This window comes from Hevea brasiliensis, chromosome 3 (assembly GCF_030052815.1).
Source record: "Hevea brasiliensis isolate MT/VB/25A 57/8 chromosome 3, ASM3005281v1, whole genome shotgun sequence".
Taxonomy (NCBI): Eukaryota; Viridiplantae; Streptophyta; class Magnoliopsida; order Malpighiales; family Euphorbiaceae; genus Hevea; species Hevea brasiliensis.
Genome location: NC_079495.1, coordinates 79,965,515 through 80,037,603, shown reverse-complemented (window position 1 = coordinate 80,037,603; position 72,089 = coordinate 79,965,515). Strand labels below are relative to the sequence as shown.

Sequence of the window (72,089 nt, the reverse complement as noted above, 5' to 3'; positions counted from 1 at the left end):
TTAGTTACATTTTCTCTCTTTTATTTTTCCTTTATTTTTCTTGTATTTTCCTCAATTGTATTTCATTATTTCATGTCTCCTCACTAACATTTAAGTGTAGTTCCAGGCATTCTAGCTGTTCGGACAGACACTGATCAACGGAACAGTAGAACGCACTACCGAACATAGGGGTGTTATAAAAAATCAATCCTCCAACCTGTACCAACACATCCTCAACTACTCCCAATGGGTAAGCATTAGAACGATCAGCTAACTGAATAATGACACTGGTTTCTTTCAAAGGACCCAAATTTAAGGTTTGAAAAACTAAATTTGACATAACATTAATAGATGCTCCTAAATCTGCCATTGCACTTTCAAATTTAGAATCACCTATTTTGCAGGGAATAGAAAATGAACTTGGATCCTTACACTTAGGGGGTAATTTTCGCAGAATTAATGCCGACACATTTTCCCCCACACTGATCTTCTCATTATTCCTCAACTTGCGCTTTGTAGTGCATAGCTCCTTAAGGAATTTAGCATTCCTAGGAATTTGTTTGATCGCATTAAGTAAAAGTATATTCACCTCTACCTTCCTGAAAGTCTCCAAAATTTCTTTATCTTGTTCTTCTTTCTTTGTCTTGGCCAACCTGCAAGGGAATAGAGGAAGAACAGAATTATTAACCTTATTCAATTTAGGTGTAACACCCTCCCTGTAGCAACTCCATACATTCTACTGTTCCGGAAACCCATGTAGGTCTGGATAGCTAGAACTTCTGGAAAAATATTTAAACTAAAGTGAGGAATCATAATTAACTCAAATATTAATAAGAAAAATTTATGAAAAATTTTAGAAATAAAATACAACCAGGTTAAATGAGCCGGTGTCCTAGCGATGGGTAACCCAGTGGGAAGTTGCGGTTCTCGCAACTAGGAGCCCTAGACTAGGGAGAAAATCCATAAAATAATTTTTGGGACTCCATAGTAGAGTCATTGAGATTTCTATTGTAACACCCTCCCGGTAGCAACGCCGTACATTCTACTGTTCCGGTGACCGGTGTCGGTCCGGACAGCTAGAACGTCCGGAAAAATATTTAAACTAAAGTGAGGGACCAAAATTAACTCAAATATTAATAAGAAAAATATAGTAAAAATTTTAGAAATAAAATACAGTTAAGTCAAATGAGCCGGTGCCCAAGCGATGGGTAACCCAGAGGGAAGTTGCGATTCTCGCAACGAGGAGCCCTAAACCCGGAAAAAAAATTCATAAAATAATTTTTGGGACTCCAGAGAAGGGTCATTGAGGTTCCTATGGCATTAGAATGCCAAGAAAATATTTAGAAAAATTTTTCAATCGGTACAGACAATTTTGACCCGTTAAGCCAAACGGAGGGCATTTCGGTCATTTCGCCTTCAGAGGTGATTTTTGGTCGACTTGTCCAGTTAAGTAAATAATTATTATGACTCAAAATATGAATAAATATTGCTAAAAATTAAATTGAAATGTGGTAGAAAAGAAAAGAAAAGAAAAATCAAAAATTAAGCAAATTATGACATATTATGATGTCACTCACTTATTTCCAACCAATCACAATTAAACAACCTATTAATTAATAAATAAAAAGAGATAAATATGGCCAAAAACAAAGGAAATCAGCAGCCCTTCTTCTCCTTAGAAAAACGTTTTACACCCCCTCCCCTCTTCCTCCATTGAATCTCAACCAAAGCTCCATTTTCATCCTTATTTCATCACAAACTCTCCTAAGTCCTTTCACTAAAAACTTGTCTATACCTCTTGGGAAGTGTTTGGCAGCCAAGAAGAAGAAAGAAAGTGAAGATTGGGACTTGGAAAATCTGCCTACAAGAGGTTAAAGTGAGGTTAGTGCACATATGTATTTAAAACTCCTTAATTCCATGTTAGAGATGTGTAATAGGTAAGAAATTGTGAAATAAATGAACTAAACTCATGTGTATGAAGCCCATGGATTTTGGCTGCCCCTAAGGAAGGAACAAGATTGAGTGTTTGGATGGACTTGGAGTGCACTAGAGATTATGTTTAAAGTGTATGAACATAAGGATAATGAAGTAGTTGGTTAATTAAGGTAAATTGTGTAAATTTTAAATTCAAGCTAGGGTTTTGGGAGTGAAAATTTGATTTGGCTTATGGAATGATTAGTGGACATTCTAATGGTCAATTAGTGACCATTTAAGGCAAGTAAATCATAATTTGAAGTGAGCTAATGCATGGTAAACTGAAATGGGGAGGCTGCCAAGAGACAGCAGAAATGAGGCTGTGAGTCCAGCATGTTTGGACTGCCATATCCTTGGCTGTGTAGATCCAATTGGTGTTTGGCCAATTGGACATAAAACTAGGCTTATAATGGCACATTTTTTCTGAAGAAACCATGCCCAAAAGACCAAAGCAAGAGGACCAAAACTTGGCCCCAATCCGGATACCCTGCAAACAGCCCCTGCAGAAATGACCAAATGAACAGTAAGGCCATAACTCACTGTAGATATGGTCAATTGACCTGAAATTTTTACAGCAACAACCATATCTACAGTGAGTTATGGCCAAATGAACAGTAACTGTTCATTTGGCCATAACTCACTGTAGATATGGTCAATTGACCTGAAATTTTTACAGCAATAAGATAAGATATAGACAAACAACTTTCATGAAGGACACCAATCTAAATTATGCCATTAACCTAATCAAATCATTGAGCAAAGTGAAGTTTATCAGATCGAGATTTCGGAATTTTCATTTGAGCAGTAATATTTGGATGGCTATAACTCTCTCTAGAAAACTCGGATTTAGGCGATTCTTGAACCGATGAAAACCTAAGGCATAGTAGAACATTTCATATGAAGAAAGTTAGACCAAATTAGGAACTTAACTTGATCAAATTACTGACCAAAGTTGGATCAAAATCTGCTAGAACCCATGATAGCAGCATGAGCGATCTGCGTGAACATTAAACTTATTTTGGCCATAACTTGAGCTACAAAACTCCAAATAGAGTGATTCAAAAAAAAAATCAACTAGACAAAATAAGGAACATTTTCTATGAAGGAAGTTTTGTCAAATTCCAACAGTAAATCGACCAATGAAACAGTGCAACTTCGGAGCACCAAAACCGAAAATTGGCAATTTTGCCAAAATGAACTAAGCTTTGAGAAAGTGACCAAAACCAACAAGTTTTAAATGAAAAATGTAGTATGTTTGAAGTGCCAAAGTCAATGTACATATTTTCTATGCAAAAGTCAACATTTTAGTTGACTAATGAAGTGAATAGTGACATGAAAACTTGAAATAAGCTTGGAAATGGATTTGGTAATTGATTCCAATAAGTTTTAAATGCAAAATGTGGTACATCGGGAGTGTTAAAACCAATGTACCTATTGTCTATGCAAAAGTCAACATTTTTGTTGACCAATGAGGTGAATAGTGACACCAAAACTTAAAATTCAAAATTTGAAATTAGAAATGCATCTAGGGGACTTTAAATTGCAATTGGCAATTAATACTAGTAAATGTAAAACTCAAAATGTGGGATCTTGGTGTAATTAGAATTAATATATCCATTAAGTATAAAAAGGTCAACATTTCGGTTGACTAGTATGGTGAATAGTAATCAAAATGATTAGTGAATTAAGATGAAGACCTAGAACCAATTCTAAGCTTAAATGCTTAGAATTGTATGACAAATATGGACTATGCATCCTAGTCAAAATTGTTAAAAAAGAAATTTAGGCCATAAATTTGAAATCCATGAAATATTCATGGATTACTTGAAACATGAAAAATAAGTCACCTAATTGATGTGAATAGATATTTAGGGCATATATGCCCATCACAAATGGAATTCATAAAATATTAGTAACTCAACTTGAAATATAAAATTTGTAATTACATAAGTAGATTCTTGAATGTATAAATGAGAAAGGAAAAATGTTTTAAATATAATGGTACATGTGAACCATTGTTTAGAATTGTGATCAATATGAATAACATAATGAATGGATAAATAAACCATATTATATTAATGTATGAATGAGACATTAGTTCTCATTATTGTAAAGAGGAAAAGTATTTTGAGTACAATGGTATAAAAGGATAATTGATGTGAATTGTGATCATATAAATGATCAAATGAATGTATGAATTATGATTGAAATTTATCATGAAATAATGAAGTCATAAAGCACAATATATTAAAGAATTTTAAATTATCAAATGCCCTAGTATACCTAACAAGATTGGTTTGGATAGTTTGGCATGCCAATAGGGTATTGTTTTAGCAGTACTGCGAAAGGCTTTATGCCTGTATTCATGGCTTTATGCCCGTATTCATGGCTTTTATGCCGATTATGTGATATCATGGCCTTTTAGCCATACTGACTGCATACGTGGTAGACGTTCTGCGTCCCATGGTATGACGGCCCGAGGCACCGCGGTGTCCAGTGCCAACGACCGTTATCGATCCGATCGTTTAGTATAGGTTACTTGGGCAATCAATTAAAGTATTATTCAATTCAGACTAAGTTAAGTTAAGTATAATGAAAATCCAGACAATTAAATTAAGTATTGAATGAATAAGCAAAAGAGATTAGCAAAAGAAACATAACAAAAATATAAATTGCGAACTGCATGGACTTGAAATACAATATAGATAGAATAAATTATATACCGCTAGTATTCTTGAAAAGTTATAAACTAAGCACTTCCAAAGAGGAACAAACTAGTATATAAGATCGTTGATACTACAAATACCATACCAAATTAAATTGATTCTTGAGTATCCGAATTATCATTTATTTCTTTCTTTACTTGTATATATTATTTCAGTTATATTATTGCACCACTAAGCAGAAATGCTTAGCGCGATGGAATTGCTTCCTCGCGCAGTAATCAAGGTAAAACCAGAGATCGTCGATCGAGATTTTGGAGTCCAGATCTGCGAAGTATCGGAAGAGTTCAAGATTGTCACCTCCTCAAAGAATGCATGTAGATAGGGCTCATTTTATACATGTTATGTATATTGTTCATTCCTAGCACATTGTAAATTATTTGTATATCTTGTACAAAATAAACTCATGTAATTAACCTATGAATTATGGAAGCTATTCAAAGTAAGTATTTTAGTATGTGAATTGAATTTGAGTTATAATGAGATTATACTTGTGAATATTGAGATATTGAAAATCTAATGAGATTTCGAGAAACTGATAATCGTATTGAGATACATTATGTTTGAAAATTTTTGAGACTATTAAGTTTGAGAAATTGAGTATATATTGAAATTGTCTTTGGCAGGTTCAGAAGAATTGTTAGTCCAAATTACAGCCGACACTTTGTCGGATTATCGTTAAAATTTTTGAAATTTCCAATTTAGTTAGATTTTGATAAAAGTAAAAATAGCCTAAATCTTCAATAAAGTTTTTGAATAAATAAATCAAGGACTGTAATGAAATCAGATAAAATACAGTGCTCCGGCACACTGAGTGGTATAACTTGCTCGGCTACACTGTAGTCGGGTAAGGGGTGTCACATCTATAGCATTAGAATGCCAAGAAAATGCTTAGAAAAATTTTTCAATCGGTACAGACAATTTTGGTCTGTTAAGCCAAACGAAAGGCATTTTGGTTATTTCGTCTTCAGAGATGATTTTTGGCCGACTTGTCCAGTTAAGTAAATAATTATTATGACATAAAATGTGAATAAATATTGCTAAAAATTAAATTGAAAATCAGTAGAGAAGAAAAGAAGAGAAAATGAAATAAAAGGCTAATTATAACATCACCATGATGTTATTAAACCATTAGTACCAATTACAATTAACCAAGCCCACTTAAAACAAATAAAAAGAGATAAAAATAAACAAAAAGTCATCAGCCATCTTCTCCAAACCAAACCAGCCGAAACACTCCCTTCCACCCAAACCTCCATGAAAGCTCCACCAAAGCTTCATAACTCACCAAATCTCACCCTAAAATCACTCAAGCCCTACACTAAACTTGATCCTCACACCTTAAATCACTACTAGGCAGCAAGAAGAGGAAGGAAAAAGGAAGTTTTGTGAAGGGAGAAATTCTGCTCCAAGTGGTTAGTGACCAACTCTTACTACTTTTGATTCAATTCATGTTTAATGGCATGAAATAAGTAGGAAATGTAAGAAAACAAAATAAAAATATGTGTGTATGCACCCCTTATAATTTTGGTAGCTAGGGTTGGTTAGGGTTTGATGATTTTGCTTGATAGCAAAGTGGCTATGAGCAGCCCTTGGTATGAGATAAGTGATTGAATATGTTTGTGTAAGTGAAATGCAAGTGGAATGCATGAAAGAATTTGAAAAACATGTGGACACTTAAACAACATTAGGGTTTGCTCATGTAATGGCATGTTAACCTTGTAATGGTCAATTAGTGACCATTTGAATGTGTGTGAGAAGGAATTGAAGTGAGTAAGGATGTTGGAGATGAAATTAGGTGTGCTGCCCTTGGTGACCTGCAAGACTGAATTTGAGTCTAGCAGGTTTGGGCAGCTATAAATGGAGTTGTAGAGGTTCAATTGGTGCAAGGCTAATTGGACATGAAACTAGACACATAATAACACAACTCTGGTGAAGAAATCCTACCCAGAAAACCAAACCAATTTGACCTGAAAATTGTCCTAATCCAGGTGACTTGCATTCAACCTGGGCAAAATGATCAAATGAACAGTGTTTATTCATTTGGTCATAACTTAGTGTAGAAAGGTCCAATTGACCTGAAAGTTTACCAACATAAAACTGAGACATAGACCTACAACTTTCATGAAGAAACCAAACCTAAATTTTGATCATAACATGTTCAAAAATAGACCTGCAATCGGTGTACAAAACACTATAGATTTGGTTCTGTCCAGAGTATCTGGACAGTTTGCAATCCGGCCAATTATGATGTTTAGGCTATAACTTGAGTTACAAAACTCCAAATGGAGTGATTCAAAAAAAAAGAAATGTAACTAGACACAATAAGGAACAACTTTCATGAAGATAACTTTGCCAAATTCTTACCGTACAAATGATCAATGGAATAGTAAACATAATGCTTGAAATCTAAAAATTGTGAATAACTAACACTAAGCTTCGAAATGGTATTGGCAACCAATACCAACAACTTTAGAATGCAAAATGTGATATGTTGGGAATATTAGAACCAATGTACCTATTATCTATGCAAAAGTCAACATTTTAGTTGACTAATAAAATGAATAGTAACACATAAATTTAAATTTCAAGAATTATAAAATTTAAAAGTATAACCTGCCCTAGTATACCTAGTAAGATTGGTTTGGATAGGTTGACATGCCAAGAGGGTTCAGTTAACAGTATTGCATATGGCATTATGCCATTCTGTAATTTTATGACTTTTAGCCATTCTGACATTGTGATGATACTTGGCCTTGTGCCTAATGTTTATTATAGCTTATTAGCTGTTCTATTGCACACCGGGAGATACATATGTGACCGATGGTGTGACGGCCCGAGGTACTTGATACCCAGTGCCAGTTTACCCATTTATCCAGTCCAGTCATCCAGTATAGGTTACTTAGGCAACCAAAAATGAAAGTGGATAAATTTAATGAAATAATGAATATAACAAGTATAAAATAAATAAGACTACAAATAATTATCGAAAATTTGTCTGCATGAGACATCAATACATTCACTGCATATTTATTTCCTGTTATTTCCTTTTATTCTATTATTGGCACCACTAAGCATTATTGCTTAACGCGTTGCTTTTTGCCACACGTAGGTTCTGGAGAGACCGATAGAGAGCCTAGTAGACCACAGACTGGGTGAGACCATCTACAGCTCTCCATAGTGTCAGTGTCACCTCACTGTCGTCAGTGCATTGGTAGGACACTAGGTTTCATTTTGGTATTTTATAAATAACTTTTATTTTCTCATGTATAATTGAGACTTATGTAATATATTTTGGTATTAATGTAATTAGTGGAAATTTGTATTTATAAATGAAAAATTGAGTATTTATTTATGACTTGTATATAAATATCATGTAAAATGAATGAATGAGAAATAGAAATATTGTTGAAAAATATTGAGACTTTGTTGATAAAATGGAGTTTGGGAATGATTGAAAACATATTGGAAGTATTTTTCACAGGTTCCGAAGAACTGTTTTCTCCATTTTTAGCCAGTACTCTGCCGGATTTTCTATAAAATTTGCGAAACCTCAATTAACTTTATGTTTTCCATAAATGACTTAAATGAATTATACTTCACAAATTATACTTCATAACTATGAAAGAAATAAATAAGGAAGGATAAAAATAATTGAAATAAAATATGGTGTTCCGGTACACTGTGTGGCATATCTTACTTGACTGCACTGTAGACAGGTAAGGGGTATCACATTAGGTTCAGTACTTACCTCAATTTCAGGAACTTCAGACTCTTTTTCTCCTTGCTTCTTCTTTTTTATTGACTCATGTGAAGTCTGATTATCGACTTCTTTCCCACTTCGTAACAGTATAGCACTTGCATTTTCTCTGGGGTTCATGACTGTTTGTGATGGAAGTTTTCCAGAACCTTGATGTTCCAGCTTACTCACAGATGAAGCTAATTGACCAATCTTCCACTCTATGTTTTGAATGCTATTTCTGGTTTCCTGGTGAAACTATTGGTTATTGTTCGCCAAGGCCTTAACAATTTCATCAAGTGACATACCTTGATATGAGGGAAGCGGAGGTGGAGGTGGTTGTGGTTGATTCACTTGTGGTCTTTGCTGTTGGTATCGATTTTGCACCGGTTGATTCCCATAACTCAAATTGGGATGATCTCATCATCCTGAATTATAAGTATTCAAATAGGGATCATACCTGTGTTGTGGCTGTCCATAATATCCTACTGCATTAGCATATTGCATTGATTCATCCTCTTGTAACGCAGGACACATATCAGTAGCATGACCCGAACCCGAACAAATTCCACATACCTTAACAGTTTGCATGTTCCCTACAGCCAACTGCCTTACTAAAGAAGTTAAATCAGAAATCTGTTTCTCAAGGTTAGATGTACTTACCTCATTAACCTTCATGGGTGAGTGATCCATTCTCATTCCAAACTGCTGAGAATTTGCTGCCATATTAGCAATCAGCCTCCTTGCCTCTTCTGGTGTCTTGTCAACCAAAGCTCCTCCACTAGCAGCATCTATCATACTGCGGTTCATTGGTAGAAGTCCCTTATAGAAATATTGAATTAACAGCTGCTCACTTATTTGATGATGGGGACAGCTTGCGCACAGTTTCTTAAATCTCTCCCAATACTCATACAAGCTCTCTCCATTGTACTGTCAGATTTCACAAATTTCTTTTCTTATATTGGCAGCATGAAAAGCAGGAAAATACTTCTCCAGAAATATCTGCTTCATCCCATTCCATGAATTGACAGATCCAGACGGAAGGTAATACAACCAATCGTTAGTTGTGCCCTCCAGTGAGAAAGGGAAAGCCCGAAGCTTGATCTGATCCTCTGAAACTCCTTGAGGTTTCATGCTGGAACACACAACATGAAATTCCTTTAGATGCTTATGTGGATCCTCACCTGTAAGACCATGAAATTTAGGCAACAAATGGATTAGTCTAGATTTCAACTCAAAAGCAACATTTAAAACAGGGTATTGGATACACAAAGGTTGTTGGTTTAGATCAGGAGTAGCCAACTCTTTCAAAGTCCTAGCAACAGCCATGTTCTCGTTTTTGGAACTTGACTCTGAATCCGAATTCGAATATGAACTTAGCTTCTTTGGAGATTGGACTCCTTCAGATGTACTCAGAATCAGCCTACCTTGCTTAGCCAATTTTCTCAACTGTTTAGCTATTTTTTCTACTTCTGGATCAAAGATCAACTCACCAGATTGAGAAGTTCTTGTCATAAACAAAAAGAAATCAAAGTAAAAATAGAAAAATGCCTCAAAACCCTAGAAAACAATGGAATTTGGCCTAAAAAAGGTGGGGCCAGGGAATCCTATGGATTGATTGGTCTTGATCAGAGCGTCGTTTCCTTCAAAATAGGTATGGGCAGCCCTCCAAATTCAACCAAAACTCTTAATGAACAGTAACACCGTAAAAAAAAAAATTTATTTTTTCAAAAACCTGGAAACAGCAACATTTCACAAACAAAATTAATAACAGAATATCCTAACGCTAAAAACACGAATTCCAATAAACTTTAGTCCTCGGCAAAGGCGCCAAAATTCTTAATGGGTGTCAAATCCAGCAGAAATTAAATTAACTGAAATTACCAATTCTGAAATATTTTTTTATAGTAAGTGATAAATCCAGATCGAACCCTATAGACTAAATTATTAAATTTCGTGCACTTGTATAATGGAAAACGGAAGAGACAAAGATTGAGGGGGTTTTGTAATACAAAATCAGAAGAAATCAGAAATTTAAGAACTAAATACGAAAATTTCAATTTAAACAAACTTCAGTCCAAGGTAATTCTAATTCCAATGCATTGATTTGATCATAGACAAAAGAAATACAATTATCTCTTATTGATTACTTAACGTAGATTTACCAAACAGCGAGGTAAACCGCTGACTTCCCTATACTCATCAATTCGAGCCCAGCACTCTTATTGACTCTAATTATTAACTGAGTTGGTATTAAGCAATCCTCATCAAATTAATAACTGCTTTAAGAAAAGGAAGTAGTTAAGTTGAACAACAATTTATGAAGCATAAATCATTTAATTCACCCTATTGTTTCCTTAGGTTATTATCGAAAACTGGGATCATAATTAATAAAACCTAATTGCTACTTATGTTCAATCTTACACAACAATTATGGATTATGAAGATGAACTAGCAATTGATCTCATTAAACAATCAACTAATAGGCCTTTTTAGCAAATCATTCAATAGATCAAAGACAAATAAATCAGAAAATGATAGATATTCAAAAAGAAATAAATTAAATTAAGAGCCTAGTCTCACAAATCAAGTAAAAGAACTTGAATCCCTTGAACTGAATTAAAAACTTAGCCACTCATGGCTTACAGAAAAATAAAAAAGAATTTTAAAAGATGAATGGAGAGGCTGCTAAATGATTTTGGAGGCGTCTGAATGCCCTCTGAGTGGGCTGCTATCTTTTCTATTTATAATAAATGGTCTAGGGTTAGTTTTTTTTTAGAATCTCTGTCAAAAATTGCAACTGAAACAAAATTAGGAATCTGATTGTCGATGGATACACGGCTCGTGTATCACTACACGGCCTAGTTTGTGTCAAAAAATAAAACTGGAGCAAAATTAGGACTCTGATTGTTGACGGATACACGGCCCGTGTATCACTACACGGCCCAGGGCTGTGTAACTTACTGGAGCTGAGTGGGTCTATCTCGCATTGGCATAGAAAGTTACACGGGTCTCCAGCATTTGCACGAGTCAAATTACACGGCCTGTTCACTTCGTTTCTTCCTCGGTTCTCTGGATTCCTTCTGGCAGAATATTACACGGGTCTCTAGTTATGCTTACACGACCCGTGTACTTTGTATCAACAATGCTTCTCAATCCTTCGACCTTTCCAAGCTTCCTTCCACACTATATTACTTCGAAACTTCACCAAAACCCTGAAAAATACAGCAAGAGATTTCTCCATTTAACACAATTATTTCAACAACTCTCTAAAATTATGCCTAATAGATAACTATACTTAACCAACTGAATTAAACATAAAAACACATTAAAAACACTAACTATGATGGGAGTAAAATTAATAAATTATGCACTTATCAAGGTCAAAAAAGGTTAGTACTAGTTTTCCTTATCTCACTTAATTAAACTTTGTGTTGAGGTTGAGGCAAGTTGAATGGTTAAAAAAAATTGAGGAAATGGTTAAGTATTGGTGAATCTTAGATTTGGCAGCCATGAGAGGTGAGCTTGCTTAAGTTTTTCTTACACTAAAATGATGGGAATTAGTGTTGATTAAATGAGTTTGATGTATTGATAAATTACCTCCCATGTATGTATAATGAACACTTGAAATTAGGAGTTTGGAAAGTGTATTTGAGAGCCTTGGCAAATGGCCAATTTTGGCAGCCTTGAAGTTCATGGATTAATATTTGATTTCATGAATTTAAATAATGAAATATGGTATTGATGGATTAAGGGCAGTATATGTAAGTAATGGTTGGAATTGTATGAAGTAAAGGTAAGTGATTTTATGTGTAAGTTAGGTATTTTATGTATATTATGTTGATGTAATTAAGGTTGTAATTAGTGTATTGAGAAACTATATAAACTATCCAAAATGACCATGATGAGATGTGATAAATGATGTTTGTGCATTACAAATCCAGAAATTTGGTAAGAAAAATTAAGGTGAAGCAAGTAGGATGTGTAATGGTTGTGTATTTGATGAAGTGTTTCAGGGCAGTATACAATTAAGCTTATAATCTGATTTGTGTGATCCCAATTGGCATGAGGCCAATTGGAGGTAAAACTAGACTCAATAGGGACCAACTTTCATGTAAAAAGCTTGCAAAAATTCTGTCCAGAAAATGACCAATTTAGTGACCTAATCCAGATTGGTAACTTGAAACCCAGAATTTTTGACCATATGAACAGTAGCCAGTATTTTGGCCATAACTCACTCAAAACAGGTCCAAATGACCTGCAATTTATATCATTGGAAAGCTTAGACATAGGGATACAACTTTGGTAGAGACCACCAAGCCCAGAAATACCATTAAGCAAGTCAAATTGATTGCCCAAGTTGGGTTACAAAAACTGGCCAAATTGACTTTGACTTAAAAATGACCTAATAGTGTAATATAAGTGCAACTTGACCAGCCATAGTAAAATGACCATATCTTGGTCAACACAACTCCAAATGACCTCAAATTTATACCATTGGAAAGCTTAGACATAGAGCTATAACTTTGGTGAAGATCACAGAACCAGAAATGTCATTTACTAAGTCAAATTGCTTGCACAAGTTGAGGTATCAAAACTGTCCAGAACCATTGCAACCTAGAATTTGACCATATGAACAGTAGTCACTCATTTGACCATAATTCACTCAAAACAGGTCCAAATGACCTGAAATTTATATCAATGGAAAGATTAGACATAGAGCTACAACTCTTATGAAGACACCAAAGCCCAGAAATGACCAGAACGAAGTCAAATTGCTTGCCCAAGTTAGGGTACCAAATCTACCAGAATTGAACTTGACCTAAAAATGACCTAAAGTTGCATTGAAAATGCAATCTGTCCAGGTTTAGTAAATTGACCATATCTTGGCCTATACAACTCAGAATGACATGAAATCAGTGGTAAAAATTCAATAAGACATAGACCTACAATATTAAAATTTTGAGCAGAACCCAGAAATCAAGAGAACCAGACCAATTAAGTTGATTAAGTTGACATACTAAATCTAGAATTGGTACAATTGACCATTAAGTCCAGAAAATTTCAAATAGGCATATCTCCCACAAGAAGTCTCCAAATGAAATGAGCCATACCAATCTGGAAAGCTAAGAAAGAGACCTAAAGCTTTGTTTTAGGCGATTTTCTCAAATTATAAATGTATTAGGCCAGAATTTAAGGTTAAAGCCATTAACCTAATTGAGGACCATGACAATATAGAACCTTTGAGTCCAAGTTAACAATTTAACTATAAATAATTCCATAAAATTTGAAGAATTACAAGTAAAATTTCTGATTGACCCTAAGACATAGGGCAACAATACTTATGAAGAATACTAGACCACAATGTTATTACAAACAGTCCAAATAAATTAGTAAAATCAAAACCGAAAATGACTAATAAGGAAGTTGAAATTTAAATTTGACCTAGTTATGGTTAAATGACCATAACTTGAGTTATACAACTCAAATTGGAGTAATTCAAAAAGGGAATTAAAGAAGACACAATAAGAAACAATTTGATGAAGAGAATTTTGCTAACTTCACCCAATAGCCTGACCCAATGGAACAGTAACCATTGGCCATGAAATCTGAAAATTTGGAATCACATATAATTAGCCTTGAATTAAGTTTGGAAATCAATGCCAACAAGTATAAACTCAAAATGAGGACTCCTTGTGCAACTAGAACCAACATATCTGTTCAGTGTGGAAAGGTCAACATTTATGTTTGACTAATAATGTGAATAAGAAACATAATGACTTAATAAATCACATGAATATATGAATGAGACATTAGTCCTTATTATCAGAGACAGGAAAAATGCTTTGAGCACAATGGTACTTCAGAATAATTGATATGAAATGTGATCTATCTAATGATCTACTGAATAATTGTGACATGTTGATACTAGAATCAAGCTATCCATGATGCATAAAAAGGGTAAATAATTTTGTTGACCAGTGAAAAGCATAATGACCTATAAACCCTAAAAATAAAGAATTAAATATTTAACTTTGTAAATGCCCTAGTATTGCCTAGTTAACTAGTTTGGATAGGTTGGTATGCTAATAGGGTTTTGACAGCTGTATTGTAAATGGCTTCACTCCGCACTATGTTTTATGGCTCATTATGCTACACTATGATTTTAATAGCCTATGGCTATACGGATTATGTTATGATACTCTACTTATTGCCTGATTGTTTATATGGCTTTTTAGCCCCACTGTTTGCACACCGGGAGATACTTTGTGACCGATGGTGTGACAGCCCGAGGTACTAGATACCCAGTGCTAGTTTATTCACTGTTTGCACACCGGAAGATACTTTGTGACTGATGGTGTGATGGCCCAAGGTACTAGGTACTCAGAGCTAGTATATTCGTTTATCCAGTCTGGTTAGTGTATAGGCTACACGGGCAGTCAATTAAAATATTATTCAATTCAGATAGTTAAGTTAAGTATAAGAAAATTTCAGTACAATTAAATTAAGTATTGAATGAAATAAGTAAAAGAGATTAGCAATAGAAACATAATAAAAATAAAATTTGCAGAATCGTAGAGACTTAAAATACAATACAGTTAGAATAATTTGTATACTGGGTATTATTTCAGAAAGGTTATAAACTTAGCACTTCCAAAGAGGAACAAACTAGTATATAAGATAGTTGAAGCTAGAAATACAATACCAAATTAAATTGATTCCTAGATATCCGAATTATGATTTATTTCTTTCTTTATTTGTATATATTATTTCTTGTTATACTGTTGCACCACTAAGCAGAAATGCTTAGCGCGATGGAATTGTTTTCCTCCTGCAGAAACTTCGACTAAGATTTTAGAGTCCATATCTGCAGAAGTGTGCAAGGTTGTCACCTCCTCAGCAATGCATGTAGATAGGGCTCATATTTACACATGTTATGTATTTTGTTCATTCTAAGTATATTGTAAATTATTTGTATATTCTGTACTTAACAAACTTATGTAATTAGTTGGCAAATTATGTAAGATAATAAAATGTAAGAATTCTGATATATGAGTTAAGTATCTGATCATGATGATTCTGATTGAGATTGAGTATATATTGAAATTGTTTTTAGCAGGTTCAGAAGAACTGTTAGTCCAAATTACTGCCGGCACTCTGCTGGATTGTCATTAAAATTTTTGAATTTTCCAAATTAGTCAGATTTTGATAAACAGTAAAAATAGCCTAAACATCAGATAAAGTTTTTGAACAAGTAAATCAAGAACTATAATGAAATCAGATAAGATCAGGTGCTTCGGCACTCTGTGTAACACGCCTTGCTTGGCTACACTGTAGACGGGTGAGGGGTGTTACATTTAGTGGTATCAGAGCACGGTTTAGGCGTTCCTAGGCACAGATAAGTAGAAAGAACTAGTGTGCATACATGCATTGCATTCATAAGATTCGAGGTGACACTAATGCAGATCTGTTTACTTTTGATTATTCAAAGTCAAGATATGGACTCAGAGTCGCAAAGGGCATTAGAAAAAGAAGTAGAAAACCTAATTCATGAGGTTATAACGTAGTGACTATGTAATATTCTCGATGTTTGTATTGTAAGCTGCAGATTACAGTACCGACATGGGATTATTGTATAGAGCTACGTGCTTCCTCGTGGTACAATAAAATGAGAATATTTATAAGTAATCTATAATTTGATACAGTTACGCCCGAATAAAGTACTATTACGAGAAATAAATGTGAAAATTCTAGTCAGAATTTTAAAAACTTCAGAAATAGCCTATCGAAAGACTACACTTGTAAGGTAGCTAGAGTTAGTGACTCGGTTACATTAATGTGAACTACCTGTACCACAGTAATTTTTATAAGCTTAGAGATTTCAGTACGGCTTATCATCCTTAGATGGATGGACAGTTGAAACGATTAATTTAGGTAATTTTTAAAACTCATTGAGTTCCTATAAATAAAGAAATTAAATGATAATAATAACCTGTAATATGTGATAAGTCCTCGAGAATATACTGAGAACTCGTGTCATTGAATTTGAGGGGAGATGGACAGATACCTCCCATTAGTAAAATTTGTATATAATAATAGTTATTAAGCTAGCATACAAATAGCACCCTATGAAGCACTGTAACGGAGAAAGTGCAGAACAACAGTATACTGAACTGATTTGGGTAAAGATATTTAAACTTCAATATGGAGTCTTATAATTCTTTTGATATTTTTGTCAAAAAGGAATGATTTAGGCATTTGAGAAAATATTTAGAAGTTGTAGTGCTACTCCCTCTAGAAGCAAGAGTAAATACTTTCCATTGATGGAGTTGTGTGTGGTAATAGTTATTAAACAAACATGAAGATACCAAGGTATAAGGTCTTGTATGAGGTAAATGCATAATACCTAGATAAAGCGTAATTTAACAGAATTGGAATTGGTAAAAGAGACTGAAAGGACCAGTAAGGATTCTAGTATGGGGAATCAAGAAACCAATGAATAAGAGAATTTCATGAATAGAGATACTAGAGGCAAAGGAAACAATGATGGGAGAGTGAATAAAATTATGAGATAACAATAGTCTTAGTTATTTGAATCCGATGAATTTTGAGGACGAAATTCCTTTTTAAAGGGAAAGAGTTGTAACACCCTCATTTTCGTAATCCGTACATCCTACTATTCCGACAGCTAATGTCTGCCCTGGAAAGTTAGAATGTCTAGAACTACACTGCAATGACAGTGAGGAAGTATAAAATAATGAAATATGTGATGAGAAAAATTAAGAAAAAATAAAAGAGATAAAATGTGACTAAGTTAAACGAGCCGAACCTGTAGTGATGGGTGATTGCACCGGGAAGTTACGGCGAGGACCATTGACTAGCCCTGGACCGCAGGGGACCCCGAAAAATATTTTTGAAACCAAATTAAAGGTCTACAGAGGTGTAATTGACATTGAAAATGTCAAAGAAAATTTATTAGGTCAATATAAATAAAAACGAAAATTTAAGGAATCGACGGTATAAGGAGTAAATCGGTAGTACCGAAAAAGTTCGATTTGACCCGAAGAGGGGCATTTTGGTCAATTGACACATAGAGTTGACTTTTGACCTCAATGTCCATTAAAAATAAGTGGTATTACACTTTGAAAATGTCATGAAAAATAAAAATGAGGTACATTATATAAATAGTGAAAGAAATGAGGCAAATGTGCAAATTATGAAACTTTAAGTAATTAAATCATTAATTTATAGTTAGTGCTCCACAAACTCAAATTTTGGGACACATATATAAGCCAATATGGGACAGAAATGTTCATCTTCAACCATGGAAACAAACCAGCCGAGAGAAACACCATAGAAATCCTCCATGGCCGAACCTCACTCCACCACCATGCACTCATGATTCAAGCCTCCTTTCCACTTGGTTTCTTCATTAAAGCTTGCACACACACCTTGGGCAGCATGTTGGAAGCAAAAAGAAGAGGATTTGATGAAGTTTTGATCAAGGTCTAAAAAGGTTAGTGCTAGTTTTCCTTATCTCACTTAATTAAACTTTGTGTTAAGGTTGAGACAAGTTGAAGGGTTAAGAAAAATTGAGGACATGGTTGAGTATTGGTGAATCTTAGATTTGGCAGCCATGAGAGGTAAGCTTGCTTGAGTTTTTCTTACACTAAAATGATGGGAATTAGTGTTGATTAGGTGAGTTTGATGTATTGATAAATTACCTCCCATGCATGTATAATGAACACTTAAAATTAGGAGTTTGGAAAGTGTATTTGAGAGCCTTGGCAAATGGCAAATTTCGGTAGCCTTGAAGTTCATGGATTAATATTTGATTTCATGAATTTAAATGATGAATTATGGTATTGATGGATTAAGGGCAGTATATGCAAGGAATGGTTGGAATTGTATGAAGTAAAGGTAAGTGATTTTATGTGTAATTGTTAGGTATTTTGTGTATATTGTGTTGATGTAATTAAGGTTGTAATTAGTGTATTCAGAAACTGTATAAACTGTCCAAAATGATCATGATGAGATGTGATAAATGATGTTTGTGCATTACAAATCTAGAAAATTGGTAAGGAAAATTAAGGTGAAGCAAGTAGGATGTGTAATGGTTGTGTATTTGATGAAGTGTTTCAGGGCAGTATACAATTGAGCTTATAATATGATTTGTTTGACCCCAATTGGTATGAGGCCAATTGAAGGTAAAACTAGACTCAATAGAGACCAACTTTCATGTAGAAAGCTTGCCAAAATTCTGTCCAGAAAATGACCAATTTAGTGACCTAATCCGGATTGGTAACTTAAAACCCAGAATTTTTAACCATATGAACAGTAGCCAGTATTGTTGCCATAACTCACTCAAAACAGGTCCAAATGACCTGCAATTTATGTCATTGGAAAGCTTAGACATAGGGCTACAACTTTGGTAGAGACCACCAAGCTCCAAAATGCCATTAAGCAAGTCAAATTGATTGCCCAAGTTGGGTTACAAAAACTAGCCAAATTGACTTTGACTTAAAAATGACCTAATAGTGTAATATAAGTGTAACTTGACCAGCCATAGTAAAATGACCATATCTTAGTCAACACAACTCCAAATGACCTCAAATTTATACCGCTGGAAAGCTTAGACATAGAGCTATAACTTCGATGAAGATCACAAAACCCAGAAATATCATTTACTAAGTCAAATTGCTTGTATAAATTGAGGTATCAAAACTGTCCAGAACCATTGCAACCTAGAATTTGACCATATGAACAGTAATCACTCATTTGACCATAACTCACTCAAAATAAGTCCAAATGACCTGAAATTTATATCAATGAAAAGATTAGACATAGAGCTACAACTCTTATGAAGACACCAAAGCCCAAAAATGACCAGAACCAAGTCAAATTGCTTGCCCAAGTTAGGGTACCAAATCTGCCATAATTAAACTTGACCTAAAAATGACCTAAAGTTGTATTGAAAATGCAATCTGTCCAGTTTTAGTAAATTGACCATATCTTGGTCTATACAACTCAAAATGACATGAAGTCAATGGCAAAAATTCAATAAGACATAGACCTACAATGTTGAAATTTTGACCAGAACCCAAAAATCAAGGGAACTAAACCAATTAAGTTGATTAATTTGACATACTAAATCTGAAATTGGTACAATTGACCATTAAGTCCAGAAAATTTCAAATAGGCATATCTCTCATAAGAAGTCTCCAAATGAAATGAGCCATACCAATCTGGAAAGCTAAGAAAGAGACCTAAAGCTTTGTTTTAGGCAACTTCCTTAAATTATAAATGTAAAAGGCCAGAATTTAAGGTTAAAGCCATTGACCTAATTGAGGACCATGCCAATATAGGACCTTTGAGTCCAAGTCAACAATTTGACTATAAATAATTCCATAAAACTTGAAGAATTACAAGTAAAATTTCTGATTGACCCTAAGACATAGGGCAACAATACTTATGAAGAATACTAGACCTCAATGTTATTACAAATAGTCCAAATAAATTAGTAAAATCAGAACCAAAAATGCCTAATAAGGAAGTCGAAATATAGATTTGACCTAGTTATGGTTAAATGACCATAACTTGAGTTACAACTCAAATTGGAGTAATTCAAAAAGAGAATTAAAGAAGACACAATAAGAAACAATTTGATGAAGAGAATTTTGCTAATTTCACCCAAGAGCCTGACCCAATGGAACAGCAACCATTGGCCATGAATTTTGAAAATTTGGAATCACATATAATTAGCCTTGAATTAAGTTTGGAAATCAATGCCAACAAGTATAAACTCAAAATGAGGAATCCTAGTGTAACTAGAACCAACATATCTATTCAGTGTGGAAAAGTCAACGTTTATGTTTGACTAATAATGTGAATAAGAAACATAATGACTTAATAAATCACATGAATGTATGAATGGGACATTAGTCCTTATTATCATAGACAGGAAAAATGCTTTGAGCACAATGATACTTTAGAACAATTGATATGAAATGTGATCTGTCTGATGATCTACTGAATAATTGTGACATGTTGATACTAGAATCAACCTATCCATGATGCATAAAAAGGGTCAATAATTTTGTTGACCAGTGAAAAGCATAATGACCTATAAACCCTAAAAATAAAGAATTAAATATTTAAGTTTGTAAATGCCCTAGTATTGCCTAGTTGACTAGTTTGGATAAGTTGACATGCCAATAGGGTTCTGACAGCTGTATTGTAAATGGCTTCACGCCACACTATGTTTTATGGCTCATTATGCCACACTATGATTTTAATAGCCTATGGCTATACGGATTATGTTATGATACTCGGCTTATTGCCTGATTGTTTATATGGCTTTTTAGCCCCACTGTTTGTGTCACACCTTACCCCTCTGTAAGGCATAACATGATCCCGTAGAATACCTAATGAACTACCGAACTTCACCTACCGATAACTCATTAAGTACCCTACAAGGGATTTTAAAATAATTTTCTTATTTTTGACAAGTGGTGAGCATTTCTAATAAGTATTTAAAACATTTAGTTGAAATTAAAACTAGTTAATATTTTTGGTCCATTTTAGTTTTCCGCAAATTCTATAAAAATTTTGACAGAGTTTCCTCTGTATTTGGAGAAAACCGTTCTTTAAATACCTATAAAAAGCACTTCTAAAAGTTTTTCTCAACCACTACTTCGGTTTCACAATCAAACTCAATCAATTTCACAATCGTTTCAATAAATTTCTCAAGTTCAAAATTCAATAGTCCTCAAGGTACAGTCAATCCATTTCATACATTCATATTTCTTTAAAGATAAACAATTTATGTATACATCATACAAAAATTTACATTAAGAAAATCCAAACTAAAGTTTATTATAAATTTTATACAGATTTTGTACAAGCTGCTCAAAACCCATCTTCACATGTCCTTACATTTCTATGCATTACATACATCAAAATAAATATTTACGATCAGGGTATAAATTATACCCGATAGCTTCAAAGCAGAACGATCCTCAATCCTCAGTAGCTCAGTCTGCTGCTCCTCTAGTCTCTGTATCTGCGACAGCAATAGAAGCTATCGCTGAGTACTAGGACTCAGTGGTGCACAACATACTAAAATAATCTTTATGCAAAACTTAAATCACATTTATTCAAAAATTTGACTAAACATGAGCATTAAACACAAAACATAAATTATGAGATTTTAATACGAACCAAGTTCATTTCAAAGTATCAAAACACATTTCATAAAACCCACAGTTAGATCATGCCATTCGAAACAAATAGAATCTCAATAGCCAGAGGCTAAAGAGAAATCACATCACAAGGCTAGCTAGCTCAAATATATGGATATCCATTCACATCCTCTTCTACTGGCACACCTCAACACTTCTCCAGAGAAGGAATCAAAATTCGAAACTAATTACCTCCACTAGTCGTGCTAGTGAGGTGTTCAAATATATGGTCATGACACTGTGGTTTCAAAACTTATCTTAACAATTTGCTAAATATTGTCATTTCAATATACATAATAACTTGCAACAATTTAAATCAAAACATCATAAGAATGCCATAATCCAATATTTCACATTATTCAAAACAGTATGCAAAAGATGATTACAAAAAGTATACGTTGTGCACAAACCTTAAGAGAGTCGCCTCTTGGCCTCGACTCGGTTCCTCGGGTTCTTTCCCGGTATTCTTTTCAACTGAAACACATAATTTTACAATGTTTCAGTACCATAATTTAACATAAATCAAAAAATAAATTTAACTTTACTTTTACCTAGCTCTAACGTGCTAATTTCGACGTTCTTGAAATTTTTGTGATTCGGGTTACTATTCACTACACTATTCTAGTCAAATTGTTGACTTTTTAAGGCTTAATAGGTATGGGAACTCCAACTTCACTCACATACCCCATTTTGGTCATTAAACTTGTTGGTTTTGGTCATTTTCTTAAAGCTTAGGTCATTTTGGCAAAATTGCCAATTTTCGGTTTTGGTGCTCCGAAGTTGCACTGTTCCATTGGTCGATCTACTGTTGGAATTTGACAAAACTTCTTTCATAGAAAATGTTCCTTATTGTCTTAAGTGTATTCTCATTTTTGGATCACCTCAATTGGAGTTTTGTAGCTCAAGTTATGGCCAAAATAAAATTATCGCTCACGCAATCGCTCATGCTGAGATTTTGGGTTCTGGCAGATTTTGATCCAACTTTGGTTAGTAATTTGATTAAGTTAAGTTCATAATTTGGTCTAACTTTCTTCATATGAAATGTTCTACTATGTCTTAGGTTTCCATCGGTTCAAGAATCGCCTAAATCGGAGTTTTGTAGAGAGAGTTATAACCCTTCAAACATTACTGCTCAATGGAAATTCTGCAGAGTTGCAGGTTTGGTAATTCAACTTTGCTCAATAATTTGAATGGGTTAATGGCATAATTTGGGGTGGTGTTCTTCATGACAGTTTTAGATATATGTCTTATCTAATTTTTGGAAAAATTTCAGGGCAATTTGACCTGTTTAGCTCAAGTTATGACCAAATGAACAGCCATCGCTTCATTTGGTCGATTTAATGGTGATGTACCGCTCTCATTTCACTTTGGTCAATTGGTTCACCCAGTTTTGGTCAGTTTTTGGGCATGGTTCCTTAATGAAAATTGTGCTCTTTTATGTCTATTTTCATCTCCAATTGGTGTCATATCAATTGGACTTGTAAAATTTGAGTTTTGGTCCTTCAAAGTGGGTTTGGTCATGCTGCCAGCAGCATGACCATTAAACCTACGAATTTGGTTTTCATTCCAACAATTCCCACACATTCATTTGGTCATAATTGACCATTATTTCACTTCACAATAGGTCAAAGATATCATTTGCTCATTTCTCACATTTTTGGTTTACAAACCCTAGCATTCAAACCCTAACTACACTAAAATGTTGCATTTATTCCCATTTATGTATTTCAATCTTACTACCACTTTCATACAAGCTTACTAACACATTTAATTCATTCAAAATACATCAAACTCTCCCACATCCATTGCTGGCTGAAATTCCCTTTGGTCCTCTACAAATGTTTTCTTTCGATTTTAATTAAATTTCTAGATTACTCAAACCACAAAGATAACCAATAAACTAAAATTTGCAATTTAGATTGCTTACCTCACTTGAAATTCCTCTTCCTCAATTTTCTTCTTTTTTTTTTCCTTTCCTAATCTTGCTCAAACTTCCTTTCAAGTGAAATCAACAAGGTTTAAGGTTGGTAAATAAAATTTCTAGGTTGGGATTTAGGGTTCTTCAAGCTCAAAATGAGCTTTAATGGTGGTTTAAAGTGAGAGAGATTTGGGAGAGGGAAGGGAGGCAGCAAAAGAAGAAGAAGAAGAAGTGATTTTTTGTTTTTCTTTTCTATTATTTTCTTTATTTATTTTAGTTATGGAAGACCACAAAATTTCCAATTAATTAATTAGTTTAATTAAGCCTTTATGACATCATAAATGATGTCATCACCTTTGACTTTTCCCATCTTCTTTTTCTTTTTTCTTTTTTTTTTCTATTTATTTTTCTATTAGTTCTTTAATTTAATTCTCGATTCTGAAATTTTCTTTTCTCCGATTTTATTTGTGATATTAGAGAGTCGACTCTCGGGGTCAATTGACCAAATTGCCGCCAAGTTCATCGGTTTGCAAATAATCTAATATTTCTTAGGCTCCTGACCTAATTATTTGATCGACTTAACAGTTCTTTTCGTGATTTTCTCTTTCACTTTGTGTTCATAGGGTCCTAAGGACCGCACGTCACTTTTAGGGTTGAAATTTGAGTTTAAAATGACTTGTGAGCCGTTCAGGAAGTCACTCATCGCCGTGACTCTCATTGCTTAACCTCTTATGTTCTGTTTTTCTTATTTATAGTTAACTAATTAAACATTACTAATTATTTTTGTTTATGGCTTCTCAAGTTGTCTTAAGTGTGGCCCTAATCCCATTAATTGTCCGGACCGACACCGGTCACCGGAACGGTGAAATATACCAGGCTATACCAATAGGGGTGTTACAGTTTGCACACCGGGAGATACTTTGTGACCGATGGTGTGACGGCCCGAGGTGCTAGGTACCCTGTAACACCCCTATTTGCATAGCCTGGTATATGTTACTGTTCCGGTGATCGGTGTCAGTCCAAACAATTAAGGGGATTAGAACCACACTTAAGACAACTAGATAAGCCCTGAACACAAATAATTAGTAATTGTCAATTAGTTAAGTATAAATAAGAAAAACAAAACAGAAGAAGTTAAACGAGCCGAGAGTCACAGCGATGGGTGACCTTCTCGGGAACGACTGCGAAGTCGATTTAAACTCAAATTTCGAACCGTAAAATGTGACGCTGCGGTCCTTAGGACTATTATGAACACAGTGGAAAAAAGAAAATCACAAAAAAGAATTGTTAAGTCAGTTAAATAATTAGGTCAGAGAGCCGGAAGAAATATTGAATTATTTGCAAACCGGGTTGAACCTGCGAGGGGCAATTTGGTCAATTGACCCCGAGAGCTGACCCCTAACCTAACTATCAAATAAAATTAGAGAAAAGAATATTTCGGGATCAAAAATTAAATTAAAGAACTAATAGAAAAATAAATAGAAAAAAAAAAGAAAATGAAAAAGTGAAGAGAGATGACATCATGCATGATGCCATAAATATCATAATTAAAAATTTGTTTAATTTGATTTATGGTCTTCCTAAGACATAAAAAAAAAAGAAAAGAAAAGGAAAGAAAAAAAAATAAAAGTCTTCTTCATCTTCCCTAAGTTGCCGCCCCACCTCTCCCTTAACACCACCATTACCACACCTCCATGAAAGCTTGCTCCAAGCTTTAAATCCCCCATTAAACCCTAATTTCTTCCCCAATCACTTCATAAAACCTTATTTTCTTCCTTTGAGAAAGAGATTTAGCAAGAAAGAAAGATGAAAAGAGGAGAAAAATTGAAGATTTAATATCAAAGTTGAGGTAAGCTATTTACTTTGGAATTTTGAGTTTAATACATGTGTTTATGATTGAATGAACTTGAAAATAAGCTTAAAATGAAATGAAGACAAGTGTTAGGGGACAAAGTTGAATTTTGGCCAACTAGGGTTTTGATGTGTGTATGCATGAATTTGATGGACTTAAAAGAAAAGTGTATATGATCTTGTTTGGGTTGAAGAAGCATGTATATAGGTATTGAATTGGTTAAATGCAAAGAATTTGTGAACTAGGGTTTTGGACACTTAGGGTTTAGAGAAAAAAATGTGAGAAAATGGTAAATGATGTCTTTGACCTAGTTTGAAGTGAGAAATGGTCATTTATGACAAAATGAAGTGTGTTAGAAGTGTTTGAAATAAAAGCAAATTCGGATTCAATGTGGTCATGCTGCCAAGGTCCCTTTGAGGGACCAAAATTGAAAATTTACAAGTCTAATTGGTATGAGACTAATTGGGAATGAAAATAGACACTAAATGATACAATTTTCATTTAGGAAGCATGCCCAAAAAGTGACCAAAACCTAGTGAATAAATTGACCAAATCCAGAAATTCTCAATCTGCCCTGTACAAACTAACTAAATGAACAGTGTTTGTTCATTTGGCCATAACTTGAGCTAGGCAAGTCTAAATGACCTGAAATTTTACCAGTGGACAGTTGAGATATAGACCTAAAACTTTCATGAAGAACACAAACCCAAATTATGCCATTAACCAAGTCATTTGGCCACCCAAAATTGGTGACCTAAAACTGCCAGAACTAAAATTTGCCCAGAAATATGGGTTAAGTCCAATCCAGCAGCCATGGTTCAAATGGCTATAACTTGAGCTACAAAACTTCAATTGGAGTGATTCAAAAAGGAGAATAAACTTAAGACAATAGGGAACATTTTCTATGAAGGAAGTTTTGCCAAATTCTAATAGAAAAATAACCAATGGAATAGTGCAACTTTAGACACCAAAACTGAAAATTTGCAAAATTGCCTAAAAGACTTAGAATTTGAGTAAACAACCAAAACCAACAAATTTAGTGACCAAAATATGGTATGTGGGTGAAGTTGGAATTCCCATACCTATTAAGCCTTAGAAAGTCAATAATTTGACTTGAATAGTATAGTGAATAGTAACCCCGAATCACAAAATTTAAAGAACGTTAAGTTTAGCACATTAGAGCTAGGTATAAGTGAATGTAAATTTATTTTTGGATTTACAATGAGTTATGATACTGAAACACTATGAAACTATGTGTTTCAGCTAAAAAGAACACCGGGAAAGAACCCGAAGAATCGAGTCAAGGCCAAGAGGCGACTCGCTTAAGGTTTGTGCACAACTAACTATTTTGTTACTTTTCACTTCTAAATTGATTTGAACAAGTTTGTTTTATGACTTATGATTTTGTTGTGTTGAGAATTTTAACTTATTGAATGAAATTGTATAATTTAAATATAAATTTTCTTATGCATTTAAGGATTTATTGCATGGTTTTGAGGATTATAAATTTTAAGTTTGATGTGTTGCCGACCTTAAGCATGAACTTATGATGATTAAATATGTTGATGATTTGTAAACACTTTGTAAATAGAAATTGTTTTGAATATGATTTGAAACCACAGTTGACATGGCAAAATTTGTTGTGAATTCTCATTAGCTTGTCTAGTGAGATATCTCCTCCACTAGATGGGGCAAGTTTCTTCCTCTCTGGCTTGCCAGTTAGGGAAGAATTTGAATGAGTACTCATATATACTAGCTAGTCTTTGTTCCTCCCTTTTAGCCTCGGTTATTGGGAGAGTGTGAAATGTCGTGGTGTACAACACGACATCTATTTGAATTTTGGGTCATGAGTTCAACTGTGTGAATTGTTGGCAACGCCCTTTAAATTATGCATAGTTTAATAAATTGTGATTGAAATAAATAATTTGTCAATGATTCAAAATATTTTTGTATTGTTTCGGGATTTGAAAGAAATGTAGATAAATAGTTACTATTTGATCAAAATGTTATTCAAATGAATAATTTGTATGAATGAAAATATTGATTTCTGAATGTTATGAATTTTGAAGAATTTAGAAATTTTAAATTTTTATTTGTTATGAATTGTCAAGCATAACTTGTATTAAGTTTTAAATTATTAGTTTGTGCACCACTGAGTCCTAGTACTCAGCGATGGCTGTTATTGCTGTCGCAGATTTAGTGACTAGAGAAGCAGCAGAGTGAGCTACTGAGGACAGAGGAACTATCTGCTTTGAAGTTATCGGGTATAATTTATACCCTGACTGTAAATATTTATTTTAATGTATGTATTGCACGTAATTGTATGGACATGTAAAATTGGTCTTGAGCAGCTTGTACAAAGTTTGTACAAAGTTTGTAATAAAATTTAGTTTGAATTTCTTTTAATGTAAATTTTTAGTATGATGTATATAAATTATTTTTGTCATTAATGAAATATGAATGGTAGTATTTTATTTTAAATTGAATGAAATTCATTAATGGTATTTTGATGATTGTTAGATATTGGAAATGGTGGATTTGAATTTTGGAAGTTGATAAATGTGTTGAAATTGGTTGAGATTGATTGTGAATTTGAAGAAGTTGTTGAGAAAAATTATTAAAAGTGCTTTTTCTCAGGTATTTAAAGAACTATTTTCTCAAAATACAGACGGCACTTTGTCGAAATTTTTATAAAATTTGCGGAAAAATAAAATGAGCAAAAAATTTTAACTAGTTTCCAACTTTAATTAAATATTTTAATATCTATTTAGAAATGCTCACCACTCATAAAAAGTAAGAAAATTGTTTTAAAATCCCTTGTAGTATATTTAATGGGTTACCGATAGGCGAAGTACGGTAATTCATTACATATACTACGGGAGTATGTTACATCTTACGAGGAGTAGGGTGTGACATGTTTTAGAATTGGTATCAGAGCTGCTCGCGTGTCCTCTTGGGCGATGGTGGGGCAAACCTGAGCGAGGACGCTGAGTCTCGAAAGGGGGGGAGAAAGGTCCCTTAGGCAAATCCCACATCGACAAAGCACGGAGATGGTCTTGGTCTCAAAAAGTAATGATATATAAAATGGGAGAACTAATCACTAGAGGCGTCTTTTGGTGGAATGGCCTGGAGAGTTGAAAGAACTCCAGGGTTAAGCGTGCTCGCTTGAGAGAAATCCTAGGATGGGTGACCTCCTGGGAAGTTCTCCATTCCACCTATGGGACAAAACCGTGAGGCTTATAGTCAAAGTGGACAATTCCTCTAGTGGTTGGAGCTCAATCGTTACATACCCAGTGCTAGTTTATCCACTGTTTGCAAGTCGAGAGATACTTTGTGATCGATGGTGTGACGGCCCGAGGTACTAGGTACCCAGAGCTAGTATATCCGTTTATCCAGTCTGGTCAGTGTATAGGTTACACGAGCAGTCAATTAAAACATTATTCAATTCAGGCAGTTAAGTTAAGTTAAGTGTAAGAAAATTTCAGTACAATTAAATTAAGTATTGAATGAAATGAGTAAAAGAGATTAGCAATAGAAACATAACAAAAATACAATTTGCAGAATCGTAGAGACTTAAAATATAATATAGTTAGAATAATTTGTATACTGAGTATTATTACGGAAATATTATAAACTTAGCACTTGCAAAGAGAAACAAACTAGTATATAAGATAGTTGATGCTAGAAATACAGTACCAAATTAAATTGATTCCTGGATATCCGAATTATGATTTATTTCTTTCTTTATTTGTATAAATTATTTCTTGTTATACTATTGCACCACTAAGCAGAAATGCTTAGCACGATGGAATTGTTTTCCTCGCGCAGAAACTTCGACTAAGATTTTGGAGTCCAGATCTGCAGAAGTGTCAGAAGTGTACAAGGTTGTCACCTCCTCAGCAATGCATGTAGATAGGACTCATATTTACACATGTTATGTATTTTGTTCATTCTAAGTATATTGCAAATTATTTGTATATTCTATACTTGACAAACTTATGTAATTAGTTGGCAAATTATGTAAGATAATGAAATGTAAGAATTCTAATATATGAGTTAAGTATCTGATCATGATGATTCTGATTGAGATTGAGTATGTATTGAAATTGTTTTTGGCAAGTTCAGAAGAATTGTTAGTCCAAATTACTGCTGGCACTCTACTAGATTGTCATTAAAATTTTTGAATTTTCCAAATTAGTCAGATTTTAAAAAACAGTAAAAATAGCCTAAACCTCAGATAAAGTTTTTGAACAAGTAAATCAAGAACTATAATGAAATCAGATAAGATCAGGTGCTCCGGCACTCCGTGTGACACGCCTTGCTCAGCTACACTGTAGACGGGTGAGGGGTGTTGCATTTTGTCATTATGCCTAAGTCATGCTTAGGTTATTATGAGGTAAGGCTTATGTTATAATTCAATTTCATTTTTCTTTTTTTTTTTCTTTTCTCTTTTCCATAATACAATTCATGATTTTAATTTATTTTAATTATTTATTCTCACTCTTTTTGATTGACATTTAGGTCAAGATTCAATACTGAGGGTGAAATGACCAAAAAGCCCTTCGTTGTGTTCATCGAGTTATAATTACCTGTACCGATTAACTTAATTTTCTTATATTTTTCTTGGCATTTTTATTGTCATTAATCCTTATAAATCCCTTCAATTATATCCTAAATATTTATCTCACATGGTTTTCCCATGAGTCTGGGGTTGGCAACTGTCTTCACAGTCACTTCCTGTTATGGTTATCTATCGCCGGGACCTTGGCTCCTTTAACCTATTAGCACCTCATTTCTTTTATTTTTACTTAATTTTTTTTTTGTCTTTATTCAATCAATTTATGTCTCCTCATTCTAGTTTAAGTGTAGTTCTAGATATTTTAACTGTCCGAACAAATATTAGTTATCAAAACAGTAGAATGTACGGACTACCTAAAGTGAGGGCGTTACAGTGATAGAGTTAGTATTAGGTTGCACATATATGTGACCAATGGTGGAGGCAAGAATTTAAATCAATATATACTTTAGGAGTGAGAGACTTGCCACAGATGGGATAAGATATAGCTGGACAAAATCCTATTCTAACTTTTATTTTAATTTGTGCATAAATATAATAGCTACCATTTGTTGTGGTGATAAAGTTAGTTTTGGGTTGCATGTATCTGCAACTAGTAGTGGAGGCAAGAATTTAAATCAATGGGTCAAAAAAATAAAATATTAATTAAACATTTTTAATATAATAAATTTTCTTTTAATTAAAAGGAAAAATTAATTAAAAAAATTAAACTAACTAATATAAATGAGAGAAATAAATAAAATAAAAAAGAAAATTGTTAATAAATCTAATTAAATTTTTGTAGGATAATTTAGTTTTTTCTTCTTTGTGTGCATTATACAGTAAATAGAATAATAAATTTTTAATGATAATTTATTAAATTGATTGTATAAATAGTTTGGTATTTTAGTTTATCTAAATTTATTTTATTTTTTATAATAGCATTTTCGAAAACTTAATAAGTTAAAAATACAGACAAAAAACTAAGAAGATTTTTTAATGTCACTTGACTTAAAAGTTCACACATAAATGGAGGAAATCTTTCCAATTTGCTTTTTTTTTTCCCCCTATTTTCATTGGATTTTGATTTTTTTTATGTAACTATTTAAAAAAAGTGAAGTTATTTTTTATTGCTAATTTTTAATAGATCAGAATTGATTTGTACTGGGATTAAAATATAAATTCTAATACAAGTGTCTCTTTTAAATTTTATATAAAATTAATGGATCAATTGACTCTACATCTTATAATATAGCACTGTCTTTATCTGTAATTAGAAGTTTATATTTTATTTAATTAAGTCATGTAAAATAATTTATAATACTTAATAAAATATATTTTTTTATTTTTTGTATATACAGTAATTAATTAATTTATTCATTCATTTGTAGTTGTAAAAATACATAATTTTTTCATTATTATTTTTTTTAATTCATTTTGAGCCGGTTTAACGAGTCTCAACAATGGAACCTGTAACCGCCCAAAATGGGAACTATTTTAGTGGATTAAATTTGGAACCGCCAGTGTCCAAATTGCTGTGAACCGACCTTAAGCGGTCTTGGTCTCTCTCTCCTAAACAAGAGCCGCTAGTTGCAGTCTGAAATCGGCCCGGCCCGGCCCAGCTGGGCGGCCAGGCCTACCCCTAAGGCTCTTAAAATTGAAGTACTCAGAATTTACAAGCTCAGCGGCAGGAAACACTTTCGAGCTGCAGATTCAAACTTGACAAATTGATTGTTTGCAGCTGTCTACAAATTCAAACTTCTTGTTTGCTTCCCTTCGTCTTCTTCTTCTTCTTCTTCTTATCTCCTAATCTGCTTTGGAAAACAGCGAGAAACCACAGTAAATACAGCCGAAAATTTCTGTGTTTGCATCAGGTAAGGTGCTACATGACTGCTTGTATCGCCCGTTGCTCCTGATGGCCTGTACGGAACCGTTTCTTTGTATTTCGGACTCACGACATGGTCAATATCGGATCGGCTGCTATAATATATGATATCTGCCGATACGATACATGTCGGCCGATATTTAAATTCCTTTGTTGTCTGCAGATTGAGAGACATGGAGAAGATGGTTCCTTCAATAGGATCGAGATATTCTGATTTCACCAAGTCTTTCAAGCTTGCTATTCGCTCCCTTCTCACTTCCTGCTCCAAAGAGGTATGCATTTATAAAATGGGTTATTTATTTTAGGGTCCTTTAGCTGATTATTATTATTATTATTATTATTATTATTATTTCTTTGTGATCTCATATGATCTTGTTGGCAGGATGAGTTGCTTTTCTTTTTTAGGGTGCAATTAGATAGATGAGAATTTGAAATATTGGGGTATTTGAATTTAATGTTAATACAAAATTCACATCCACCTTCATTTCAAATGCACACTAATATATAATTTTGATTGCTAATAAATAATAATACTTGAGGATTGAATAATGGGATATTGTTGTGATATGGTGAAAATTAAGCCTGAACTTGCGTTTCCTATGCACTTCAGGATTGTATATGTAGAAATAATTTTTATTAATTTTTATTTTTGGTTCAAACATGAAGGAGTGTGTCATAGCATTTTCAAATTTCAGCAGTGCAGAGCAGGAAAGTCTACACCGTCTATTTATTCAGGTATTTGCTACCTTGAAGCATTCGTTTGTAGTTGTTAATTTTTGTTATAAATTGCTGCATTTTTATTAGAAGTACTTTTAAAATATATGGGTTTCTTAAGTATTGGCAATAGAGTTGTTGCTGAGTTCTTATTCATGTAATGGATAGCTTTCCAAGTAGAAAAAAAATGAAAATTGAAAAAAAAAAAAATTCTGGCCAGCCTTAATATGATGTGAAAATTCCAAGAATCAAAATTATCTCATTGCACATAAGGGAGAAGTTTTCCTTTTTAGGAAGTCTGCTTTATATGGTTAATCATTTGGTGTCCTCAAAATAGACTCCATTGGAAGTGTTTAAACCTTGTTACTTCCAAAAGTGAAAATGATGCAAATAAAAGAAAGAAAGAGAAGGCCACTAATTCTGTATGCATATCAGTATATGTTTGTGTATGCTATTTTATGTATAATTACATCTTAAAACATCTAATTATATGAACTACGATAATGAAATGTTTATTTTAGAGGTGCAGAGATAAGAATGTTAATGTGGATGAGTGGCCATACTAAATTAGATAAAGTCCGTAATGACAGTATTAGAGAAAAGGTAGGAGTGATGTCAATTGAGGATAAGTTGAGAGAAGGGAGATTGAGGTGGTTTGGTTATATGAAGCGTAGATTTACGGAGTCTCCAGTTAGACAAGTAGAGCACATTGGGTTAGAGGATAGAAAGAAAAGAAGGGGTAGACTTAAATTGACTTGGAGGAGAGTAGTACAACATGATTTATAAACATTGCACATTTTCGAGGATTCAACCCAAAATCATTTAGAGTGGAGAAAAAGAATCTATATAGCCGACCCTAATAAATTTTTGGGATAAAAGCTTAGTTGAGTTGAGTTGAATATCTATTTCGATTATTTCACAGCTCATAATTTCTTTGAAATTTAAACTGATGCTTTGCACTGTGATATACAATTTTCAGGTTATCACTTCTTTGCATAAAATGATAGAGGTATGCATCTCTTGTTACTATCTGCTTAAATTTAAAATAATTCTTGCTTCTCTTTTGCGGTAAAGGGGTTGAGAGAGATACTGCTTATATTGTTTGTTGCCATAAATGCTTGTGCAATGCATTGGATTTGATATGGAACTATGTGTAGAAAGAGATAATTCTCATTAATGTCAATTAATCTGTACATGGGTATATATATACAATTGATTCCTATAATTGTGTTCTACTAATTAGGAAGAAATCCTAAATAAGAAATCCTAAATAGGAATACAGAATACAGAATATACAGAGAAATAATATAGTGATTGATTTTCCATAACATAGTGATTGACTTTTCATAACACTCCCCCTCAAGTTGGAGCATAGATGTTAATCATGCCCAACTTGTTACAAATGTAGTCAATCCTAGCTCCATTCAGAGCTTTTGTGAAAATATCTTCTAACTGCTCTCCAGTTTTGATGTGTCTTGTTGAGATGATCTGTTGTTGAATCTTTTCACGAATAAAGTGACAATCAATCTCAATATGTTTGGTCCGCTCATGAAACACCGGATTAGAAGCAATATGAAGAGCAGCTTGATTATCACACCATAATTTCGCAGGCAGGGAGGTCTTAAAACCTTTCTCATCTAGTAATTGAAGTATCCACATTACCTCACATACTGATTGTGCCATGGCTCTGTATTCGGATTCAGCACTAGATCGAGAAACTACAATTTGCTTCTTGCTTCTCCAAGACACCAAATTTCCTCCAATAAAAACGCAATATCCAGTAGTTGACCTCCTGTCAACCTTAGATCCAGCCCAGTCGGCATCTGAAAAACATTCAACTTTCAAATGCCCATGATTACCATATAACAAACCTCTTCCTGGAGCGCCCTTCAGATAACACAAGATTTGTTCCAAGGCTTCCCAATGAGCAACAGTTGGGGAAGACATAAACTGACTTACCACACTAACGGCATAAGCAATGTCAGGACGAGTGACTGTAAGGTAGTTCAATTTTCCTACCAATCTCCTGTATCTCTTTGGATCTTCAAACAACTCACTATCCCCTGCTAACAGTTGTAAAGTTGGAGTCATTGGTGCGCTACAAGGCTTAGCACCTAATTTTTCTGTCTCTGTCAATAGATCGAGGACATATTTTCTTTGAGACAAGAAAATACCCTTCTTACTTCTCATAACTTTGATACCTAATAAATACTTTAACAATCCCAAGTCTTTGGTCTGAAACTGAGTTTGGAGGAAGGTTTTAAGAGATGAAATACCTGCAGAGTCACTCCCAGTGATGACAATGTCATCCACATAGACTACCAAGAGAATTAGACCATCCTCAGATTGCCTATAAAATACTGAGTGATCACACTTACTCTTTTGCATACCAAATTCCTGTACTGCTTCACTGAATCTCCCAAACCATGCCCTAGGACTTTGTTTCAAGCCATAAAGAGACTTCCGAAGCCTACAAACTTTACCCAACTCTCCCTGAGCAACAAACCCAGGTGGTTGCTCCATATACACCTCCTCCTGAAGATCACCATGAAGGAAAGCATTCTTGATATCCAATTGATGCAGGTGCCAATCATATGTAGCTGCTAAAGAGATAAACAAGCGAATAGAAGTAAGTTTAGCTACAGGAGAAAAAGTATCAGAGTAATCAACCCCATATGTCTGAGCATATCCTTTTGCTACAAGGCGTGCTTTTAACCTAGCCACAGAACCATTAGGATTTACCTTTACTGTAAATACCCATTTGCAACCAATAGCTTTCTTACCAGTAGGCAAAGGCAATAGTTCCCATGTACCATTAGCATCTAAAGCCTTCATTTCCTCTTTCATAGCATCACACCAGCCAGGATGAGACAGTGCCTCATCAACAGTATTAGGGATAGGAACAGAGTCTAAAGAAGTAACAAAACACCGAGAACAAGAAGACAATTGATTATAAGAAATAAAAGAAGAGATAGGGTAAGTACATGAACGTTTACCTTTACGAAGAGCAATGGGTAAGTCTAGATCAGAATCATGATCAGTATGAGGTACAGGATCTCCCAACGAAGTAGCTGGTGGAGGATCTGAGTCAGGAATCTCTAATCTCCTGGAATAAACATGAACAACGGGAGGTCGAGTAGGTCTAGAGACAGAAGGAACAGGCTGTGGGAGAGGACTAGACATTGGTTGGACATTATTAAATTGAGATATCTTAAAGAGATAATTCTCATTAATGTCAATTAATCTGTACATGGGTATATATATACAATTGATTCCTATAATTGTGTTCTACTAATTAGGAAGAAATCCTAAATAGGAATACAGAATACAGAATATACAGAGAAATAATATAGTGATTGATTTTCCATAACATAGTGATTGACGATTTTCCATAACATAGTGATTGACTTTCCATAACACTCTGTATAATGCTTTCTATTTTTTTAGACTGCATTTGTGTCATTGTCTTCCATGTTTGTGTCTGGATCATTGGTTTTTTCTGTTCTAGTTTATTTTGCAATAAAAACTTCCTATGTTCTAGTTTATTTTGCAATAAAAAGTTCCTATTCCTATTTATTCAAACAATTATTTGTCAGTAGTAGAGCTGTGTACGGTTCTTGGGGGAACCAAACCGAACCGAAGCAAAAGTCCCTTAGTCCTGCAGCAAAAGTCAAGTTCAATAGCCCCAACACGTTAATTACATCTCCAACTGGTTCCCCAGCAATCCTAACATGATCCAACTTGTTTTGGGAGATGTTTAACTTGATTTGCGAGAGTTTTTAGTTGCCAAATTAGTTTGTTTTGTGTTTCCTTCTTCAATTGGGATTAGTTATTTAGTTTTCCTATTTCATCTAGGAATTAGTTTTCCCTATTTTATTTAAACTTCCTAATGTATTTAAGTTTATCTAAACTTCCTAGAAAGTAGATTTACTTATCAAATAGGATTAGGAGATTAAAATTTCTATAAATAGGCCTTAATTTTATGTATTTCAACTTTAGAGTTTGATTAATAAAAATCCAACCAAGTATTTTACTAATTTCTCTCTATTTTCACTCTGTTTGTGGAGTATATTTCTATTTGACCTTAATGCCGCGTCATTATTGGAGATAAAAATATATAAAAATACGTTGAATCTTGAAGCTGTAAAATTCTGGACCAGCACTAAGTTCATGAAATAAATATGCTTTTGAGATTATATAGAATATAATTATTCAATAATACCCTGATGAACCTATATAAAATCTAAATCATAATTCCAAGTTCCTTAAGTCTAAAAATTTGATATTTTCTTTGTTATTTGTCTAGTTGAAAATTTGGCCTTTAGGCTTATCTTCTTGATCCATGACAACTATAATCATGAATATATAACTGCAATGTGGTTCCACCTACGGTGTTCAGTAACTTCAATGCTTATATTTTCTTTTGAAGCCAGTGAATCTCTTCTTTTTTGCCTTTTCCTTCCTCTGTTTACAAGTTTGGACTCTATTTTTTGTCTTGTTTGCCTATCGCAGGATGAGTTTGAGTCATTAAGCCTTGAAACACAGGTACATCTTTTGTCCTTATTATTGCTCTTGCTTTTTTGCTACTTATGTTTATTTTGATTTGTGAGAAGTTCTCCTAAGGATTTACAACTAGGGTCTTAATTAGAGTCTGTTATGTATTTAATCATGCAATACATAATGGAATTGTAGCCTACCAATATGATCTTTACTTTTACACCTCTAGAGATTCAAATCTACAAAGAAATGGTATTATATCGGGCATAGCGGCTCTATTGGCCATTACATCCTGTTTTGGTAACACTGAAATGACCAAAATAGCCTCACAAAGGAGGAGAAAGATGAGAAAGAAGGGAAGGGTGAGGGAGATAAAAGGGAGGGCAATGTCATATGGATTTCTGCATTTGTAGACGAAGAATGAGGAGGAAAAGAAGAAGTACCTGGAATGACTTCTAGATTTCTAGGAGAAAGAAGCCACATTGTTGTTGAATATAAAAAATTATTTTGCTTTCACTCTTTTTTTATTTTATTTTTTTATGCCTAAGTTCTAAATATTTTTCTAAAATCTTTTTGGGTGTAAATTTCCATTTAAATTTGTATTTCAATTGTTACATTTAGTTTATATGTAAATACAAGTTAAAATTTTTAACACAAACTATTTGAAAATTTATTTCTTTTGACCGTACTCTTTTATATCATTTAAAAAAAAATGCCTTTTTGTAATAAATTATTTTGTGACTTTTTTTGGTATATATTGTCGGTCATACAAGATTATAATGATATTTAGTTAAATTCTTTGTTTAATGTTGATTCAAGCCATTTTGCTAGTTTTGTAAAACAATTCATGGAAGTGGTGGCATATTCTCAATATGATACTGCTTCCTATTCTATTATTTAAAACCCTGCTTTCAACTCAAGCAATTGGTAGAAATTTTTCTCCATTAGTGGGAGAGTTTCATGATAATTTTAAATTAATGGGGTGCTTTAGAGAGTTTTGGCAAGGGCTTAAATGATGGATTTGTTGAGGGGAGCTCTTCTCTTTCACACTTTTCTAATGGGTGTTTTCTAGATTATCTTTTTTGGTGTATATTCACCATGTGACCTCAAATGTACATGCTACCTCCTTATTTGTCAATGTATAAGTATGTAAATGGGGTGGTCTTTCTAGGCTATATAACTGCTTCTTTATGGATAATAAAATAAGCTTAGGTCTCTTCTTTGAATCTTTTGTAGTAGAGTTTCTAGACCGTATGTGAGCCATCATATAGTTGTAGATTTAGAATTTCTGGTCATGATGTGCCTTAGAGTTACAATTAAACAAAGAAGTTAGAATTTGCACAAGGACAATATGCAATTCGGCCAAACAAGGAACAAGCCAAACTTGCATAAACAATTGTAACTATAAGCATTCCCTAAGATCTAAAAACACACGCTTAGAACTCTAGCAATCCAAAACAAACCAAAAACAACTCAAAAACAATGAAAACAAAAAAAAGTAATTGAAACTTGTAACAATGCATGCCATTAAGAACTTTGGTGCACCAAGTGAAACAACTCTAGAACTAAAACGCCCTTTGATGCACATGCCAGTTGAAGCTCTTGAACTTGAATAACTTGATTAGATCCCAATCCAAATAATTCTCGAAGCTAAGGATGCAATTGATGTTCACAGAAAGATAGAAATAAGAAAAGACTAAGCACACACCACTTTTAGAGAAGATATAAGTGTAGGGGATAAGGCAAGCTCAAGGCTTATTTTATTAATGAATAAAATCAAAGTACAAGCCATAAGGAAAGGTCCATGCCTATTTATAGGCTTTACATAATAAACTAAGCTCCTACTAGGAAAGGAAATAACTTAATAAAACCAGGAAAACTAAAACATAAACTAACTAGAACTAGGAAAATTAAAGACATAAACTAAATAGATAAACTACAAAGGAAATTAGTCCTCAATCTTGGCCATTGGATCTGCCACACACCATTGCATAATAGCCCTTGGATGTGTCACACGCTTTTGATGAAGATATGGATGAGAAAACTTCTCCTAGCTTGTATAGGTTTTGCAAGAGTTAGGATAAGTGTCTCCTTGATTTGTGCCTTCAAAGTAGAATAACTAACTAAGATAACCAATCACAACCCTCCTTGCCATTCCACACGCCATGTAGGATTAAGATAGGATACTTGGTCTTTTTAACACACTTGGTAAGGGTTACTTCTCCTTTGTAGGTTAGGATTTGTAATACAAGATGATAAATAAAGTTTCCTTAAATTTAGGCATAACATAAGGAGAAGATAATTATCAATTTTATCTATTTGTAAATGAATAAACATAATACAAAACACATCCAAATCTCTTCTGACAACCCATGTGCACTCCATTAGGGTTTTATTGGGCCCCTATATGCTTTTCCAAGGCCCACAAAGCCACTTTAACATGGACCTCCAAATTGGGTCTCTTTTAGGTTTGTTTCTTTTAACTCTAAATAAATTAAGTCTTTGGTCATAAGTCCAGCCCAAATCACTTCCTTTCACACACCTAGCAAGCCCTATAGCCAATTCTTGCTTCAACCCATGGTGTTCTACAAAGTGGCTCACATGTGCACCATGATGCGGCACATCGGGTCCTGTGTTGGTTGTCAATGGAAATGTGATGTAGACATTATTCTTACATGTTTTCCTGTGAAAAACTAGGAAAGTGGTGAGAATTTTCATTTTAATGGAACATGCTCGGAAAAGTTCAAAAAATGAGAGTTTTTTTTCTTCCTAATATGATATGTAAATAGTTTTCATTATTGATAGGAGAAACAATTAAGCTTTCAATGAATAGTTCAGAAGCTTTGGCTATGACGAAAGTTTTTGTGCATAAGATGAAGGCCTAAGCTAAAGAGAACAACTATTAGTGAAAAACCCAAGAAAAGTCTCCTTTATTTTTATTGAATCTGAATTTAATGGCCTTCCTTAATGTTCTACTGATCTTCGTAGTCAAACAAATATTCCACTTACTCTTGTTGCATGGAGCATGGTGCCACTTTTTTTGCAAAGTGTGGCAATAGTGTAATTTTCAAGATCTTTTACCCTTTGAAGAACTAAAGGAGAAGAAGAGATTTTGTTGACTAATTAGCTTGATTATTCCCTCAAGCAATGGGGTGTATATATAAAATTTTGGTGACCTGAAAGGGAAATATACAAAATAGTCCTAATTAAAGAATCCCTTAGTTTCAGTGATTCAATTTATATATATATATATATTGCTATTATAATATTCCCCTTTAAACTGGAGCGTACATATTGTATGCTCTTAGCATGTTACAAATATAACCAATCCTAGACTTGCTAAGAGATTTAGTAAGAATGTCTGTTAACTAATTATTTGAACTAACAAAGCTAGTAGCAATATACCCATACTCAATCTTTTGTCTAATATGGTGACAATCTATCTTTATGTGCTTTGTCCTCTTATGAAACACAGGATTAAAAGCAATATATAGTGGTGCTTGATTGTCATAAATCAATTTCATTTGTTCCTGACTTCCACACTTTAACTCTTGGAGAAGTTACTTCAACTATATAAGTTTGAGCCCACAAGTGGCTAAGGCCATAGCCTGACAAACTACTTACGCATTTGATCTGGCCATCACATCTTGCTTTTTGCTTTTCTAGGTTGCTAGATTCCCTTTGATTAGAATGCAATATCCTGAAGTAGACCTTCTATTTGAAGATCCAGCTTGGTCTGCGTTAGAATATCTGACAATCTGTATATGTCCCGTATCATCATACAAGAAGCCTTGTCCTGGGGCTCCGTTGATATACTTGAGAATCGAATTATTATATTCTAGTGACTATCACAAGGAGATTGTAAGAACTAGCTAACCACACTTATTGTGAAAGAAATATCTAGTCGTGTGATTGTGAGGTAATTTAGTTTACTAACAAGCCTTCGATACTGGCTAGGGTCTTTTAGAGGCTTCTCCTATCCAGGAACAAGTTTAACATTGTATCAACAAGTTTACAATCCAACATGCCCTTTTTTTTCCAGAATATCCAATGCATGCTTCCTTTGTGAAATGGCAATACCACTGTTAGATTGTGCCACTTCAATGCCTATGAAATATCTCATCTTTCCCAAATGTTTAATGTGGAAATGACTGGTGAGATGCCATTTGAGTTGAGTAATGCCTTCTTGATCATCACCTGTTATGATAATGTTATCAACATAAACTATCAAATAAATGTACTTGCCATGACAAGAATGTCGGTGGAAAACTAAATGGTTTGCTCCACTTTGATGCATCTCAAATTGTTAAACAACAGTACTAAACCAACTAAACCATGCTCTCAGGGATTGCTTCAAACCATAAAGAGGCCAGCGTTGTCGACACAATGAAGTAGCACCTTTTTGGGCATTATTTCTCTCTCTCTCTCTCTCTCTCTCTCTCTCTCTCTCTCTTCTTCTTCTTCTTCTTCTTCTTCTTTATTTTTTTTTAAATAGCTTTTGTTTTTTTTAAGTAAGGATCTTCTTCTTCTTTTAAATAGTTTTTATTTATTTATTTTTTTAAGTAAGGATTAGAAGGATTAAAAGTAGAGGGAAGGCACTTGGGAAGGTAGAAAGAAAAGCAACAAGTCTTTCAAAGTTGTCGAAGGCCTAAAAGGGCAAGAGAATACTTGATTAAAAAGACCCAAATGCAAGATCACTTAGGGAGACTAGTCTGACTCTAGCGAGAGAGGGAAGAATTTCTGGCTAGACATAATGGCTGGGAAGGACCACGTGTTGGTGCGTGTATCGAGCCTAGAACAGTTGTGGCGGCACATGGAGATTAATGGCCAAGATTTCGACGCTGGCTTTCTAGGTTCTATCTCACTGGCAGCTAGGGAATTGATTTGAATTGGTGGTGTAGTAAACCTTCTCCTAGTAGGTGGCAAACAAGAACCCCATTGCCATTTTTCTTCAAAAGTAGATGAGCAAAGGAGGAGATAAAAATCAGGCCTTCTTAGGCTCTGATACCATGAAAAAGTTAGAGGAGAAGAAGAAGAAGAAGAAGAAGATATTTTGTGGAATAATTGGCTTGAATATTCCCTCAAGCTATGGGGTGTATGTATATACAATTTTGGCCTTTATTAAAAAATATATATAATTTTGGTGACTCTAAAATGGAAAATAAAAAATAGCCCTAATCAAGGAATCTCTTAATTTTAGGGTTTCAAATTATAACCATATATATCTATATATACATTCCTACTTTAACCGTAATAAATTGTTCCACTTATGAGATTAAATTTGGGAAAGTATTCCCATTGTATTCTCCTTTTGAAGACCAAACTTTCTGGAACTGTTTTAAAATTGCTTATTGTTTCGAGTCTTGTAGACTTAGTTTCTAGTTCCCTTTTTATCTTCCTTTGTGGTGCTCTCTTGAATATTTCCTTTCAAATTGTATATGAAGGAGTGGGAAAAGATGGGTGGATGAATGTTTAGGATGAAGATCTAATGCTAGGGACTTTGCATACTGGTTCTGCTATAATTCCATAAAAGCAGACATAAAAATGGTTTGCTCATTTCTACTTGCAAAGTTTATATTAAGGCTTTATATAGATTCTTATAACTATTCATTTTCTAGGACTTCAATCAATAAAGATCTTGGAAGTGAAAATTGATTGATGATTACTTAACAAATTTGATGACTTTAAAAAAGCTAGAGGAATTTTTTGATAGTAATATTCTAGGGAAACCTCGTGGAGTGCATTTTGTTACTCACTTGGTAAACTAAAATCAATCATGAGCCCTGTAAACTCTGATTGATTAATCTTCCAAGTTTTTTTCCCTAGAAATAAGATAATTATCCAAACTAAGAGGTTCTTAACTATTCTTCCTCAACTTATTATCATTATGCATGGCTTTTTTCTAATTTTCCTCTCACATCAATTGACTTATGTTTTACAGGTGGGAACAACTCTTTATACTGTGGACCAACTTGTGGAAGAACAATATCTGGACCCTCTATTTTTGAATAAGTAGGCATCATTTACTTTCTTGGTGATATAAATCTATAGTGGTGATTCATTAAAGAGATATCTATAGTTGAATTCTTATGTGGTCATATCTTAGCAATGTGATGTTTAATGTGGATAGTGGGTATGACATTCTTATTAAATTTGTGATTTGTTAGATTAGCCTAACAAGTGTTCTTTTTAATGATGAATTGTTTTGTCTATTTTGTGTTATATCTCACTCATCAACTAGAAAATCTTGAATAATGAATTTTTATCCTATTACTATGAAAATCCAAGAAAGAGGAAGATGGTACTTTCTTCTTCTTCTTCTTCTTCTTCTTCTTCTTCTTCTTCTTCCTTTTTGCTTGTGGGGTCTTTTACTTTTAGTGCTCATACTATAGTCGCTAGTACTTGCCACATGAAAATTAACTATCTTTAAAAGAAAATGGAAAGTGCAAGCCCCATAAAAAAAGAAAAAAAGAAGATTTTTTGGATTGCTAAAATCAACATTTTATCTTGATTTGTATCTCTTTGAGTTTCTCATTAGTTTTATAAATTACTTTTGGTGGAGTTTTTATTTGCATATGGTTCCTTGTTTGCAGGACGAATGTAATGGATGTTGCATGCAATCTGTCAATGGCAAAGAAAAATGAGATCCAGTTCTTGATGGGCATGTTGGAAAAGGTGAGTGCAACTTGCTATTAAAGTCTCACCATTTCAAAGTATAACTAAATGTGAATGGGTTGTATTGGTTGATGTTGTGGTCGGGTAAGCGGAATTGACATTTTTTTTTATTTGTTAAAAGAGAGTTTTGCCAGCATTTAGGAATTTGCATTAAAATCCCACTACTAAGCGTAGGTCTCTATGTTAACCATGTTTTTCAAACTTAGCCTGGTCAACGAACTAGTAAAGACAAAGAGTTAAGGGTTTAAAGTTTAATCAGTGTTAAATTTTAACTGATATAATATTAAATGTATTATAAAATTAATAACTTCTTTAAAAATAATAAAAATAATGAATTATTATAATTACTAGTTTGATATATTTTATAGATAAAAATTGAAATAAATTTATTTAAATTTTAATATGTAAATACTTTTTTAAAAAATAACTTAAAACTTTCAAATGAAATATTTTATGATAATATTTTAAAATAAAAATGTATTTAGAATGTAGAAAGAGATGATTCTCATTAATATTAATTAATCTGTACATGGATATATATATACAATTGATTCCTATAATTGTGTTCTACTAATTAGGAAGAAATTCTAAATAAGAAATCCTAAATAGGAATACAGAATACAAAATATACAGAGAAATAATATAGTGATTGATTTTCCATAACATAGTGATTGACTTTCCATAACACTCCCCCTCAAGTTGGAGCATAGATGTTAATCATGCCCAACTTGTTACAAATGTAGTCAATCCTAGCTCCATTCAGAGCTTTTGTGAAAATATCTCCTAACTGCTCTCCAGTTTTGATGTGTCCTGTTGAGATGATCTGTTGAATCTTTTCACGAATAAAGTGACAATCAATCTCAATATGTTTGGTCCGCTCATGAAACACCGGATTAGAAGCAATATGAAGAGCAGCTTGATTATCACACCACAATTTCACAGGCAGGGAGGTCATAAAACCTGTCTCATCTAGTAATTGAAGTATCCACATTACCTCACATACTGATTGTGCCATGGCTCTGTATTCGGATTTAACACTAGAACGAGAAACTACACTCTGCTTCTTGCTTCTCCAAGACACCAAATTTCCTCTAATAAAAACGCAATATCCAGTAGTTGATCTCCTGTCAACCTTAGATCCAGCCCAATCGGCATCTGAAAAACATTCAACATTCAAATGCCCATGATTACTATATAGCAAACCTCTTCCTGGAGCGCCCTTCAGATAACACAAGATTTATTCCAAGGCTTCCCAATGAGCAACAGTTGGGGAAGACATAAACTGACTTACCACACTAACGGCATAAGCAATGTCAGGACGAGTGACTGTAAGGTAGTTCAATTTTCCACACTTGTAGCGCACCAATGACTCCAACTTTACAACTGTTAGCAGGGGATAGTGAGTTGTTTGAAGATCCAGAGAGATACAAGAGATTGGTAGGAAAATTGAACTACCTTACAGTCACTCGTCCTGACATTGCTTATGCCGTTAGTGTGGTAAGTCAGTTTATGTCTTCCCCAACTGTTGCTCATTGGAAAGCCTTGGAACAAATCTTGTGTTATCTGAAGGACGCTCCAGGAAAAGGTTTGCTATATGGCAATCATGGGCATTTGAATGTTGAATGTTTTTCAGATGCCGACTGGGCTGGATCTAAGGTTGACAGGAGGTCAACTACTGGATATTGCGTTTTTATTGGAGGAAATTTGGTATCTTGGAGAAGCAAGAAGCAGAGTGTAGTTTCTCGATCTAGTGCTGAATCCGAATACAGAGCCATGGCACAATCAGTATGTGAGGTAATGTGGATACTTCAATTACTAGATGAGATAGGTTTTAAGACATCTCTGCCTGCGAAATTGTGGTGTGATAATCAAGCTGCTCTTCATATTGCTTCTAATTCGGTGTTTCATGAGCGGACCAAACATTTTGAGATTGATTGTCACTTTATTCGTGAAAAGATTCAACAACAGATCATCTCAACATGACACATCAAAACTGGAGAGCAGTTAGGAGATATTTTCACAAAAGCTCTGAATAGAGTTAGGATTGACTACATTTGTAACAAGTTGGGCATGATTAACATCTATGCTCCAACTTGAGGGGGAGTGTTATGGAAAGTCAATCACTATGTTATGGAAAATCAATCACAATATTATTTCTCTGTATATTCTGTATTCCTATTTAGGATTTCTTATTTATGATTTTTTCCTAATTAGTAGAACACAATTATAGGAATCAATTGTATATATATACCCATGTACAGATTAATTGAAATAAATGAGAATCATCTCTTTCTACAAACTTATTGGGAATCTTGCGATCACATAAAACTCCCGTGGCACGTCTCCACTTCAACCATCCGGCTTTAATCTTATGACTAACATCCTCCTCACATCTCTCATTTACTTGAAGGACTGAGCCTAGATATTTAAAGTGATTACTTTGGGATAGTATCACTCTATTCAAACTAACTCCTTCTCTATCACCAGTTTGGCCTTAACTGAACTTGTAATGCATGTATTCTGTCTTCGTTCTACTTAACTTAAAACCCTTTGACTCAAGAGTACTTCTCCAAAGCTCTAACTTTTTATTGACTCTTTCTCGTGTCTCATCTATCAGAACAATATCATCCGCAAACATTAAGCACCAAGGAATACTCTCTTGTATATGTTTTGTCAATTCATCTAAAACTAATGTAAAAAGGTAAGGGCTTATAGTTGATCCTTGGTGTAATCCAATTGAGATCGGAAAATCTCGTGTCTCCTCCCATTGTGCGCACAATAGTAGTTGCTCCTTCATACATATCTTTCAACACTTGTATGTACCTAATAGATACCATCTTTTGTTCTAACACATTCCATAAGACATTTCTTGGAACACTATCATAAGCCTTCTCCAAATCAATAAAAACCATATGTAGATCTTTTTTCACATCTCTATATTTCTCCATCAAGCTTCTAATGAGAAAGATCGCTTCTATAGTTGAACGACCGAGCATGAAACCAAATTGATTGAGAGAGATAAAAGTATCATGACGTAGTCGATGCTCCACAACTCTCTCCCACAACTTCATAGTATGGCTCATGAGTTTAATTTCCCTATAATTTGAGCAACTCTGTATGTCTCCCTTATTTTTAAAAATAGGTACTAAAATACTCCTCCATTCATCAGGTATTTTCTTTGAGTTTAGAATCTTATTAAATAATTTAGTTAACCATGTCACTCTCATATCTCCTAAACACTTCCACACTTCAATTGGTATTTCATCGAGTCCACAGGCTTTATCCACTTTCATTCTCTTAAGTGCTTCCTTTACTTCTAAAGATCTAATCATTCTAGTATAATTCACATTCTTTTCTATTGTTCTATAGTCTATATTCACGCTATTACCATTTTGACTATTATTAAAGAGATCATTAAAATAATTTCTTTATCTTTTTTTAATGTCCTCATCTTTCATCAACACTTTTCCTTCTTTATCTTTAATGCACCTAATTTGATTGAGATCTTGACATTTCCTTTCTCTCCTCCTTGTTAATTTATAAATATCTTTCTCCCCTTCTTTAGTTTCAAGTTTCTCATATAATTTTTCAAAGGCATGTGCTCTTGCTTGACTAACTGCCTTTTTTGCCTCTTTCTTTGCTATCTTATACTGTTCATATGCCTCATTATTATCACATTTATATAATTTTTTATACAATTCCCTTTTTCTCTTCATTGTCTTTTGTACTTCCTTATTGCACCACCATCTCTCTTTTGAGATTGGTCCATGTCCTTTAGACTCTCCAAGTACTTTTCTAACTGCTTCTCTAATCTTTGATGCCATCTGTATCCACATATCATTGGCCTCCATATCCAGCTTCCATACTTCGGACTCGAGAAGCTCATTTTTGAACTTCACTTGCTTTACTCCTTTGAACTCCCACCACTTTGTTCGAGCTACACTATTTCTTCTGACCTTACTTGAATTGTTCCTAAACTTGACATCCAAGATCACCAACCGATGTTGACTTGTTAAAGCCTCTCCTGGAATGACCTTGCAATCTTTGCATAGAGTTCTATTTGTCTTCCTGGTTAAAAGGAAGTCGATTTGGCTTCTATGTTGCCCACTTTTGAAAGTCACTAGCTGTGACTCTCTTTTTATAAAGTAGGTATTTACTAGTATTAGGTCGTATGCCATAGCAAAATCCAGGATATTTTTTCCCTCCTCATTTTGACTGCCAAAACCAAAACCTCCATGAACATTCTCATAACCTTGTCTATCACTTCCTACATGTTCATTTAAATCTCTACCAATGAAAACATTCTCTTCATTCGGTATGCTTTACATTAAATCATTCATATCTTCCCAAAACCTTTGTTTACTTTCACTGTCTAGTCCTATTTGTGGGGCATAAGCACTAACCACATTTATTGTTTCTCCTTCTAGTACTAGCTTTACTAGTATAATTCTATCTTCTACTCTTTTCACAGCTATTACTGCATCTTTCAATGTCCTGTCTATGATTATGACCACTCCGTTCTTATTTCTTTCTTTTCCGGTAAATCACAGCTTGTATCATGAATTACCTACTTTCTTACTTTTCTCTCCTACCCATTTAGTCTCCTGAATGCAAGCAACATTCACCCTTTCCTTTCCAAGGTATCCACAAGCTCTATTAATTTTCTTGTAAGTGATCCAACATTTCAAGTACCAACCCTGATCCCCCTCCTATTTTGTTCCCTCCTAATTGGTCTCCTTCTATGATATCTTCTATTATTTTCTATATCTATCTTGTATTCTGTTTCACTATCTGTTCTATTATCTATTCTATGGACTAACTTCTTTACCCACACCCGTCCATGATGTGGGAACCCTTGCTCACTTAACACCACACCCAGGCGCCGGCATGGAGCGTCGCTTTTGGTGAACGCCTTACATCATTGCATAATTCTCACTACACCCGGGCTCCAATGTAGCGTGTCGTAAGTAGAGGACGCCCCAACGTTTATATCATTTGAATCCATATCATAAGGTGTGACGAAATTTTTACGCTGGTTGTCATCTACCGCAACCCTCCTCCTTTATCCGGGCTTGGGACTGGCTAAGCGCAAACTATTTAGGCGGAGTTCTCTCTTTCTCTCTCTCTCTCTCTCTCTCTCTCTCTCTCTCTCTCTCTCTCTCTCTATATATATATATATATATATATATATAATGGGAAAGAAAGATTCCAACTTTTGGTTGTGAGCATCATCAAATTTCATCAACCGATCCAGCTTCAAGTCCTCCATCCAGTAGCAGTCACTCTAAATTTTTTTATGAGAAAGCCAACCAACAGGTTTAAGCTCTCCGTGTTTAATGGTTTGCTTGTTCGTTCTGATTCAAAGCAGGTTTGTGGAAAACAGGGTTTATAGGTAAACTGAACTAGACTAAACTCCAATTCCTAGTTAAACGGGTCTGACAGGCCAATCTGGTTTAGTTCTAGAAACCATTGTGTTAGTTGGGAAATTCTCTTTGACTCAGAAGTGCAGAAGACAGTCGACAAGGTCCATTTGTTGAGCTTGAGGTTGCTTCCACAAAAATGGCTTTATATTCTCTTTTAAATTGTGTAGCTAGTGGATGTGGGATTCTAACATTCTCTTCTCAAGTGCAACTGAACTAGACTTCAGTTTATAGGTCCAATTGTCGCTTATGTTGCATGTGGTAACCTATCTAGAGTTTGGCCTCTTATGGGTCTAGTTCTTTTTACTAGCTCATGAATCCTCTTGGATCTAGCTCATCGTGGCATTGTCCACCATGCTTTTTTAGGTCCTTGATTGTAGCCTACTCTAATATTTAAATCCAAAAACTAATCTAGTTTTACAGAATTTTCATAAAACTTAGTAGGTCTTCTCACAAGGAAGAAGTCTGTTTCACTAATCTTTTGCTCTCGTTTAAAAAAAATTCAAATTTGGTTCCTTTTAAAGAGTTGTGTATTTGCTAAGATTAGATTATAAGCCTAAGCAAAATTCAAAATAATGTTTCTATATTCATACCTATCACAGAAATTATTGATTTGTGCACCCCATCATATCCTTTCTTATAAGGTTCCACATGCCCATCTACACCTCATCCAATAAAAAAGTTTGTCTTCAGATATTGCTGGAATTAATTCATCCATAACCGCAATTCCATGGACTGGATGCTATGTGCCAACATTAGTTAATAACTTGGTTGGCTGCTTTATTGTAGTTAAGAGAAAAACCCATTCCGTTTTTGTCTTTCTAATAAATTTTAGTTGGGAGAATTACAAAAATCCATGAAGTATATCCTAAAAGATATTTTGGTCTGTTGTAGTTAAGAGAAACACCCACCCCTATGTTATGGTCCTTCTATAGAGCATTGCATGATTTCTTCCCTATGTTACTAAACCTATTCTTATTCTTGTTAAGTCAAAATGCAATGAAAGAAAAAGGGCATCTTTCCTTCAATTAAAAAATAAAGGAAAAATAATTACTGTTTACTCTTAACACCTTTCATTGAATTAGGCATTTAAGGCAGGACTAAAGCATTTGTTTGAAAAGTGGAGGACAAAAACTAAAGATCCTTCATCATTTTTGTGCTAGAGGCTGATTTAATAATGGCTCAAGGTTCTTTGGGTAAACTCAGAACTCAGGAGAGCAATGTTTTTGTACTTTTACTTGGCTACCATTTATATTAATCTGGCATTAACCCGCTTAAAAGCAGTTTGCCACCTGTATTAGTTCAGGATGAAACCTTATGTTACTGTTGAGAGTGCTGCATTAAGATGCGTTTGTGCACTGAGATTTCCGTCTTTATTTAATAGGCTGAAGAGCAGAATAGCCTCATCCGAGCTCGTCTTGAGCAACTCAAGAAAAGGAGGCAAAATGTCACTGGTACAACAGATGTTGAGAAGGTGTGACACTTCTTTCTTTTACCTTGAATCCTAAATGCATAAAGAAGGAAAAAAGAACAAGGGGTGATGATACTTTATCATTAGGGCCAGAGCCATATGGTTAAATTGATTGTTTTCTCTTACCTTTTTTCCTTTTCTTATTTTTCATATTTCTTCTAAAAGAGATGGCTTTGATTTGACTAAATAAGAGCATAATGTTGATAATGGAGAGAATATTGTTCTGGTGCCGACGATAGCGCTGGGAGTTTTACTACCCAAAGAAAAATGTTTTAACAAAAGCTGTTGTTGAACCCATATGTTTGATGCTTTTTGTTTTTTTTTGTTTTTTTAACTGGCTAGAAGCTCAAATGATGTGCATCTAACTTTCAGAAGTGGAATTATGCAGTTGAGAAATGGAATTTTGAATTACTAGACATCCGTTGATGGGCCATAAGGAATGCAATTGGTGGATTAAATGTATTGTGTTATGGTAAAACTTTGTGAGCAGAAGTATATGTCAAACTTTGCAAGCAAATGTGTATTTTAGATAAATCAGAATTTCATTATGGGGCTACTTATACACATTTATCTAAGCATGTTTATAATCTGTTGTACATCAGGATTGAATTCCTTTTCCAAATTGAACCCCTGAACTTCCCGAACGAGCTTGAATCTATGCCCATTGTTAGGGCCTCTTAAGCAACTAAATCATTATGAGTATTTATTTTCCTCTTCTTCTGCTTTGAGTTTTAGCTTGTGCATCAAGCTTCTTTATGCTAATTAGCAAAATCCTTAAATCAACAATTTAGCTATTTAAAATCAATCTCCTTAATCAGTTTGTTAGTTTACACTGCTTGGATTTAGGGAAAATAAAAAGAAATTTTGGAGGAAAATAATCTTATTTTCTGTTCATTTTATGTTTGATTGGGAAGAAAAATGAGAGAAGGAAAATTTGAAAGGAAAATAAATTTTAAGTTTCGTTTGTTTCACAAAAAATAATTTATATATGAAAAATCTTTTTTATGAAAAATATTTTTCAAAAAAACAGTCTATAAAAATATTTTCCTTTGTTTGGTTGTAATATTAAATTAATGATATGTATTTATTTTATGTATGTATAAATGTGTTCACATTTTAATAAGATTATTAAAATTTAAAAAATGAAATATAATTTCCTCTTTTAAAAATAAAAGTTATTTTCTTTAAAAACAATTTAATTTTCTCTAAAATATTGATTAATTTTTTTGAGTGTTCTAAAAATCACAAAATGAGAAATATTTTTTTCAGTAAAACAATCAGAGCCTCATAGTCTACTCATTTTCTCTCCAAATTAGGAGGGAGGAAAATGTTAAAATTACTAATATGTTATATATTGGCTAAATGACAAAATTAAAACATTTACGTTAATTATAATTTTAATTAAATCTTTTAATTTTCTCAATTTAATCATAAATTTTTCTTATTATTTTTTATTTTAGTAATAAATTTAATTAAAAATAAAATTGTCATAAACTTTTCTTACTATTTATAATTTTATCAATAAATTTAATTAAAAATAATTAAATTCATCGATTAGTTGTTTTTTTTAACTAATTTACTTAATTTTATTGATTTATTTAATTAATTTAATATTTTTATTAATATTAATGGACTTTCTATTGAGAAATAAAATATAATAATTAAATAATATATTTATCTTAATTTTTTTTTCTCTCCTTACTATTATACAGTTAGTTTACAATTTTTCTCATTATATTGTCTCAAATTTAAGGTCTAATAAATAAAAAAATTCAAATGTTTAAACATAAAATATTAATAAATAATATAACAAAAATAAATCTAATTATACTTTTAAAAATAATAAGTATTTAATTCAATAAAATAATATTTTTATTTGATTTATTTGAGAATAATTATTAAAATAATTGACTAATATTAATAATATTGTTAAATATTTAAATTATTTTTATCAATTAAATCATCTAGTTAAGCTAATTGCTAAATTAAAACTAATATGAAAGTTTGGAACTAAATTGATAAAATTAAAAAGTTTTGCTAAAATTGAAAATTCTTATAAAGATTTAGATTTTTTAAATTATTTGGCTTTATATATATATTTTTTTAAAATAGGGATAAAATTATAATCTCATTATTCAAAATTTAATTTCAATATTGTCCTCTATATATCTAAAAATGACAACGAAATTTCCGCTATTCTTTTATTTTTCTTCCAAGAAAGGGGCAAGAAGTTTGTGGTACTTTGCAGGTTCACCGTTCATCATTTGACTAGGAGACCTCCATACATCAATTAAGGATGTCTTAGTCACGTTCATAAAGACCATACAGAATTCTAATTCCCTGGACTCCCAAGTTTGCCCTTAAACTCTCAACAGATATTTTTGATAGCTTTGATTTAAAATAATAATAATAATAATTTTCATTCAAAGGATGTATATATATATAGACGTATGAGTCTCATTCTTATAGCTAATCAGTATTTTCTAAAACCTTTTTATCCTTATTTTTCATTTGATTAATTTAGTCCATTGTCTCACATTTATTGTTTTGTTTTGTTTGGCATTGGTTTGAGTTTCTGTATAATTTTAGTGAATAATTTCAAAATATTATCTTTCGATTTTGCTCTTTCTTGAAAAAGGTTCTTTTTCATCAAATCAATTGCTTGAGGTTAATCCGTTAATTAGTCTCATAATAAAATTTTGTTAATTAGTATTAAAAATTAGTTCCATGATTCCATTTTAGTATTTTATTAATTAGTATTAAAAGTAAAAATAATGGTTTTGTACTTTAACACTTAAGCAATATACTAAAATTAATTCTTTAATATTAATTGTGAAAAGAAAATATAAATTAATATAATTTATTTTTTGTCAACACTCGACTCCACGGACTGGATCGACACTAAGATTTTGGGTCAGTATAAAACTCTCGAAACTCATAGTAAGTCTCATTATTTTCAAACCCATAATCGAATCTAAACTTAAAGCCCATCATATCAATCTGGGCTAATTCAACCCATTAGCTATCACATATACACAGTTAGAGAGCTTAGCTCAACCCTAACATTTAATGTGTATAGACCATTTAATATCATTAATTTTATTAATTAATACAATATATATATATATATATATATATATATATATATATATATATATATACACACACTACTATCACAATGGAGTTCTAAAAATATAGTAAATAATTAAATGAATAAATAAATTTAAAAACCGAAGAATACAACCACGTGCGAATGAAAATGTAGGTTAGATTCTGAAATAAAACTATTCCTCTTGTAACTTGGATAAAAAATTTTCAATAGGAATAAATATTCGACTTAGATAGTTTAAATATTGATTATAAATGCAATCTCTCTAACTACCTAAACTTAGTATAAATCTACCATGAAATGCAGACCCATCACATACAACAAACAATTCATCCAAAATTTACAGAAGAAGATAATTTGGAGCAATACAACTAACGTATTATATCAATATATAAATATGTGAGCTGATATCATATATAGCTCTCTCAATCCAAATCTCATGGCGATATACCTCTCAAGTTAGACTTTTGCTTAAATCCAAATGCGGGAGCCAACGAGTTCAATTCAAAATTGTACCTCCCCCAACTTTCTATATTCATAAGGACTAGGTTCCAGTGAGACTAGCTTAAGTCGCGACTACCCGTCCAATCCATAACCATCATTTACCATATATATATATGTACATATATAACACACCCAACTTCAAATTATCCTCATGACAAACATAAGTAATTAAGAATAATTAAATGGGCAGCAACAGGAATGTCCCTAATTTATGTATAAATAAATATTTATAAAAATGCATTATCATTCCATATATATAAATAATATTGAAATTACAAAAATAACCTATATCTAACTCATAAATTGGTAGACTCGACTGCAGCTGGTCTGACTGAAAGGAAGAAGAAAGCTGGCTCTAATCACCTATACAGACACAATAACTTTTATCAACTAATCGACAAAAATAACCAATTAATTTAAACTATAGAAGCAAGAATAAATCCTAATATTTTGTGAAATTTCAATAGAGTCTCTTCTATAACTGAATCTAACCCCGCAAGAAAATTCAACAAAACACAACACACAGGGCCTCAGCCCATAATAATAATTGTAATGCCCATTTGGGGCCTACAAGAAACCTAATCTAAGTCCAATTGTCCAAACACTAATTTGAGTTCCTAACTCCTCTGCAGTCCAAATAATTATTTTTAACAGAGTTTCTTCTATAGTTGAACCTAACCCTTGCAAGAAAATTCAATAAAACATAACACACAGGGCCTCAGCCCATAACAATAATTACAATGCTCATCTAGGGCAATATAAGAAACCTAATCTATGTCCAATTGTCCAAACTTTAGTTCGGGTCTCAAACTCCTCTACAGACCAAATAGTTATTTTCAGTACTTTAAAAATTATTAAAGTATTCCTGGAGGTCCTTTACATTGTCATTGTATTAATTAAATTCATTTTACTTAATTTTACTAAGCCAAAAATATTTTACAGATTAATCATCTAACTTAACCAAGATAAAAACTATACAACTTGAGTTCAGGATTACCTTTGCCAATTTTGCTACCTGGAATGTGTCCGGAATGATGAAAACGACTATAAACACGACCACCTTACGAGACAACTCGCTTAGCAATCGGACCAAGCTGAAACTCAGTCTCGAGTGCTGATGAGCTATCGCCGATCCAATCACACCTAAATGAAGCCATAAAGTGTTAATAATTGTCATTTAATTATATCTAATTTATAGGAATCGAAAAAGCTCGAAAATCTCACTAATAAATTTAGGTTGTCCAAAGATCGCCTTTTCTAAACGATGTCCAATCGGAGCAGGTTGGTCCCATCTCGAAGGTTTCAGCACACTGAGTTCAATGGTAGTTTTGAATTGCAGATTCGACGGTCAGATCATCGAGAAAATGGCTAGAAATTTGCTGCCTAACCCATTTCCCTTTTTCTCCTCATTTCTTGCGAATCCAATGGCCACTGAAGCTGCCACTAGTCAAGACACGTTGATTTGGGTAGGTGACTTGGCTGGAGGGATGCCAAAATGGTTAGTTACAACTCCTAGACCCATGGTTCTCTCTCTCTCTCTCTCTCCTATCATTTTCCTCTCTCTTCGTTTCTCTTTCTCTCTTTTCACTTCCACCACAGATACCACCCTTCACCACCATTTCCAATCTGCTAGCATTCACCATGAAGAATGTCAGCACTGAAGGGAGTTGGCCGGAGGAGAGAAAGAAGATATCGGGAGGGGGTGGTATAGGGTTACATGAAACAAGGGGGAAAAGACTTTGAGACCAACAAAAAAAAAAAAAGTTCACTATCCAAAACTTGTAAAGGGAGTGATTTTCCATTTTCAAGAAGCTGAACATTATTATGTTCAAATTCTACACATCATGCATTAGTTTTATTTTATTTTTTTTCCCTTTATCAAACATTATAACATGTAAAACATATAATTGAACTTATATATATTATAAATAAAATACTTTAACAATAATATTATTTAAGTAATTATTCACAATATTAATGGTTTCTAAAATTACGATAAAAATATACTAGCAATTGTATTATTTAAATAACATATATGTAAATAAAATAATCTCTAAATAATTCAAATATTTAAACAAATAATTTAACACTATAATAATAATAATAATAATAATAATAATAATAATAATAATAATAATAATAACTTTTTAAACTTTAATTAAATTTAATAATAATAATAATAAAATAATTCTTAAAGTGAATCTTGAAGTTGAAATCAATAATCGAAGCCACAAACGAAAAGAAAAAGAAGAAAAAAAAATCAAATTCATGACACCAAAATTTGATTTAGTATAATAGTAATAATATGCTTAAACTATTTTTTTAAATTACAATAATATCAAAAAAATAATATAAGAATTTATAAAATTTATAAATTTTAAAATTCAGGTCATTACAATCTTATCCCCTTAGGAACATTTGTCCTTGAATGTTCAAACAAACAAGGATATTGAAAAGTATACAGTTGGAACAAGTGCAAACACTTGTCCCTCAGATCATAAAATTTGGTGCCTCTTTTTTTTTATCACTGTGCCTTCTTTTTGTGTTCTTGTGACTCCCATCCTCATGCCTCTGTCTCATCAATCACTGCTTCCTTTAGACTTGACTTACATGCTTTACCATGTCACCATAACTTGTCCTAAACATCACTAAGCGTGTCCCTTGCATGTTCATTCATCCTTGTAACTAACTCTCTTTTAGCCTTTCTCATGTCCTTTGGATCTAATTTGCTCCTTATTTTCTTAATTATGTTATAATTGATATCTTCCCCATCCATTGTATTTTGTCTTCAACCTTTGTCTTGAGTTTTGAGCTTATAGTTCTAGTAGTGCTTAGCTGTCCATCATGTTTGTCCTTAACCTTATCCTTTCTCACCCTTGTACCTCTTCCTTCAAAGATGCCCATTCCATCATCACTTTAACCTTCTTTTAATTTCTTACTCCTAGCTTGATTGCTACCTCCATTACTTTTGGAACTCTAACTTTATAATTGGCCCCCTTCCAGCACATCCTTCATATTAAGTATCACTATGGTATTAACTTGCTAGTCCTACTATGCAACATATGCAATTCACCATGGAAAAATCCTTTTTAGACCTCCTTTCTCAACTTAACCATCAGAACATTATCATTCCTTAGTAACCTTTGTAGGAAATTGCTCATTATGGTTAGTTAGGGCCCTTTAAATCTATAAGTTCCACTTGAAGATATAACCACATCTACTACCTATAGCTTTCCAAACTTCAGCCTTAGTTTCACCCATTAGCAAAAGTTCCATCCATCGAATCTCATCCGCACATAGCACTTCCTTTAGCCTTTGCTTGCTCGAATTACTTTCCTCCCCTAACTTTCTTCATACTATCAATAGGTAATGGATCTTATCCCATTGCTACTAACTCCACCTTGGCAACAGGGAACAGACAAAGTTTGATCCAGATCTTGAAACTTTCAGCTCCTTGTTTTGACTCATGACATTGCCCCAAACTATGGCATGCTCTAGGTCTTTCACTTTTGGGTTTTATATCTTGACAACAATTCTCAATGATGTGGTCCTGCTATGGGCTTTCTAATCTTACCTTTTAGTTCATCTTGCTTACTTTGCCCAATATAGCACCTTGCCTACTCTATTTTTGGACTAAGTTCTCCTTACTCTTGTCCTATTCTAGGCCTTTTAGTTTGTCCTTTAATCCACCTCTTTTATCTTACCCATATTAGAACTTTAACTACCCTATTCCTTAATTCCATTCTTTTTCCTAACTTGATAGCTATACTAAATGATTGTACCCTTCAGTGTCCCTGCCAAGATATCACACCTTTGTACTACTTAGACTTTATCTTCTGACCACTCCAGTAAGCACTTCCACTAGCATTCGAGTTACTTTCCCATTGCATTTGAAACCAACTGCTTTAACTCTCATTTCTATACTTCTTCTATTTATTGATATTGTGTAACTTGTTTTCACTAACTTGCTGCCCTTGTCCTTCTCTCTACTTAACTATAGACTACCCTCTTCTACCTCAAGGAAGGGATCTACTGGTTCCTGTTGGAGCGAAAGCATGGTGATTAGTTCATTAGAGCATTGAATTTCAAAAATTTTCTTTTAGGGTTACATGCATCATGTCACATATCTTATGTGCCTAATTAATTTCAATGCTCAATTGCATATTAAAACACTTTTAATTTGTATTAGGATCTATGTTTACCATTCAAAATTGTGAATTAACAAATTAATTCTTTTAAATCCTAGTTTAAAAAAGGAGTTTGAGCACTAACCTCTTTGATGCAATATGAATGCAATTGGCACCTTTAGGAAGTTCCTCGGACTCCAAGTGTTGTCCCTCTAGCTTGTCCACACCAAGATTACCAATGGGCAGTCCCCAAATCAGCTTCTCAAGCCTTGCCAACCAATTATAATTTGATTTTTTGACTTTAGAGAGGTTATATGTGTGTATAGGACACTAGAAACAATTTCTAGCAATTCTAATTCAAAGGGAATGGAGTGATTCTCTTTGAATTGATGAGAAAGCAAGAAGAAGAGAGGGAGAGAAAAGTGTGCCGCCACCCTTGAGAGGCTAGAGAGAATGTTGTGTTTCTTCTTTTCTTTTCCCTTTTATAATTAGGTCACTAAGTCACTTAAACCCTATGCCACATGTCACCACCACATTGCACCTTATTTTTTAATTGACTTAATCACATTAAGCCAAGTGTCAAAGCTACACTTAATCTTGACTTTGATCACCTTGCATGATAGGAAGACAAATGGAAAACTTATATGATGCCATGTGTCACCATCTCATGGTGCCACATGTCACCATGTGAAATGACCAAATTACCCTTATGTTGTAATTTTGAGTTCTCAACCCAAAATTATTATTTCTCCTCTTCAAATCAATTTATATCAAATATAAATTAATTAATTAATCTCCATTAATTAATTTCTCACCATTAAATTCATATTTAAATACTTTAAATATAACTTTAACTTATACTATACATCAAATAACCTAGATTTAGTTTCAAGCCATGCTAGGGACTTTGAAATCTTATTGCAAACCAAACCTATTTAATTAATTAATTAAACTCTTTAATTAATCAATAAAATCACATTTTACTTTGTGATTATCTTGTGTATGTGTGTGACTCACTAGGCTCATCACTAATTGGTAATGAGATATGATATTACCTCTTAATATCAACAGAGCTCTTTCTTACCACAAATGATTTCTCTAAATCATTTTAGGTATCTCATAGACCATGGTTGACACCTAGCATAGTGTGCCATGGCCACCCAATCAGTAACAAGGAATACCTTAAATGAATCTATAATCATATGTTACCATGCACTAGAATCTCTCTGTTATAAAATCCCAATTTGAGCTGGAGTTATGGTTTATGTCAAACCCTATTTGCTATGAATATTATGTTCTCTTTTAATTCCAATTCTTGATTAATTAGATTTTCTTGTCAGAAACTCTTTTCTGACTAAATCTGTTTATCATGACCAGGAACTTGAAACATCAAGAACAATTAAATGAACATAGAATTTTATCCCTATTTACTTAGGGTAATAGATTCCATCTTGATCAACACCTATCTCCATATATAACTAGTAGGAGCCAACACATGCCCATATACCCATACACAATACAAGTATGAAAGCAGTATCAAACTCAAACCACCTATATATAAGATAACTGTGTTATCTCAGGTCTAAAGATTATATGCACTGATATGATATATGACAATGCATTGACAAGAGTAAACTCCATGTGCTTGTCATATGCGTCACTGGTTCGGCCTACTTATCATGTATAAGTGCCTATCATGTTTGTTTTATGGCATGAGACTCACCATTCCATATTATTTATATCTCATATAAATACCTTGGGAACAAACATGAATACAATCTTTCTGGATAAGTCATGTCCTGTGTGAAGTATCCTCAATTGTGAACCAATTTATGATGCTTTGTGCTATAAATACTGTCACTCATATTCTTAATAACTTAAGAATAGAATTTCTAACAAAATATCAATGGACCTTTTCTATTACACATAAATACATTATGTAAATGGAAAAGTGAAATTGCCTTTTATTAATAAAATATGTACAAGATACATACTAAATGATATGCTCTGGGGCATACTACTAACAATCTCCCACTAGCACTAGAGCCATCCATTACAATATCTTAGACCCATCTTCTCAAGATGTCGGTCTAACTGAGCTTGTGACATAGGCTTCGTGAATGGATCAGTTGGATTTTCAGCTGATGCTATTTTCTGCATGGCTACATCGGTTCGCCCAACTATCTCTCTGATAATGTGATAGCGCCTTTCTATGTGTTTGGATTTCTAGTGAGACCGAGGTTCCTTAGCTTGTATGACCGCTCCATTGTTGTCACAGTAGAGAGGAACTGCTGACTCAATGGAAGGAACTATTGTAAGTTCTGACACGAACTTCTTTATCTAAATAGCCTCTTTTGTAGCATCTGATGCAGCAATATACTCAGCCTCTGTAGTGAAATCAACAGTCGTACTCTGTTTGTAACTCTTCCAACTGATTGCACCTCCATTACAAATGAACACAAATCTAGAGGTAGACTTTCTATCATCGATATTTGATTGGAAATCAGAATCAGTATAACCATCCAATTGCAAGTCACCACCTCCATAAATCAAGAATAAATCTTTAGTTCTTCTCAAGTACTTAAGGATATTCTTGACAACTATCCAGTGTTTCAAACCTAGATTGGATTAAAACCTGCTAGTCAAACAGCATGTGCGATATCCGGCCTAGTACACATCATTGCATACATCAAACTTCCAATAGCCGAAGCATATGAAATCCTGGCCATTTTATCTCTTTTTTCAGGTTTCTTTGGAGACATCTCTTTAGAAAGGTGGATACCATGTCTTACTGGTAATAATCCTCTCTTGAAATCAAGCATGTTAAACCTCTTTAACATCTTTTTCAAGTATAGACTTTGGGATAAACCAATTATTCTTTTCGCTCTATCTCTATAGATGCAAATTCCAAGAATATAGGTTGCCTCCCCTAAGTTTTTCATGGATAATGTATTTGACAACCATACCTTGACAGTTGTCAACATACCTATGTCATTACCTATCAACAGAATGTCATCTACATATAAGATAAAGAAAGTGATAGCACTATCACTAACCTTCTTATATACACATGGTTCATCCACATTTTTTTATCAAACCAAATGACTTAATGGCTTCATCAAAATGGATGTTCCAACTCCTCGAAGCTTGCATACCTTGAAACCATCTTGGGATTCAAAACCCCTAGGTTGTTCCATGAAAATGTTTACTTCAATGTATCCATTGAGAAAAGTTGTTTTGACATCCATCTGCCAAATCTCATAATCATAGTATGCAACTATTGCTAATAGAATCCTAATTGATTTAAGCATGGCAACAGGCGAGAAAGTCTCCTCATAGTCGATTCCTTGCCTTTGGCGAAACCCTTTCGCTACTAGTCTTGCTTTATAGGTCTCTACCTTTCCATCAGAACTAATTTTCTTCTTAAAAACCCATCTATTCCCTATAGGTATAATACCTTCATGTGGGTCAACAAGGTCCCAAACTTAGTTCTTATACATGGAATCAATTTTAGATTTCATAGCTTCAATCCATTTTGAAGAGTCTATATCTGATATAGCTTCTTCATAGGTAAGTGGATCATCTCCATGATCTACTTCTTCATAAGTAAACAACTCTTGTTCATCTTCATGAAGAAAACCACATCTCACTAGTGGGTGAGATATCCTGGTTGATCTGCGAGGAATTACTGTAGATGTTTCATCAATAAGTGTAGGTTGACTAGATGGACCTATATCCATTTGATATGTTGGTTGGTCAAAATTCTTTAATTCTAACTCTATTTGCCTTCCTTTGCCACCTTTTTCAATGAATTGTTGTTCAAGAAATATGGCATCTCTGCTTACCACAAGCTTTTGTGATGTAAGCAAATAAAAATAATATCAAAAACTTTCTTTTTGATATCTAACAAATCGACCTTTTTTGATCTGGTTTCCAATTTATCAGTGTTCAGCTTTTTGATATAAGCTGGACAACCCAAAATCTTAACATGCTTAATACTTAGTTTTCTTCCATGCCATATCTCATAAGGTGTGGAAGAAACTGATTTTGATGGAATCCTATTCAGAATATGTAAAGCTGATTCTAATGCAAATCCCCAAAAGGAGATTGGCATATCAGTATAGCTCATTATACTACGTACCATATCTAATAGGGCACGATTTCTCCTTTCAGATACACCATTCAGCTGTGGCATTCCTGGAGGAGTTAGCTGGGAAACAATGCCATGCTCTTTCAAGTATTCATCAAATTCAGTACTTAAGTATTCACCTCCATGATCTGATCGAAGAGTTTTAATACTTTTTCCTGTTTGATTTTCTACTTCAGATTTAAATTCTTTGAACTTTTTAAACGATTCATGTTTATATTTCATCAAATACAAATACCCAAACCTTGATTTCTCATCAGTAAAAGTAATAAAGTAATGAAAACCGCCTCTAGCCATTTCCTTAAATGGACCACATATATCACTATGTATTAGCTCCAAAATATTTTCAGCTCTTAGTCCTTGTCCAACAAAGGGTGATCTAGTCATTTTGCCTTGAAGGCAGGATTCACAAGTTGGAGTAGGTTCAGAACGCAATGAGGATAAAATCCCCATTTTCTCCAGTTTTGCAATCCTATTTTCTGCAACATGACCTAATCTTAAGTGCCAAATATATTTTGAACTTGAGTTGATTTTCATCATGGCATTACATTCATTTAGATTGCTTGCATTCAATTTGTGTTTATCATTATTATCCAAATAATAAAGACCATCATGCATATAACCTGAGCTAACATATTTATTTCCAAAATAAATATTGCAAACATCATTTGTGAACTGAAATTCATAACCATTTCTAATCAAACTAGATATAGAAATGATGTTTTTAAAAGCATCAGGTACATACAAAATATTATTCAAATACAAAACATGTCCACACATGTAAAAAGATTTAGATGCTATGGCTAAAGCTTCAACAGTTGAGCCATCGCCAATCCGGAGTCTAACATCTCTAGCATGCAAGCTGCTATTGTGTGCTAGTTCTTGCATATCATAAGAAATGTGAGAACTGGCACCATTATCTAAAACCCAAGTTGCAGATGAACTATGAGCATCATCAGCATCTAAATAACAAGATATAGACATACCTTCTGAAGGTGTATCCTTCTTGTCCTTCAGAGAAGCAAGATACTCTAGGCAGTTCCTTTTCCAATGCCCATCCTTCTGGCAGTGGAAACACTTTCCTTTGCCTCCATCAACTTTGGTCTTTCCTTTCTATTTGGCTATCTTCTTGGAAGGTCCTGGAACTTGAGGTTTTTTATTCTTATTGCCCTTCTTCTTTTTGGATTGTCCAACATAAGAAGAAGATGCAATCAAAGCTACATCTTTTCCTTTATTGCCCGGTATATTCTTTTGGGTAATAACTAGCATGTTAAGTAAACCAGCTAAGGTGTATTCCTGCTTAGTCATATGGAAATTTATCACAAAATTCCCAAATGACTCAGGTAGGGACTGAAGGATCAAATCCATCTGTAGTTAGAAATCCATGTTAAAGTCAAGATGTTCCAGCTGCTCTATAAGCTGAATCATCTTGTGGACATGATCCCCAACATTCTATCCTCAGACATTCTCATTCGAAATAGCTGCCTAGATATCTCATACCTAGCATACCTGCTATGCTCACCATACAACTCTTACAGGTGAAGGAGGATCTCACTTACACTTTACATATTTTCATGCTGCTTTTGTAACTCATTACTCATAAAAGCAAGCATGTAATATTTGGCTCTCATATCATGCTCCTTACACTTGTCCAAAGTGTCATGTTCCTCTTGAGTGGCCTCTGGAGGTAAGGGACCAAGAACCTTTGAGTCTAGAACATATCCAGTACGTTCTAGGTTTAGGACAAGTTTTAAATTTCTTAGCCAATAAAAAAGATTAGGTCCCGTCAACCTATTGTGATCAAGTATGCTTGCAAGTATATTGGATGGTGGTGGTTGTTGTGTGCTCATTATTATTAGAAGAATAATTGTAGAAAATAACTAGATTAATTAGCAAATGTATCAATTAATTAACCAAAATGATTATGGTCTTTTAATCAAATTGGTCCTCCCACTAACTTGGCGAATCCTACACTTCCAAAGTAGGAAACGGAAATCCTAACTGGATGGATTTCTAGTGGGTGATTGAATTCTTATAGTCTTATTGATCATCCTCAGGCACATCCATTATTGGAATTACAATAAACTATAAGTGAGCAACTCCTTGCCCATCACATCTCATGTGAGATTCAATAATTTATCTAGCCCCTAATGCTCAAAATCTCAGGCACATCCATTATTGATTTATCATGCATTAGTTAAGTTGATCCTATTAAGCCAATAAACATGCAAATAATTTTAATGTCCTCAGGCACATCCATTATTGGCCATCAGCTATTCACATATTTACAACATCTCATGCTTAACAATTATTCTTAAGAAAATCTCTTAAATTAAATGCATCACATGCAAGTATTTAAAATTTCTTAAAATAATTACCTCAAATGAGGGCTCATGATATAATTACTTTAATTATACCATTTCCAACTTAATTATTTGTTTGGAAGATTTAGTGGTCGGCTTAATTACTATTATGGTCTCACTTTGCACATTATCCAATTAGCATGCATATATAATATACTTGCATACATTCCCATACATCTCATGCATACATGGATAAACAATTAATATGGTATGATCATGGACTTTCTAAGGGATTCAATTTTGAGCCACCAAGAATTGAATCAGGGCATTCATAGGTGTATTTCATTCATTTATTTTACAAGAGTTGCTGAAGGAGTACATAATTAACACTTGATCTTGATTTCCTCCCACTGGTCCCACCAATGCTCTTGACCTCCATGATCTTCTTGCAATCCAATCACATTGTAATCCTTGGCATACCAAGGCGAATTTACAAGAATATGGACTTTAAAATCCTCAAATAAATGAAATTATAACTCAAATTATTACAACACTTACAATACATGCCACCAAAATAAAATTAATTATTTTACAACCCAAAGAAAAATAAAAGAAATAAATCCAATCACATGGGCCTTTTATTGTCCATGATCATTCATCATGCATATTACCATTTAACAATTAAATAAAATATCCATACTAGAAAATTAAATTGAATATCACATATTCAACAAAAAAATTCAGATTTGAATCTCATTCAAACAAATTTAAATTTAGAAACTCTTTCCAAATTTAATACCTTGAAAACAATTTTAAAAAATTAATTGTGTAATTAAAATTCCTAATTAAGCAATTTAATTAGGTATAGGACTGATTATGGATCTTAAAATATACAACAATTGCATAATTGAGCCCATAACCTTGCGCACCATTGAGGTACCATTGATGCCGCCACCATTGATGAATCCAACATGCATGCCGCCACACATATGGCACCCAAACAGCTTTAGATCAATTCAAATTTGATCCAATCACACAATTAAATATCATATTCAATCCTAATGGCAAATATAGTGGCTCTAATACCAATTTTTAGAGCGGAAGCAGGGTGATTAATTCATTAGAGCATTGAATTTCAAAAATTTTCTTCTAGGGTTACATGCATCATGCCACATATCTTATGTGCCTAATTAATTTAAATGCTTAATTGCATATTAAAAAACTTTTAATATGTATTAGGATCTATGTTTGCCATTCAAGATTGTGAATTAACAAATTAATTCATTTAAACCCTAGTTTAAAAGAGGAGTTTAAGCACTAACCTCTTTGATGCATTATGGATGCAATTGGCACCTTTAGGAAGCACCTAGGACCCCAAGTGTTGTCCCTCTGGCTTGTCCACACCAAGATCACCAATAGGCAGCCCCCAAATCAACTTCTCACGCCTTGCTAACCAATTATAATTTGAGTTTTTGCCTTTAGAGAGGTTGTATGTATGTATAGGATACTAGAAATAATTTCTATCAATTTTAATTCAAAGGGAATGGAGTGATTCTCTTTGAATTGATGAGAAAGCAAGAAGAGGAGAGGGAGAGAAAAGTGTGCTGCCACCCTTGAGAGTGTAACATCCCCACTGCACATATTTTATACGTTCTATTGCTCCAGTAGTCAAATAACAGTCCAGGAAAGTCAGTATGTCTGGAACTACACTTCGGTGATAGTGAACAGACATATAATGATGAAATAAATAAAAAAGAAAATACAAGAAAAATCAAACAAAAATGAAAGAGAGAAAATGAAGCTAAGTTAAACGAGCCGGCACCACAGCGATGGGTGACCGCACTGGGAAGGCCGTTGCCGACCTCAGGACCGCGGGGAACCCTCTGAATCTAATTTTGAGACATAAATAAAGGTTTATTGAAATGTAATTGACACTAGAAATATCAAAGAAAAATTAATAAATTAGTACAAAGAAAAACGAAAAATCGAGAAACAGACAAAAATCGGTGTTACCGAAAAATCAGGAATATAACCCGAAGTGGGGCATTTTGGTCAATTGACACCTAGAGTTGGCTTTTGACCTAAATGTCCATTAAAAATAAGTGGTATTAAATTTTAAAATTTCATGAAAATAAGAAATTAAATATGAAAAGCAATTAAAGGAAAAAGTGGGGGATTAATTTGCAAATATTGAAACTTTGAATTATAATAATAATAAACCTAAGTTAGTGGGCATATAAAATACATAAGATGACAAGGAACAATCCACTAACTCACTTCATCTTCTCCAATTCTCTCAAATGGCCGAAATGGAGCTCTTCTTTTCCTCCATGGATGAGTTCCATGCAAGCTCACCAAACTCATCATTTTCCACTTAAAACTCAAGAGTCCCTTCATTAAAATTGGTCCACACCTCATGGGAAAGCTATAGGCAGCAAAAAGAAAGGAAAATTTTGAAGTTTCACAAGATTGGGAAGTTCTTGAATTAAGGTTAGTGCTTAATCTCCCCATTTTCTTTCATTAGATCTTGTTTTGAGCTTTGGGTGAGTTGATTTGTGAAGAAATTAAATAAATTAATGTATATTTGGTGAGCCCTTCATTTCAGCAGCCAAGAAATTCATGGGATTTTGATGTGTTTAAATGATGTAGATGAGTTTAAAGATGAAGTTTGATATGGATATATGTATAGGAATTGAATTGATTGAATGTGAATTGTTGAATTAGAACATTTGAATTAAGGGTGTGAAATGGAGCTTTAATGCCTCAGGCAAACTGCCATATTGAGCAGCCTATTAAATCATGAATTTGTGTGTGTGAATATGTAGTTTATTAATGAAATGTAATGGTGTTAAATTGTGGGCAGCATGTGTAGTTAAAATGAAAGTGTTTGTGTAACATAAGTGTTAATGCACATTGAATTTGGGTGGATGTAAATATTGAAGTTTAATGGTGTATTGTGTGCCTTGTGCACGTGAGTATTCTACCCAGAATTTTTGCTGGAATTGTGTACAATATATATATGGAAGTGTTGTTGATTGAATATTGTAGTAATGAGGAGGAGAAGGAACATCAAATTGGGAGTGTATGTGCTTTGTGCAGGTTGTGTATTGAAGGCAGCACCCAAATTAGGCCATAAGTGCCAAACTGTGAACCCAATTGGTATGAGGCCAATATGGGGTGAAACTAGACACAAAATAGGCCAACTTTCATGTAGAAATGTTGCCAAAATTCTGCCTAGAAACTAACCTTAAAAAGTGACCAAATCCGGATTAGTGCATTTAAGGCCTGAAAACTGACTATTTGGGCAGCAGTTAGTGTTTAGGCCATAACTCACTCAAAACAGGTCCAATTGACCTGAAATTTTGACCATGAATAGTTAAGATCTATATCTAAAAGTCTTATGAAGACACCAAAGCCCAGAAATGACCAGAACCAAGTCAAATGGCTTGCATAAATTCGGGCACAAAAACTGCCGAACCAGAAGTGGCCTAAAAATTGACCAAATTGTGCACTAAAAGTGCATGTCCAGCTTTAGCAAATTGACCATATCTTGGTCTACACAACTCAGAATGACCTGAAATTTTGCCCCGCGTGCAATAAGACATAGAGCTACAATTTTGCTTCTTCGACTAGAAGCTAAAAACCAAGGGAAATAGGACTTTAAGCTAGACCAATCTAGCACACAAAAATTGAGAATTTGACATTTTGCATACAGTGATGCTTGAAGCATTTTGGCAATGAATGCCAACTTGTAAAAATGGTAAATTGCACTATATTGGTAGCATATTGAGATATAAATTTTGACATATTGATGCTAGAAACAACTTATCCATATTACCTAAAAAGGTCAACATATGCATTGACTTGTGAATTATATAATAGTTAGTAAACTCCAAAGATTGAAGAATTAAATAATTAATTTATAATGTGCCCTAGTTTGCCTAGTTGACTAGTATGGATAGGTTGGCATGCCAATAGGATTCTGACAGCTGTTCTGTAAATGGCTTTATGCCATACTGTGTTTTTACGGCTTATTATGCCGCACTGTGACTTTAATAGCCTACGGCTATACATATTGTGTATTTATTTTTGGCTTATCGCCAGATTGACTATATGGCTTCTTAGCCACACTGTTTGCACACCGGGAGACACTTTGTGACCGATGGTGTGACGGCCCGAGGTACTAGGTACCCAGTGCCAGTATATCCGTTTATCCAGTCTGGTCAGTATATAGGCTACACGGGCAGTAATTCAAGTACTATTAAAAATTCAAATACATAAATCCAGTCTACTGACATACAGCACCACCAAAAATTCGTAAACACTTTATTTACTTTATTTTAGTGTATATTTCTTTATATTTGGCACCACTAAGCAAAATTGCTTAGCGCGTTGCTTTTGTAACGCATAGGTATTGGAGACACAGCTGGGGAGCCCAGCAGGCCTACGACCGGGTGAGACATCAGATCTGCACAGGAGTCCAGAGTCATCTGCACTACATTGCATACATGGTAGGACTTAGGATATCTTGTATTTTGTACTTTTGTTGTATATTTGAAATTCGGCCCTGTATTTAATAATGTTGTGAAAGCTCTAAAGTTTGTGATATTTTGTACACATTAAATAACATGGAGATTTTCTTTATATATTTAAATTATTATGGACTGTATTATGGAACTGTTTAATAACTGTAAAAGTCTATTGACTTTACTGAGAAATAGAGACTTTGAAATGTTTGAGATTTTGATATTATCATATTGAACTGTTTTCAACATGTTTGGAAGGACAGTTTGTCCAAAATACAGACGGCACCTTGCCAAATTTTTATTACCAGTCTTGAAACACTGATTTTATCAAAGTATAAAAATATTATCAGCATGATATGAATATTGCATAAAAGACTTCTTAAAATCAAATTGAGTTCAAGAAATGAAATAATCACAGACTAGGTGTTCCGCCACGCCGTGTAGCACGCCTTGCACCGCTATACTGTAGACGGGTGAGGGGTGTTACATTTAGTGGTATCAGAGCACGGTTTAGGCGTTTCTGAACCTAGATAGTTTGCATATCATGCATTGCATTGTAAGTGTTAAGATGACTCTAATGCAGATCTTTTGATTTGTTTTGTTATTTTGATCAAAATATGGACTCCACATCGCAGAGAGCGGTCGATGAGGAAGTGGAAAGTTATGTCCATCTATGACTAAACCAGGAGACAGGAGGGAACCTGCTCCACCAGTACCAAATGCATCAGCCACATTTCAGCAAATGGCTGAGTTCTTTAGACAGATGGTAGGAGTTATGCCACCACCACCACCTCCACATAAAAAATCTCATATGGAGAGACTCAGAAAGTTTAGAGCAGTGGACTTTCTGGGCAAAAGGGAAGATGATTACATCACGGTTGGCTGGTTGAAGCCAGGCGGAAGAGTCTTGAAACAACTTCATTGTACTCAGGCGAATTTGGAAGGCTCTTTGTATCACTATTGCAAGATGATGCATACGGTGGTGGGATCTGAGAACTAGTGAGGTGCCACCAGAACAGATAACTTGGGATTTCTTTATCACTGAGTTCAGAAAGAAGTATGTGGGCAGTGTATACTTGGAAGAGAAGAGAAGGGAGTTTATTACCCTGCGCCAGAGACAGCTGACAGTGGCTGAATATGAAAGAAAATTTGTCAGACTAAGCCGCTATGGGCGGGAAATAGTCCCTAATGAGGCAGAGAGATGCAAGAGATTTGAGGAAGGACTCAATGATAACATTAAAGTAATGATTACAGCCTTGGGGATTACAGAGTTTGCCAAATTAGTGGAAGCTACACTGAAGGTTGAAAAAGTTAGAATGAATGAGCAGAATAGAAGGGACAGACAATGAGAAAAGAGGTCGTGGTCGACCAGGTACATCTTACGCCCCTAGTAAGAAATTGAGGTTCGCCTACTCGAGTTTCAAGAGAGCACCAAGTCGTGGTCGATCCACGAGGCCCAAATCTCAGTTTGCACCAAGGAGAGGTCAGTCCACCACTTCAATGGCTAGCTCTCCAGGGACAGGATACAGGGGACCAGCCCCAACAGTATCTGTTGCTTGCCCATATTGCCAAAAATGGCATAAGGGTGAATGTTGGAGGATGATAGGTGCTTGTTTACGGTGTGGATCTACAGACCACCTAGTCCGAGATTGTCCACGCAGAACTGCTACATCCACTCTGGTATCAATTGATAGGCCTGCCCCTCTAGCTCTAAGGGGTAGAAGGCCGGGTAAGGCTGAGGCAACCGGTACTTCACAGAAACCTGTATCAGAATCTGTGGAAAGAGCAGAAGGCAGAAAACCAGCCAGAGCCTATGCTATAAGGGCACAGGAGAAACAGGATGCTCCAGATGTCATCAAGGGTACGTTCCTCCTTTATAATACTTCTGTGCATGCATTAGTGGATCCTGGATCTACTCATTCATATATTTGTATCAAGTTGCCCGTAGAAAAGGGAATACCAGTGGAGGAAAGTGACCAAGACATCCTGGTCACAAATCCGCCAGGCCACAGTGTGGTAGTAAACAAAGTGTATAAGGGCTGTCCATTGAAGATTCAAGGGAAAGAGTTCTTAGCAGACTTAATCGAACTGCCTTTCCATGAGTTTGATGTGATTTTGGGAATGGACTGGTTATCCCATTATCAGGCAATAGTAGATTGTAAATTGAAGAGAATATCTCTGAAAACTGCTAAGAACGAAGAAATAATAGTAGTGGGTGAAAGGACAGATTTCTTGTCCAATGTCATCTCATTCTGATTGCAAGGAGATGGTGAGAAAGGGTGTGAAGCCTATCAGGCAAACGTCGTTGACACTAGGCAGGGTAAACTTGACTTGTCTGACATACCCACAGTAAGGTATTACTCTGAGGTATTTCCTCAGGAAATGCCTAGTTTGCCACCGGAAAGGGACGTTGAATTTGCTATTGAGATTATGCAGTGCAGCTCAATTTCAATTGCTCCATATAGGATGGCTTTCTTTGAATTGAAAGAGTTAAAAATCCATTTGCAAGAATTACTAGACAAAGGGGTTCATACGCCTGATGTGTCACCTTGGGAGCTCGGTACTATTTGTAAAGAAGAAAGATGGGACACCGAGGTTTTGTGTTGACTCTGGCGATTAAGCAGTATGATGAAGAACAAGTATCCGTTACCTAGAATTGACGATCTGTTTGATCAGTTGAAAGGAGCCGGTGTGTTTTATAAGATTGATCTTAGATTAGGGTATCATCAG

At 33.9% G+C, this 72,089-nt stretch overlaps 1 protein-coding gene and 1 non-coding gene across 10 annotated transcripts; both read left to right on the top strand.

Moving 5' to 3' along the window:
* Positions 1–9,271: 9,271 nt before the first annotated feature.
* Positions 9,272–9,378, top strand: LOC131178817 (small nucleolar RNA R71). Its single transcript, XR_009147826.1, has one exon. It is a non-coding gene; the product is annotated as a small nucleolar RNA R71 (small nucleolar RNA).
* Positions 9,379–31,638: 22,260 nt separating this feature from the next.
* LOC110635577 (uncharacterized) lies at positions 31,639–51,345 on the top strand. Of its 9 annotated transcripts, none has more exons than XM_021784960.2 (9): positions 31,641–31,942; positions 32,030–32,138; positions 32,533–32,601; positions 33,560–33,589; positions 37,093–37,125; positions 43,019–43,089; positions 43,671–43,752; positions 50,557–50,646; positions 51,016–51,345. In XM_021784960.2, the coding sequence occupies exons 2-9, from the start codon at positions 32,040–32,042 to the stop codon at positions 51,067–51,069; spliced, it is 528 nt and encodes a 175-aa protein (XP_021640652.2). In that variant the 5' UTR covers positions 31,641–31,942; positions 32,030–32,039; the 3' UTR covers positions 51,070–51,345. The 9 variants fall into 9 exon arrangements, with proteins under 9 accessions (XP_021640655.2, XP_021640652.2, XP_021640659.2 ...); XM_021784959.2 differs by having other exon boundaries at positions 31,644–31,855; XM_021784962.2 differs by having other exon boundaries at positions 31,646–31,942; positions 51,032–51,345.
* The last annotated feature ends 20,744 nt before the right edge of the window (positions 51,346–72,089 follow it).

What these genes read in the sequence shown, in the direction of transcription:
- LOC110635577 (XM_021784960.2), top strand. Translation starts at nt 32,040, where the DNA reads ATGGAGAAGATGGTTCCTTCAATAGGATCGAGATATTCTGATTTCACC. An exon ending in CTTTGCATAAAATGATAGAG is followed by an intron (nt 33,590 to 37,092) that starts GTATGCATCTCT and finishes TGCCTATCGCAG; the next exon opens with GATGAGTTTGAGTCATTAAG. An exon ending in GTACAACAGATGTTGAGAAG is followed by an intron (nt 50,647 to 51,015) that starts GTGTGACACTTC and finishes TCTAACTTTCAG; the next exon opens with AAGTGGAATTATGCAGTTGA.